The following is a 72,089-nucleotide window of genomic DNA, read 5'->3' as shown; positions in this document are numbered from 1 at the left end:
CTGGGGAGCACCTGAGAAAATTGCCTGACCCCTCGAAGAGAGGCAGGGCCTTCCAGGTGGAGAGCCCGAGGGAAGGGGTGGCCTGGTGATCCAGTACTGGCATGGGGAAGGAAGGATGGAGCTAGAGACACTCTGGTGGAGCAGGTTCTCCCCACCTGCTGGGCTCTGGGAAGGGAGACATTTGCCCTTGTGACATAGATCAGAAGTGGGGGAGCTGAACCTGCCTCTGGGTCTGCACGGCCTACCTGCCCCCCAGTCTCTGGGAGACCTGGCACAGTGGGATGGGGGAGGGGAGCACAGGCTCCCAAGAGATCTAGAGAGAGAGAGAGGCCCGTGGCAGGGAAGGTGAGAGCAAGTCACAGGCAAGAACTGGGGGACAGTCTGAGCTGATACGGTCACTGGAGAGATGAGTCCCAGAACCCCCTTGGGGAGCAAGGTCCTTACACACAAACCTCCCCACCCCAACCCAAGCCCCATGCAAGGCTTAACCAGGGGTTCCTTGGTGTTGAGTGGCACAGGCCTCTCAGTTTGGGTGGGAGTGTCGGCTGACTCCTGGGGCCGAGTGTAATAGGAGGGAAGGGATACAAGTGGGTGGGGTGGAGCTGAGACCCACACATGACCCCATGTCTCTGTCTCCAGGCTGCCCCTCCTGCTAGGATCACACAGGAGCATCTGCTCTGGATGGGCCTGCAGCGGTCCTGGCTGTGCTGCTGACTGGTGCACCAGGAGCGGCACTGAGGGGAGCCGGGAGAGGCCCTGGCCCTCACCCACATCCCACATCCACATCTGCCCCCTCACTGATTGCTTGCGGTCCTGGTCCTCAGTTCCTGGGACTAAGAACCACAGCAGCCTGGTTGCCCCTGGGACAGAGGGGCTGAGCCTCACACCATGTGCCCTTCTCAGCCACCCAGGGCCCAGCTGAAGAGCTCTGCCTGCCTCACCCTGAGGCCTGAGGCTGTACCCAGGCTACCACATGCGCCCCGCAGATTCCCACAGACGGAAGGGCGCTGATGGCTTCCTCCCTTGTGCCAAGTTGCCTGGAAACCCCTGGTCCTGGTGGCCCCTCCTCCACCCCAACTGTGTCCCTCCAGGACCACTTCCGGGAGACTGCCAGCCTTTGGACTGCATCCCTGGAGTTCTGAGAGACTGTGACACGGGCTGCAGGGGAGGAGAGGAGCGGAGGACCAGGGGCCTCCTTGGGGCTGATGCGTAAATATGTCCTTTTCAAGTTTGGATCTCATCCTCCGTGTGACTGGATGCCCAGCTGCAGCCCCTTCCTGGGCCAGCCTGAGAGGACCTGGGGAGGGCACTAGGGAGGGTCTTTACTTAATATGTGCGTGCCTGTGTGTGAATGGGTGTGTGAGTGTGCATGTTGAGTGCATGTGTGAGTGTGGGGATGTGTGTGTGAATTTGCATGTTCATGCATGAGGGCTTGAGTGTGTAAGCGTGGGGATGTGTGTGTGGGTGTATGTGGATGAGTGTATGGGTATGAGTGCAGATGAATGCACGGATGTGTGTGTGTGAAGGTACGGGTGTGAGAGTGTGAATATACATGTCAGTGTGCATGTGTGAATGCGTGTGTGTGAGTGTTTATGCACACATGAGTGGCTGTGCGTTGCAGACGGTGCTGAGCTGTTAAGTGGGTGTGCTCTGGGGGACGGGCATCCTGTCCTCCCCAGGCTCCCAGCTCTGTTGGAGCTGCCTGGGCCCTGGGAGGCCGCTTCCCAAAGTGGAGAAAGTATGTTGGAGATTCAGGGGCCCCGGGCTTAGAGACCCATCATCACCTGCAGAGAATCCCCCCTCCCCATGGGGCTCTGGCTGGGGCTGTCTGCCCCCAAAGGTATTGGCTGTGGGAGGGGCGGGGACACGTCCTCAGCACGTGCTCCTGCCACTATTTTTCTTACTATTTTGATCTTGAGTAGTTTGCTGCTGCTGCTGCTCTCCCACCTCTTCCTCATCTCCTCACTAGGCCTCTGCTGCTCTCCTCTCTGTGTACTTTATTTATTTGCAATCTCTTTTTCAGGCAGTGGAGGTTCTACGCCATCACCGACTTGAATAAGACAGCTTTCCCTTTTCTGTGTGTGATGAACTCTCCACCAGTCAGCGCAGTCTGGTCAGAGAAATGTTCTTGTTTTCAGTGTTGTCAAATCTTGTGTCTATCTAAGTTAATAAAAAAAAATCATTTGAGTTCAATAAAAAAAAACACGGAGGCCTCTTGTTTCTGGTGTGGTGCCCCCTTGGAGGAGAGGGTCTGTTGGTGAGCTCACCCGACTCTGGTGGCCAGAAGCTGGGGGAGGGGAGCATCCTGAGGGCTATAATTGGGTGGGGTCATGGCAGGAAACCAGTGAATGTTATACTTCATATTAAGAGAACAAAGGGGTAATACATAATCATTCCAAAAGATTTAAAACATGGATTTGGTGAAATTCAATACCCATTCATGATTTTAACATCTTTTAAGAACATTGAAATTGTTAGGAACTCATTCTTCTGGCAAATAGTCTATAAAAAACCTCAGTGTGCATAGTATTTAATGGTGAAAGAATGTTCCTAATATTGGGAACAATGCATGGTGTCTACTCTTGCCATTTCTATTCATCATTGCAGTGGAAGCTTGAGCAAATGGAATAAGCCCCCTACCCTGACAAATCCATCCGAATTGGAAAGGAAGAAATAAAGCTTTATTTATTCACAGATCATCCTGTATGGAGAAAATAACAAGTAAAGCACAGACACAAAAAAGCCACTAGACCCATAAACAAATTTAGCAAGGCCAACAGGACACAATATCAACATCAAAATATCACTTATACTTGTACATACTAGCACCAAAAATTCCAAAAATGAAATTAAGAAAGCAACTGGATACACAATAGCCTTCAAAAGAATAAAACATTAGGGATAAATCCCATAAAAAATGAATAAGACCTGAAAACTAAAAATTACTTAAAACATTATAAGACATAGCTGAGAAAATTTAAACTTAGTAAAGATAGTTCATGGATTGGGAGACTCAATATGACAACCTTCCCCAAGTTTATCTGTAGATTGAGCCCAATATCTATCAAAATCTCAGCTGAATTTCCTGTAGAAGTTGACAAGCTGATCTTAAAATGTATGCGGAATATACATTTATATCACCTTAAATAGCCAAAACATTTTGAAAAAGGAAAACAGTTGAAGGATTTATCATACCTATTCCAGAAGTCATAAAGCCACAGCAATCAAAACAGTATGCATCTTGTACAAAGATAGTCATGTAGATCAGTGGAACAGATTGAGAAAGTATGAACAAATCCTTAAATTTATGATGAGATGGGTCTTCTATTGTGGCAAAATACACAACAAATGTCGCCATTTTAACCATTTTAAAGTATCAAATTCAGTAGCATGAAGTACATCCCCAATATGTAACCATCACCATTATCTAATTCTAGAATATTTCCATCACCACAGATGAGAACACCATGTGCATTGTCAGTCTTCATTACCTCCCTACCCTACTCCTTGGCAAATAGAAATATGCTTTCTGTCTCTATGTATATACTTTTTATGGGTATTTCATACAAATGGAATCATATGATATGTAACCTTTTATACCTGGCTTCTTAGTGTAATATTTTGTAGTTCATTCACATTATCTGTAGTTCATTCACATTATTGTATGTTTCTTTTAATGGGAGAATAAAATTCCATTTTATGGATATATGACATTTTATTTATCCAGTCATGTGTTTGTGGACATTTGTGTTGTTTCTACCTTTTTGCCATTGTGAATAGGGTTACTATGGACATTCAAGTACAGGTTTTGTTTGAACACCTGATTGCAATTTTGGGGGTCCACAACTAGGAGTAGAATTGCTGGATAACATGTTAATTCTGTGTTTAACTAATGGAAGAACTCACCAAACTGTTTTACATAGAGGCTGCACCATTTACAGTCCCACTTAGTAATGTATGATGATTCCACACTCTCCAACAGTTGTTATTTTTCTTTTCTAATTTACGGTTATCCTAGTATGTGTGAAGCAATTTTCATGTGCATTTCCCTAAGGCTAATGATGTGAAATTGGACTTCCTGGTGGCTCAGACAGTAAAGAATCTGCCTGCAGTGCAGGAGACCAGGGTTTGATCCCTAGGTTGGGAAGATCCCCTGGAGAAGGTAATGGTTACCCACTCCAGTATTCTTGCCTGGAGAATTTCATGGACAGAGGAGCCTGGTGGGCTACAGTCCCTGGAATTGCAAAAGAGTTGGACATGACTGAGCAGCTGACACTTTCAACTTTCAATGATGTGGAGCATCTGTTCATTTGATTGGTAGCCATTTATGTTTTCTTTGCAGAAATATTAGTACTTTGGGATAAATTTGACAAAATTTCTGGAAGACCTGTACACTGAAAATTACAGAAGGAATTAAATACTACAAACATAAATTGATATCTCATGCTCACAGATTTGAACACTCAATATTGCTGGATGGGAGCTCTAGAAAACTGACCTATAGATTCAATGCATTCCCAGTGAAGCAACAGTAGGACTTTGAAAATAAATTGACAAAGTGATTCCACCTTTCCATAGAAATACAAAAGGCTAAGGAGAGCCAAAATTTTTGAAAAAGAACAAAGATGCAGGATTTATACTACTTCATTTCAAAACTTGATATAGATCAACAATAATTCAGTGTGATCTTGGTATAAAGATAGATTTACAGATCAATGGATGAGAACAGAGTTCACAATATACTCAAAACTATATGGACGATTGCCTTTTTTTAAATTTATTTTAATTGGAAGCTAATTAAGAGGTGGATGAAACTATTACACAGAGTGAAGTAAGTCAGAAGGACTATTGCCTTCTGACTGAGGTGTAAATGCAGTACAACAGAGAAAAATAACATTTTCAACAAAATACTGGAAACATTGGAAAAGCACATCTTTAAAAACAAAAAAACACATAACATACAAAAATTAACTAGATATCATGAGACAACACCAAAATACATGCCACCTGCAAAGTACTGCAGTACTGAGAAGCACTACTCCCTGGAAGCTTGAGGGCCAAGAGGTTGACGTAAGTGAACTGTGTTGTACAAACAAACTAAGGAAGATTCATAATGATGCACCCAAAGCTACACAACTAGTGGGTGGGAGATGCAAGGTAGCAGCCAGGTTTCCTGACTTTCGGCTTAGGCTTTTCTGCACTATTCTGGTCAGTTGCACCCTGTGGCAGATTCCCTCTGATCCCAGAGGACAAGTTCATGCCTTGTTTCTGGGACAAAGCCCCTGTCACATGTCCCTGCATCTAAATCCATGACTTGTGGGACTTCCCTGGAGGTCCAGTAGTTAAGATTTCAGCCTCGGGGGCTCCCCAGGTGGTTCACTGGTTGAGAATCAGCCTGCCAGTGCATGACACGTGGCTTCGATCCCTGGTCCGGGAAGATTCCACTTTGCACGGAGCAACGAAGCTGGGTTCCACAACTGTGGAAGCCCTGGTGCCCTAGGTCCTGTGCTCTGAAATGAGAAGTCAGGGCAATGAGAAGTCTGAACGCTGCAAAAAAGAGTATCCCTGGCTCACCGCAGCTAGAGAAAGGCCCAGCACAGCAACAAAGACCCAGCTGCTGCTGCTAAGTCACTTCAGTTGTGTCCGACTCTGTGCAACCCCATAGACAGCCTCCCACCAGGCTCCCCTGTCCCTGGGATTCTCCAGGCAAGAACACTGGAGTGGGTTGCCATTTCCTCCTCCAATGCATGAAAGTGAAAAGTGAAAGTGAAGTCGCTCAGTCATGTCCGACTCTTAGCGACCCCATGGACTGCAGCCCACCAGGCTCCTCCATCCATGGGATTCTCCAGGCAAGAGTACTTGAGTGGGGTGCCATTGCCTTCTCCAAAGACCCAGCACAGCCAAAGTAAATATATAAATAAAAAATTATAAAGAACCTATGAACTGATTATGAGGTTCTGATATCTATGTTAGTGGAGCATCACCATCTGCTGGTTGATTCCTTGAACTATATCAGAAAGCCCTTGGGGTGTTGTGTTGCCAAAGGCTTCACCACAGACACAGTCACTGCTGCACAGCCAGTTTTGATAAGGTCAAGAGAAGAAAGAGAAGATAGCTTTGGGGGCACAGGAAGGGAGTGGGGGTGGTGGTGGATGTCAACGTGAGGCTATAGAATCTTGTATAACTCGAAAATATATTTGAGCAGCGTCTTCTACTTGTGGATTCCTTGAACTGCATCAGAAAGGTCCAGGGGAGATGTGTTCCTAAGGCCTCAGCAACAGGAACAGTCACCTGAGAAGAGTCAGTTTTGATAAGGGCAAGAGGAGAAAGAGAAGTGAGGTCTTGGGGCACAGCATAGGAGTGGGAGGAGCGGATGTCAATGTGAGGCCGTAGAGCCTAGTGTAACTCAATAACCTACCATCTGCTGGTGGATCTCATGAACTACATCAGAAAGCCCTGGGGATGAGTTGGCCACTCATTTTACATCAATCAATGAACACTGACCAAGGGGAACATTGACCACGTGGAAGCAGTCTATCCTCCAGGATAAATCTTTGTTACTGATCAGCTTGATTGAGAGCTGATCAGACGAGCTCCACAGTCTCAGGACCTCAAAAGGCAAGGCACTGGCTGAAGCTGCAAGGGCGTGGTGACTAAAGTTCTGCCTCTGACCTTCCATCCACACCAGCAGTGAGAGTCCTTAAGCCACTTCTGTAGTATATGCTTGCTTGCTACTCAAAGTGTGGTCTAGGGACCAGCAGCATTAGCATCACCTGGGAATTTCTGACTCTGAGGCCTCCATCACAGGCCTATTGAACCAGGACTTGCACTTTCATAATATGCCTGGTGATTCCATGCACATTAAAGTTTGAGAAGCACTACGCCCTGGTAGCTTGAGGACCGAGAGGTTAACATAAGTGAACTGTATTTTAAGTGAGTTTAAGGCAAAACTAATACAATTATGTAAAGTTTAAAAATAAAATAAAATTTAAAGACTCACAATGATGTACAAAAGCCACAGAACTAGGGGTGGGAGATTCAAGGTTAGCAGCCAGTTTGCTTGATTTTCAGCTCAGGCACTTCTTCACGATTTTGGTCAGTTGCACCCTGTTCATGCTTTGTTTCTTGGACCAAGCTCCCGTCATATGTCTGCATCTAAATCTATGACCTGGGGGAACTTCCACAGTGGTCCAGTAGTTAAGACTTCACCTTCCAGGTCTTCCCTTGGGGTCCCAGTGGTTAAGATTCCACCTGCCACTGCAGGGGACAGAGGTTCAATTTCTGGTACAGGAAGACCCCACATGCCAAGGGGGAACTAAGCCAGGGCGCCACAACTATTGAAGCCATCACTAGGGCCTGTGCTAGGAAACAAGTCACAGCAATGAGAAGCTCATAAAATTGAACCAAGAGAAGCCCTGGATCGCCGCAACTAGATAAAAGCCCACTGAAGCAAGGATGACCCATCACAGTCAAATAAATACATAAATAAAAAAAGGAACCTATTAACTGATTCTGTGCTTCCGATTTCTATGCTAGTGGAGAAGAGCCATCTGCTGGTGGATTCCTTGAATTACATCAGAAGTCCCTTGGAGTATTGTGTTGCTAAGGTCTTCAGACAGAGACAGTCACCCTCGCACAATTTTGATATGGACAAAAGAAGAAAGAGAAGAGAGGTCTTGAGGCACAGGAAGGGAGTGGGAGTAGATATCACTGTGAGACTGTGGAGCCAAGTAGAACTCGAAGAGCTAGTGAATCAGTGCCTTCTGATGGTGTATTCCTTGAACTACATCTGAGAGCCATGGAGGTGTTGTGTCAACAAGGCTTTCAGCGACAGGGAGAGTCACTCCTGCACAGTCACGTTTGATAAGGGCAAGAGAAGAAAGAAAAGACAGGTCTCGGGGCACAGGAAGGGAGTGGGAGAGTAAATGTCAATGTGAGGCTGTAGAGCCAGGTAGAATTCAGGAAATGTAGTGGAGCAGCACCATCTGCTAGTGGATTTGTTGAACTAAATCAGAAAAGCCTGTGGGTATTGTGTTGCCAAGGCCTTCAGTCACAGGGACAGTTCCTCCTGCACACTCTGTCTTCAGAAGAGCAAGGTAAGAAAGAGAAGAGAGGTCTTGGGGTACAGGAAGAAAGTAGGGGGAGTATATCTCAATGTGAGACTGTAGATACTTATATAACTGGAAAACTTAGTGGGGCAGCGCCATCTGCATGTGGAATTCTTGAAGGACATCACAAAGCCTTGTGGGTGTTGTGTGTCCATGACCTTCAGGTACAGGAACAGCCATCCAGCACAGACAGTTTTGATATGGGCAAGATGAGAAAGAGAAGGGGGGTGGTCCCAAGATGGTGGAGGAAAAGGATAGCGAGACCACTTTCTCACCCCCAAATTCATCAAAAGATCATTTGAATGTTGAGCAACTTCCACAAAATAATTTCTGAACACTGGCAGAGGACACCAGGCACCCAGAAAAGCAGCCCAATCTATTCAAAAGGAGGTAGGACAAAATATAAAAGATGAAAACAGACAAAAGATTTAGGGACAGAGACCCGTCCTGGAAAGGGAGTCGTGAAGGAGAAGTTTCCACATTGTAGAAAACCCTTTCATAGGTGTGTCTGTGGGGAGTTTTGGGATCTCAGCGGGCAACATAACAGAACGGGGGGGATGCCCTACAGAATATGCGCCTCACCACAACTACAAGCAGAGATGGAGAAGCGGCACAGACACTCTCTTCCACCAGCAGCAGGTGGGGGCTGGACTGGGAGGTACAGGCTGCATCATCGGTCCTTACGGTAAGGACCAGGCCTGAATGCCCTGAGGACAATCTGAGGAAGCCAATGTGAGATAGCAACCTAAACCGTGGGATTGCTAGAGAGATGAAAAACAAGAAATAATCCTTTCCTGTGAAAGGCTCTAATGCTACACGATGACCCCTGGTGTGCTCACAGAACAAAGGATTGAGCGAATACCAAATGAGAGCAAGCCAGCTGCCATTTAGGGCCCTCCCTCCCCAGTGCCAGAGAGGCAGCTGTGTCACCGCCAGAGCCGGAAGGCAAGGGGCTGCTGCAATCTTGGCCCCAGAGACTGCATCTTCTATCAAACTGTGAGCAGGCTCCAAGTTGCTAATCATGTCTTCCTGGGATACTGGACAGTTCACATCTGCCAGGAGTGTCACAACCTGAGATCAGCTCCCCAGAGGAGATACGTAGCACACCTGAGGCTGTCACAGTGCACCTAGGAAACCAAGTGGCCAGGACCGGGGCGGTGCACAAGATGCATGGCCCACCTGGGACAGTGCACTCACCAAGCGCCCAGTTACCTGAGTTGCTCAGACCTGGGAAAGACACAAAACCCACAGCCCATCTGGGTCTGTGCCCCTGCAGAGCACCCTAGAACCTGAGTGGCTTAGACCCGGGAAGTGCACAAAATGCAGGGCCCACTTGGGACAATGCCCTTGCAGAGCACCCTGGAGCCTGAGCAGGGTGGACCCAGGAAGGACACGCCGCCTTGGGCTGTGGCAAACCCAGTGTGGTCCATCCACTGCAAGCACTCCCCACACATGCCAGTGGTATTTGTTTGCAGTGCCCTTCCATCCCCACAACACAACTAAACAAGTGAGCCTAAATAAGTGGCCACCTTCGCCCCCTTGTATCAGGGCAGAAATTAGACATGGAAGAGACTTGCAAACAGAGGAAGCCAAAATAAACAAAGAAGGGGGAACTACTATGGAAGTGACAGGTGCAACAGATTAAAACCCTGCAGTTAATGTTGAGACTGTGCACTTGAGAGGCACCTATAGACCTTGAAAACAAGGTCTCAAGCCAGAGATGAGCCAGAATATATATAAGATATATGTGCCAGATATACAAGCCAGAATAAGGGGTTATCTGACTGGTTCCAAATAGGAAAAGGAGTACGTCAAGGCTGTATATTGTCACCCTGCTTATTTAACTTATATGCAGAGTACATCATGAGAAACACTGACTGGAAGAAGCACAAGCTGGAATCAAGATTGCCGGGAGAAATATCAATAACCTCAGATATGCAGATGACACCACTCTTATGGCAGAAAGTGAAGAGGAACTAAAAAGCCTCTTGATGAAAGTGAAAGAGGAGAGTGAAAAAGTTGGCTTAAAACTCAACATTCAGAAAACGAAGATCATGGCATCTGGTCCCATCACTTCGTGGGAAATAGGTGGGGAAACAGTGGAAACAGGCTTAGACTTTATTTTTGGGGGCTCCAAAATCACTGCAGATGGTGACTGCAGCCATGAAATTAAAAGACACTTACTCCTTGGAAGGAAAGTTATGACCAACCTAGATAGTGTATTCAAAAGCAGAGACATTACTTTGCCAACAAAAGTTCATCTAGTCAAGGCTATGGTTTTTCCTGTGGTCATGTATGGATGTGAGAGTTGGACTGTGAAGAAGGCTGAGCGCCGAAGAATTGATGCTTTTGAACTGTGGTGTTGGAGAAGACTCTTGAGAGTCCCTTGGACTGCAAGGAGATCCAACCAGTCCATTCTGAAGGAGATCAGCCCTGGGATTTCTTTGGAAGGAATGATGCTAAAGCTGAAACTCCAGTACTTTGGCCACCTCATGTGAAGAGTTGACTCATTGGAAAAGACTCTGATGCTGGGAGGGATTGGGGGCAGGAGGAGAAGGGGACGACAGAGGATGAGATGGCTGGATGGCATCACTGACTCGATGGATGTGAGTCTGAGTGAACTCCGGGAGTTGGTGATGGACAGGGAGGCCTGGCGTGCTGTGATTCATGGGATCGCAAAGAGTCAGACATGACTGAGCGACTGAACTGAACTGAACTGACACTGAACTGACGCCACACTGCCCACAAAAGGTCCAGAGAAATGCCTAGATGTATTTTTACCATGATCATTTTTTGTTTTTTAAAAAATTTTGGTTATTACTCTTTTAACTTTCAGTTTTATAGCCTTCTATTACCTTTCTTTTTTTTAAAAAAAACTATTTTTTAAAATTAATTCCATATGTATTTTTCATTTTTTTGATTGATTTTGTTTTGTAGTTTTTATATTGTGTTTTTGAGAGTCTAACTTCTAGGTTTTTAACCTTTGCTTTTTGATATTTGTTATCAATTTTGTCCCGTTAAGAATCGAACCTTCAGTATCCATTTTCACTTAGGGATATGATTACTGGCTTGATTGCTCTCTCCACTTTTGACTCTCCCTTTTCTCCTCATGATCACTTCTATCTCCCTCCTCCCTCTTTTCTTCTCTATATAACTCTGTGAATCTCTCTGGGTATTTCTGGCTGTGGAGAGTTGTTTCACCATTAACCTAGGTGTTTTATCTTCTGTGCTGTATGGATAGAGAAGTCTGGAAGCTACTGTAAGAGGAGGACCAAAACCCAGAGGCAGGAGGCCCAACTCCAGAACTTTAGAACATCAGAGAACTCCTGACTCCAGGGAACATTAATAAACAAGAGCTCACCCAAAAGTCTCCATACCTACACTGCAACCAAGCCCCACTCAAGAGCCAACAAGTTCCAGTGCAAGGCACACCAGGTTAATTCTCTGGCAAAACAGGAACACGACCCCAAACATACCAAACCTATAGAAATAGGCCTGGTCTGTTCTGAGGAGACATCCATTTCTGTGAAAAGGTCTTGGCAGGCTCAAGAGTGGTCATAAGTAGAGGAGGAAGACCATCCAAGAAGCGGAGCTGTGGGCAAGACGAAATCATGTGGGACATTTCTGAAGATGAGAGAACAGACTGGTTGGGCTGGAATGGAGTCCACGTTGAGAAGGAGAGTTTACAGTGATAAGATCAGTAGGACATGGTGCAGCGGCCAGATCAGGATGGCCCCGATACCAACTAAGAAGTTGATTTTATGATTTTGACAACGGGCAACAATTCATTGACTTATCCTTCACTTATCCATCCACTCATTCAGCAAACATTTGTGGAGACTCTACTTTCTGCCAGTCCCAGCACCTGTTCCTGGCTGGGCACACAGAGATGAGGAAGATGGGATCCTTGCTTTTAACATGGTCACTGTCTTGAAAGGCAGTCCAACTCATCATCAATAAATGTCCAATTATAAGAATGTGCCAGAGAGCACAGGGGAGGGGGCGTTAGGAGAGTTGTGGTGCAGTTATTGCGGCAAGATGGGGGGAGGGTGGGGGTTGAGGGTTCAGCTAGGTGTGTTCTTTAGCTAAGTACTTCCAGAATGACCTCACATGGTCCAGTGCTTGCTGTGTGACCATCCATGAACCACAGGACAATGTGAAGTGTTTCATTAGTAAAATGTTTTCAAAATGTTTTAATGTAATATTTTGAATTTTCCTACTTTCCTGAGAAGAAATATCTATGCTTTCTGAGACAGTGGCGACTACATAGATGTTAACTGAACTGCTTTTATATGTCCTTAGTTGGCAAGAAGTTGGACCTTACATCACTCCCTCCCCAACTGGCTTATCATGCCCAGGGGCCTGCCTCCTGAAGCATGGAAGATTCCACTTTAGAAGCTACATGGGCAGCAGCAAGAAGAATGGAAGGGAAAGAGCTTAGTAAAGACCCAAGTAAAGAGAACCAAATTGTCACCAAATTCACACTGACAGGAACAAACCAGGGACTCTGCTGGCTCATGACTCCACAACACACTGAGGTAAAGAGAATACAGAGAGCTGGACAAGTTCAGGGAGGACCCAGCACAAGAACGGGGGCTCATTTAAAATGGAAGAGATTCATTTGGGTATCAAAAAGAATGCCAGGCTGGAGCAGAAATGTATAAAATGGCAACATGAAGAGCTCTGTTCCTTCTTCCCAGTGAAACAACCATAAAGGTGAATGTTTCTGAAGGACACAACCATTTCAAGTCTCTGAAAGTTCAGAGAGTATTCAGCAAATAGGGAAACCTTTATTTTAAAAAAAATCTACTAAATCTCAGTAAGAACAGCTCCCTTATCCAACTCCCACTTTGGCATGTTGGAAGCTCAAATCCTCTGGGCTGCAGTTAAGGCCACGGGCTAAGATTTCTCCCCAGGGGAAGCAGACTGTCACCATTTCTTACCTAGCTTCATGTTTAGAGATTTAGAGCTCAGAGAAGTGAGGGGAGCAGAAAAACCAAAGACACTAGTTCTTTGAAAAGATCAATAAAATCGACAAACCTTCAGATAAGTAGACCAAGGAAAATCTGAGAAGACTCATATTACTATAATCAGGAATGAAAGATGGAACATTACTACTGGTATGATAGGAATAAAAAGCATTATACAGTGGGTGTTTAGAAAAGGCAGAGGAACCAGAGATCAAATTGCCAACATTCGTTGAATCACAGAGAAAGCAAGGGAATTCCAGAAAAATATCTACTTCTGCTTCATTGACTATGCTGAAGCCTTTGACTGTGTGGATCACAACAAACTGTGGAAAATTCTTAGAGATGGGAATACCAGACCACATTACCTGTCTCCTGAGAAACCTGTATGTGGGTCAAGAAGCAATAGTTAGAACTGGACATGGAACAACGGACTGGTTCAAAACTGGGAAAGGAGAACATCAAGGCTGTATATCGTCAACCTGCTTATTTAACTTCTATGCAGAGTACATCATGTGAAACGCCAGGCTGGGTAAAGCACAAGCTGGAATCATGATTGCTGGGAGAAATATCAGTCACCTCAGATGTGCAGATGACACCAGCCTTACGGCAGAAAGTGAAGAGGAGCTAAAGAGCCTCTTGATGAAAGTGAAAGAGGAGAGCAAAAAAGCTGGCTTGAAACTCAACATTCAAAAAAACAAAGATCATGGCACCCAGTCCCATCACTTCATGGCAAATGGAAGGGGAAAAAGTGGAAACCGTGGGAGATTTTATTTCCTTGGGCTCCAAAATCACTGCAGATGGTGACTGCAGCCATGAAATTAAAAGATGCTTGTTCCTTGGAAGAAAAGCTATGACAAACCTAGACAGTGTGTTACAAAGCAGAGGCATTACTTTGCCGACTAAGGTCTGTATAGTCAAAACTATGGTTTCTCCAGTAGTCATGTTGGGTGTCAGATGTAGACCATAAAGAAGGCTGAGCGCTGAAGAATTGATGATTAAAAAAGTCAATCCTAAAGGAAATCAGTCCTGAATATTTGTTGAAAAGACTGATGCTGAAGCTGAAGCTCCAATATTTTGGCCACCTGATGTGAACAGCCTATTCACTGGAAAAGACCCTGATGCTGGGAAAGACTGAAGGCAGGAGGAGAAGGGGACGACAGTGGACGAGATGGTTGGATGGCATCACTGACTCAATGGACATGAGTTTGAGCAAGCTCTGGGAGATGGTGAAGGACAGAGAAGCCTGGCGTGCTGCAGTCCATGATGTCACAAAGAATCAGACAGTATTTAGTGACTGAGCAGCAACAACAATAAAGTGGATGACTTCCCTGGTGGTCCAGTGCTTAAGACTCTGCACTCCCAATGCAGGGGCCTAGGTTCGATCCCTGGTCAGAGAACTAAGATCTCACATGGCATGCAGACAGTCAAAAAGAAAATTATAAAGGAGTACTAGGAACTTGTTGTATGCCAAGAAATTAGATAACCAAGATGAGATGGAAACATTCCTAGAAAGACACAAAATATCAAAACTGATTCAAAAAGAAATAAGAAATCTAACTGGACTTTAAAAAGTTAATAGATTGAATTTCATAACTCAAATAATTTACCACAGTTAATAAACCAGGCTCATATGGCTTCATAGGGCTTAACTGTACCAAACTTTTAAAGAAGAATTAACATCAATCCTTCTTTTTTTTAATTTTATTTTATTTTTAAACTTTACAATATTGTATTAGTTTTGCCAAATATCGAAATGAATCCGCCACAGGTATACACGTGTTCCCCATCCTGAAACCTCCTCCCTCCTCCCTCCCCATACCCTCCCTCTGGGTCGTCCCAGTGCACCAGCCCCAAGCATCCAGTATCGTGCATCGAACCTGGACTGGTGACTCGTTTCATACATGATATTATACATGTTTCAATGCCATTCTCCCAAATCTCCCCACCCTCTCCCTCTCCCTCTCCCACAGAGTCCATAAGACTGATCTACACATCAGTGTCTCTTTTGCTGTCTCGTACACAGGGTTATTGTTACCATCTTTTTAAATTCCATATATATGCATTAGTATACTGTATTGGTGTTTTTCTTTCTGGCTTACTTCACTCTGTATAAGAGGTTCCAGTTTCATCCATCTCATTAGAACTGATTCAAATGTATTCTTTTTAATGGCTGAGTAATACTCCATTGTATATATGTACCACAGCTTTCTTATCCATTCATCTGCTGATGGGCATCTAGGTTGCTTCCATGTCCTGGCTATTATAAACAGTGCTGCGATGAACATTGGGGTACACGTGTCTCTTTCAATTCTGGTTTCGCCCAGCAGTGGGATTGCTGGGTCATATGGCAGTTCTATTTCTATTTTAAGGAATCTCCACACTGTTCTCCATAGTGGCTGTACTAGTTTGCATTCCCACCAACAGTGTAAGAGGGTTCCCTTTTCTCCACATCCTCTCCAGCATTTATTGCTTGTAGACTTTTGGATAGCAGCCATTCTGACTGGGGTGAAATGGTACCTCATTGTGGTTGGATTTGCATTTCTCTGATAATGAATGATGTTGAGCATCTTTTCATGTGTTTGTTAGCCATCTATATGTCTTCTTTGGAGAAATGTCTATTTAGTTCTTTGGCCCACTTTTTGATTGGGTCGTTTATTTTTCTGGAACTGAGCTGCAGGAGTTGCTTGTATATTTTTGAGATTAATTCTTTGTCAGTTGCTTTATTTGCTATTATTTTCTGCCATTTTGAAGGCTGTCTTTTCACCTTGCTTATAGTTTCCTTTATTGTACAGAAGCTTTTAATTTTAATTAGGTCCCATTTGTTTATTTTTGCTTTTATTTCCATTACTCTGGGAGGTGTGTCATAGAGGATCCTACTGTGATTTATGTAAGGGAGTGCTTTGAATATGTTCTCCTCTAGGAATTTTATAGTTTCTAGTCCTGCATTTGAATCTTTAATCCATTTTGAGTTTATTTTTGTGTATGGTGTTAGAAAGTGTTCTAGTTTCATTCTATTACAAGTGGTTGACCAGTTTTCCCAGCACCACTTGTTGAAGAGATTGTCTTTAAAAATAGGGTTTTTTTTTTAAAGAAAGGTTATAGGCTATAAAATGAAAGTTAAAGGAGTAATAAAGAATCAAAATTTTTAAAACTCTAAACATGATAATAGTAAAAATATATCTAGGTATTTCTCTAGAACTGTTGTGGGCAGTGTGGGGTCAGTTCAGTGTCAGATAATCCCTTATTCTGGCTTGTACTTGTTCTCAAAAGGTCTATAGGTGCCTCTCAAGTGCACAGTCTCGGCATTAACTGCAGGGTTTTAATCTGTTGCACCTGTCACTTCCAGAGTGGTTCCCCCTTTATTTATTTTGGCTTCCTCTGTTTGCAAGTCTCTTCCATGTCTAATTTCTGCCCTGATACAAGGGGGCGAAGGTGGCCACTTATTTAGGCTCACTTGTTTAGTTGTGTTGTGGGGAGGGAGGGACACTGCAAACAAATACCACTGGCATGTGTGGGGAGTGCTTGCAGTGGATGGACCACACTGGGTTTGCCACAGCCCAAGGCGGCGTGTCCTTCCTGGGTCCACCCTGCTCAGGCTCCAGGGTGCTCTGCAAGGGAATTGTCCCACGTGGGCCCTGTGTTTTATTCACTTCCCAGGTCTAAGCCACTCAGGTCCTCAGGTGCTCCACAAGGCCACAGACCCAGAAGGGCTGTGAGTTTTATGCCCTTCCCTGGTCCAACCCACTCAGGAGACTGGGTGCTTGGCGAGCACCCGGTGGGCCATGAATTTTATGCACTTCCCCGGTCTGGCTGCTTGGTTTCCCAGGTGAGGGTACAGTTCCAGGTATGCTGTGTGACTCCTCTGGGGAGCTGATCTCAGGCCGTGACACTCCTGGCAGATGTGAACTGCCCAGGATCCCAGGTAGACACGGTTAGCAACTGGGAGCCTGCTCACAGTTTGGTGGAAGCTGCAGTCTCTGGGGCCAAGAGGGCAGCAGCCCCTTGCCCTCTGGCTCTGGCTGTCACACAGCTGCCTCTCTGGCTCTGGGGAGGGAAGGCCCTAAACAGCAACGGGCTTGTTCTCCTTGTTCTCTAGGGCACAACCCTTTGTTCTCTGAGCATGCCAGGGGTCACCATATGGCATTAGAGCCTTTCGTAGGAAAGGTCGTTTTTTGTTTTGTTTTTTTTTTCCTTGTCTCATTCGCAATCCCAAGGTTTGGGTTGTTATGTCGCATTAACTCCCTCAGATTGTCCTCAGGTCATTCAAGTCTGGTCCTTACCCTAAGGACCGATGAATCAGCCCATGCTTCCCTGCCCAGGCCCCACTCACTGCTGCCAGATGTGAACTTCTGAGCTGCTTCTCCACAAATATTCGTGGTTAGGCATGTATTCTATGGGCTTTTTTTTTTTTTTTTCCAGTTATGTTACCCTCTGAGATCCCAAAGCTCCCCACTGACGTGCCCATGAGAGGGTTTTCTGTTGTGTGTAAACTTCTCCTTCTTCACCCCTCCCTCCCCAGGATGGGTCTCTGTTCCTAAATCCTTTGTTTCTGTTTTTGTCTTTTATATTTTGTCCTACCTCCTTTTGAAAAGATTGGGCTGCCTTTCTGGGTGCCTGGTGTCCTCCACCAGCATTCAGAAGTTGTTTTGTAGAAGTTGCTCAACATTCAAATGATCTTTTGATGAATTTGAGGGGAATAAAGTGGTCTCCCTGGCCTATTCCTCTGCCGCCTTGGGACCTCCCCCCTCAAAAAATTCATAAAATAAATAATATTTAGATCTACATTCTCACCCCAGGGACAAAGGCACCTGAGCCATTCACATTCAGTCAGTCTCGTCCAACCCTTTGTGACCCCATGGACTGTAGACCCAAGGCTCCTCTGTCCATGGGATTCCCCAGGCAAGAACACTGGAGTGAGTTGCCATTTCCTCCTCCAAGGGATCTTCTTCACCCAGGGATCGAACCTGCATCTCCTACACAATAGGCAGATTCTTTACCACTGAGCAACCTGTAAGCTTCCTCAAAGCCACCAGAGGAGTCCTCCTATTGTACACTCCTGTCCAGTCCATCTTCCTGCTGCTTCCTACTATGGTGAGGCTTTCTTTTTTGTGTGTAAATTATGTTTTATTGAAAGTATCTTTCATTCATTGCAGATGCTTTCTGTGTTATGTCACGTGTTTTAACATCAAAGGTTAAATTATTTTTTACATGCAAGGAGTGGAAATAGTTTTCCCCACATGGGATTACTGATTATAAGATGATGACACATCACATGGGTTGTGTGTTTTTAAATTGAATAGCTAGCTAACTGTCTTAATTATATTTCCTCCCAAACCACGAACTGAGTAGTAACTGAACACATTCAAAGCTGAGAGGATAAAAAATGCAAAAACAAGTCCTCAGATCCAGTTACCAGAGCCCTGCTACATACTGGCTAATCAATACCAGGGAGATTGAAGACATTCTGATAACACCACTTGGAGCATTTATCTCAAGTAAGATAAGGCTTTTTTTTTTTTTTTTAGTAAATCATAATAATAAAGACCAGAACTTTGGTGCTTAGAAGAATAAAGACCAGAACTTTGGTGCTGAGAAGGTCAAAGTTAGATTAATTTTAAATGAGAACCGTCTAATAAGCTCAATCTGTTTGTTACAGCAGCACCCACAGTGAACAGAGGAACACAAATAGACTGGAAAAAGATGCTACTGACCAGTGAGAGGAGTAGGTTGTCTCTACTATGGAGCAAATCAGCAATGCCCTGGAGTGACCCTACCCCTACTGTTAGTTCCTGTCTCTAGAGACCCAGGGAATGCATTTCAGCACCAACTTTAGTGATGGCACAGAGGATAGGAGAGAATTGCTGCCTCTGCCAGTACTCCTACCTCCCTAAATAGAGATGTACTACTTTTCTGGCTGGTCTTGACAATTAGGTCTGGCTCCACTTTCTTCACAAGTCCCTAGGCTAACCAGTATTGAATTTTTCCAACAACAGGTCCTGAAAAATTGACTATTGTGCATGCTCTGTACACGTAACTATCGCTGTGTGCTATGTGTACCAGAAGACTGGAACTCACAGACTGGGTTCCCTCAGCCTCTGGCTGGTGGTTGGGTTTGGTCAACGGTAAGCAACTTCATGAATTCCAAGGATGGGGGAGGGGAGAGGCCAAAGTGTTTAATCCCTACCACAACCCTGAATTGTCATTATTGTCACCAGACCAAACTTGGGTCCATTCATCCACAGGCAGTCAAGCCAATATACTAACACCAGGTTGTGGTGAAGGAAAATGCAGCATTTTTCCTAAGGGTTCCAATACAAGGATGACAAGTGCATCCTACTTTAAAACCCTGAATTCCCCAGAAGGTTGCAGCATAGCGCTTTTAAAGGCCAAATGAGGGAGGCATGTGTCAGGGCCTATGATCAGCTTGTGCACAATTCTCTGCTTGGCTGGTGGTGATCAATTCTTAGGCGCCAGAAGGTCTAGGGACTAGTGATCATGATCCTCAAGTAGTTAATTTCTTCCATTTGATTTTGGTGGGTTTAGCATCGGAAAAACTCAGGAAATTTGCATCACATAGAATCATCTAGGTACTTCAGAGAGAAACCAAAGTAAAAGATATGGGGGAGGGTTATGGCCCCATAGGGTCCTACTCAGTTCCACTGTGTATCTCGAAGTGGCTGTGTCCCTCTGCAATTGTGGCTGCTGGTGAGTGCCCCTTCCTCTATGAATCTGTAATGACAGAAACTAGATCGGTGGTTGATGAGAAGTGGGAAGCAGGAAAGGACAGGAGGAAGAAATTACAAAGGGGCCTGAGAAGACCTGTGGGTGATGGATACATTCACTTGATTGTACTGATTGGTAATTTCAAGTGGGCATACATACTTAAATAGTTATTAAATCATATACTTTAAATATATTCCTTATGTTGTGAGTCAATTTTACTTCAATAAAAGTGGCTAAAAAAATAAAATGAACATTCTCTTTTATCCCATGCCATATGCACACATTATTTGGCCAGACCAGGCAAATTCTCTCCTGTGTGCAGACAACTCCAGCGGGCCCACCTGCCTACTCTCTTGGCAGTCCTTTGCACCATGAGCAAGAAGTGCCCAGCCACCACTGAAGCAGGGCAGGGGAAACCAAAAATTATTTTGAAGTGTGTAACAGATCAAAGTGTAAAACTAAAAGAACTCAAAAACAAGGCTTAGGAGGTCTTGGCAACTTTGTAACATGCACAGATTTCTTACATAGCATCAAAAACCATGAACCATAAAGAAAACACTGATAAATTTCATCAAAATTTGAAAGAAAAGTCATCTTTGAAATACTTTGTGATACTTAATGGCAAGCCACAGAGTTGAAAAAAGTACTTTCAAAACATATATCCCTCAAATGCTTGATATCTAGAATATATCAATATAAAGCCCTCTTATTGTTGTTGTTTAGTTGCTAAGTCATGATCGATTCTTTTGCTAACGCACAGACTATAGCCTGCCAGGCTCCTCGTCCATTAGATTTCCCAGGCAGGAATACTGGAGTGGGTTACCATGGCTTCCTCCAGGGAATCTTCTTGACCCAGGGATCAAACCCATGTCTCCTGCATCGGCAGGCAGATTCTTTACCACTGAGCGACCAGTGAAACCCATAAAGCCCTCTTACAACTCAATAATAAGTAAACAAGCTAATTTGTTAAAGGAGTAAAAGATTTGAATGGATACCCTACAAGAAAATAGATACTGAATGGCAAACACGCACATGAAAAGATACTCAGCATCATTACTTGTAAGGGAAATGCAAAAGAAATCCACAGTGAAATATCAGTACACGAGGGCGGGATGATTTGAGAGAACAGCATTGAAACATGTTTATTACCATATGTAAGGGCTTCCCTGATAGTTCAGTTGGTAAAGAATCCACCTGCAATGTAGGAGACCTGGTTCGATTTTTGAGTCAGGAAGATCCACTGGAGAAGGGATAGGCTACCCACTCCAGTATTCTTGGGCTTCCCTTGTGGCTCAGCCTGTAAAGAATCTGCCTGCAATGCGGGAGACCTGGGTTCAATCCCTGGATTGGGAAGATCCCCTGGAGAAGGGAAAGGCTACCCACTCCAGTAATCTGGCCTGGAGAATTCCATGGACTGTATAGTCCAGGGGGTCACAAAGAGTCGGACACAACTGAGCGGACACAACTGAGCGACTTTTCACTTCAGATGGGCTGGGGAGGGAGGTGGGATGGGGTTCAGGGTTGGGGAACACGTATACACCCGTGGCTGATGCGTGTCAATGTATGGTAAAAACCACCACAATATTGTAAAGTTATTAGCCTCCAATTAAAACAAATTAATTTTTCAAAAAAGAATCAAACTGCCAAGGGTTGCTATTAAATGTATGTCAGTAGGTCAAGCCTACATTCAAGACCGCAATTGTCCAAGGGAGTGAATACCAAGCAGCTGGGATCACTGGGTGAAGACTTAAAGGCTGATTACCATAAGTGAATTGCTCAGCGATTAGTGACATATCTATATAATAGAAAACTACTTAGCAATAAAAAGGAATTAAATATTTACTTGCAACAACAAGGATGAATCTCAAAAATAATATGCTTATATGCACACTACTATATTTAAAATGGGTAAGAAAACAAGGACCTACAGTATAGTACAGAGAATTCTGCTAAATATTATGTAACAACCTAAATGGGAAAAGAATTTGGGGAAAAAATACATGTGTATGTATAACTGAATCACCTTGCTGAACACCGGAAACTAACATAATATTGTAAATCAACTATCAGTTCGGTTCAGTTGCTCAGTCATGTCCGACTCTTTGTGACCCCATGAATCGCAGCACACCAGGCCTCCCTGTCCATCACCAACTCCCGGAGTTCACTCAAACTCATGTTCATCAAGTCAGTGATGCCATCCAGCCATCTCATCCTCTGTCGTCCCCTTCTCCTCCTGCCCCCAATCCCTCCCAGCATCAGAGTCTTTTCCAATAAGTCAACTCTTCGCATGAGGTGACCAAAGTACTGGAGTTTCAGCTTTAGCATCAGTCCTTCCAATGAACACCCAGGACTGATTTCCTTTAGGATGGACTGGTTGGATCTCCTTGCAGTCCAAGGACTCTCAAGAGTCTTCTCCAACACCACAGTTCAAAAGCATCAATTCTTCAGTGCTCAGCTTTCTTCACAGTCCAACTCTCACATCCATACATGACCACTGGAAAAACCATAGCCTTGACTAGACGGACCTTTGTTGGCAAAGTAATGTCTCTGCTTTTCAATATGCTATCTAGGTTGGACATAACTTTTCTTCCAAGGAGTAAGCGTCTTTTAATTTTATGGCTGCAATCACCATCTGCAGTGATTTTGGAGCCCCAAAAATAAAGTCTGACACTGTTTCCACTGTTTCCCCATTTATGTCCCATGAAGTAATGGGACCAGATGCCATGATCCTCGTTTTCTGAATGTTGAGCTTTAAGCCAACTTTTTCACTCTCCTCTTTCACTTTCATCAAGAGGCTTTTTAGTTCAAATTTAAAAAGATTAAAAAACAAAACAACAAAAAATAATATGCTTAGCACAGGAGGCTAGAGTTCATAGTGTATAATTCCATTTATGTGAAACAGAATAACAAATCTATAATAGCAAAAACAAATGTAGAATGACAGAAAACAGATCAAGGGTGGACTGGGCATGAAGAGAAGGCGTTGTCTGTAGAAAGGAACTTTCTGCTGTGATGGAAATATTTGGTATCCTGATTGTGGCAATAGCTACACAGGGGAATGAATACTTTTAACACAACTCATCAAAATGTGTTCTTATTAGCACTGCATTTCATTGTATGTTAATTATGCCTCAAACACAGGAAAAGGTGGAAGTAGGGACTCCATCAGGACCCTGGGGCTTAAGGAAAGGCCTGGCAGTGAACTCCCTGGGTGTTATTTTGCCTCTCACATATCCCCAAAAGGGCACTGGAGGAGCCTGCAATCCAGAACCATCAACAAAGAAAAGCTCCAAGAAAAGCTCTTCCCCATAACCAAGGGACTGGGAAAAGGTGGCCTAACAGAGCAGGGCACCTTTTTGCCAATAGTCACCTTCCTCCAAGTCTCTTTTCTGCAGTTTCAGCAGGGCTGGGTGGGGAGCTGGTCTTCAATACCCGCTTCAACCTCCTCATGAAAATAAGAGGGCAGGACTAATCAATCCTTTGCTTTTCTACCCACTGTCAGTAGCCAATTATTATTAGTTTTTAGCTTTTATTTTTAATTAATTTTTATTGGAGTATGGTTGCTTTACAATGTTTTGTTAGTTTCTCAGTGTGCAGCAAAATGAATCAGCTGTACATATAAATGTTGCTGTTGTTTAGTCCCTAATTCATGTCCAACTCTTTTGCAACCCCATGGACTGTAGCCTGTCTAGCTCCTCTGTCCATGGGATTTCCCAGGCAAGAATACTGAAGTTGGTTGCCATTTCCATCTCCAATACATATACATATAACTTTTGTGGATTTGGGTTTCCTTCCCATTTAGGTTACCACAGAGCATTGAGTAGAGTTCCCTGTGCTATACAAGTAGGTTCTCATTAGTTATCTATTTTATACATAGTAGAGTATATATGTCAATCTCAATCTCCCAATTCATCCCACCCCTTCCCCTCTTTGTATCCATATGTTTGTTCTCTATATCTGTGTCTCTATTTCTGCTTTGCAAATAAGTTCATCTGCATCAGTTTTCTAGATTCCACATATAAGTGATATACAGTATTTGTTTTTCTCGTTCTGACTTGCTTCACTCTGTATGACAGTGTCTAGATCCATCCATGTTTCTTCAAATAGCACATTTCGTTCCTTTTTATGTCAACAGCCAATTCTGTATCTAGCAAATACAACCTTCAGGAATGAAAGTGAAATAAATATATTCTCAGATGAAGGAAATCTAAGAGAGTTGGTTGCCAACAGACCTACCTTTAAAGAATGGCTAAAGGAAATTCATTAACCAGAAAGGAAATTATAACACAACAAGGATGGGTCTTTAGGAAAGAAGAGCGATAAAGTGAGTAAAAGTTAAGGCAAATAGAATACTCCTCATGAATTTTTTAAGATCATGTTTCATCGTTAAAGCAAAAACTGTACCATCATGTGATGTGAGTTCAATGTGCACAGAGGAAATACTTAAGTTATTTCTATTTAAATGTGGGAGGATAGAGGAACCAAAATGGAAGCAAAATTTTTCTACTTGATGAAGTGATTGAAATGATGATACCAGTAAACTGGGATATGTACACATGTATATTGCATTGAAAACTATAAAATAAAACAATAAAATAAACTATATGAAGAGCTATATTCAAACGTAATTTCCAAAAAATGCTTAGGTGTCCTACAAGAAAGCAAGAAAAGGAAAACAGAGTAATGAGAAACAGAAAACAAATAATAAAGCAGCAGACTTAAGCTTAAATATGACATAATTACTTTAAATGTAAATGGTGTAGGAATAACAATTAAAAGAAATTAGCAGAGTAGATTTTTTAAAAACACCACCAAATTCTATGCTGTACACAAGAACCTCACTTCAAATTTTCATGGTGTTTTAAAGATTTATTCATTCTAAGCATAGTTTTATGCTTCTTACACACAACAAAGTAAAATTACTTTATTTTATAACATAAACAATGGTGAACTTGAAAGCAACCAAGCCTGGAACTGTGAAGGATCTTTTGTGCCATCTAGTTTAATGGCCTCATCATGGAAAACTTAGTTTAACAATATCCTAGACCAACAATTAATTTCTAGGTGATGCTAGTATACTTAAGATGGCAGTCGTCTCACTACTCCTCAAGTCTATCCATTCCCTAGGTTGACCAAGGACGGTTGCAGCCCTCCGGTCTTAATTCCAAACCATGCAATAGTACAGCGGTAATTTCATTTCTCTTGGGCCTGGTAAACTTTCAAGTATTTGAACATGCTGTCATATGTCCTTTCCAAGTCTTTGTTCTCTAAACCAGGTGTCCCCCACCTCCGGGATCTAATGCTTAATGATCTGAGGTGGAGCTGATGTGATAATAATAGGAATAAAGTGCACAATAAATGCAATGCATTTGAATCATCCTGAAACCACCCCCCAACACTGTTCCATGGAAACATTGTCTTCCACAGAATCAGTCCTTGGTGCCAAAAAGGTCTGTTGGCAACCAATTCTCTGCTGCTCTAAACCACAAATGTTTCTTTCATCCATTCATCACAAGACATGGATCCAGCTCTTTTATCACCCACATTGCCTTCCTCTGGAAACACTCCAGAAGAATGCTTTTCTTAAAGTCTTAAAACAAATCTTTAAGTATTTAAAAGCATTGAAAGTATACAGAGTTTAATTTCTGACCACAATGGGATCAAACTAGAAATTAATAACAGAAGGACAGCAAGAAAGTCTCCAAATGTGTTGAAAAAAACCACACTTCTAATTAATTCTCCATAATTTCTATATGGTAACAATAAGCATGTAAAAATGTAAACTAATATATATATATATATAATTTATAATTGCTTCAAAGAAAATGAATACCTAAGAACATATTTATTAAACATGTACAGGATCTGAATGCAGAAAATTACACAAATTTTGGTGAAATTTATTAAACATGTACAGGATCTGAATGCAGAAAATCATACCAATTTTGGTGAAAGAAATCAAGGATCTAAATAAATAAATAAAGAGATATACTCATGGGAAATGCCAAATGAGTCATAAGCTGGAATCAAGATTGCCAGAAGAAATATTAACAACCTCAGATATGCAGATGACACCACCCTAATGGCAGAAAGCAATGAGGAACTAAAGAGCCTCTTGGTGAAGGTCAAAGAGGAGAGTGAAAAAGCTGGCTTAAAACTCAACATTCAAAAAACCAAGATCATGGCATCTGGTCCCATCACTTCATGGCAAATAGATGGGGAAAAAATTGCGACACTGACAGATTTTATTTTCTTGGGTTCCAAAATCACTGCAAACAGTGACTGCAGACACAAAATTAAAAGATGCTTGCTCCTTGGAAGAAAAGCTATTGACAAACCTAAACAACATACTAAAAAGCAGAGACATTGCTTTGCCAACAGAGGTCCATATAGTCAATGCTGTGGTTTTTCAGTAGTCATGTACAGATGTGAGAGTTGGACCATAAAAAAGGCTGAGTGCCAAAGAACTGATGCTTTCGAACTATGATTCTGGAGAAGACTCTTGAAAGTCCCTTGGACTGCAAGGATATCAAACAAGTCAATCCTAAAGGAAATCAATCCTGAATACTCATTGGAAGGACTGATGCTGAAGCTGAAGCTCCAATACTTTGGCTACCTGATGCGAAGAGCTGACTTATTTGGAAAAGACCCTGTTACTTGAAAAGATTTAAGGCAGGAGGAGAAGGGGATGACAGAGGATGAGATGGTTGGATGGCATCACCGATGCAATGGACTTGAGTTTGAGAAAACTCTGGGAGATGGTGAAGGACAGGGAACTTGGCCTGCTGCAGTTCATGGAGTTGCAAAGAGCTGGACATGACTTAGCGACTGAACAGCAGCAATAACAACTGTGTTCATGGACTGAAATATTAAACATATAAATGATGTCCATTCTCACCCAAACTGATCTGTAAGTTTAACACTTGCTAGCAAGCATTTTGTACCCATAGACAAGTTTATCCTAAAATTTGTACAGATGAACACCAGCCCTAGAATAGCGAAATAAATGTTGAAGAAGAAAAATAAAGTGTGAGGAATCACTCTAACCAATAGTAACATATACTCTATAGCTACAGTAATCAAAATAGTGTGATATTGGAGAGAGGATGGATAGACACATAGACCAAAGCAACAGAAGAGTGAACATCAAAATAGACCCACAGAAATATGCTCCACTGGTTTTTGACAAAGATGAAAGAAAAAAAATTCAAGGGAGGAGGGATAGCTTTTTTAAACAAACTGTGCTCTAGCAATTGGGCATTTTTAGTCAAAAATTGAACCTGGATTTAAACCTCCAAACCCTACATAAATATGAACTCAAAATGGACTACAGACTTAAATGTGAAATAAAACTTTAAAAAATTTAAAAGAAAACATAGGAGAATATCTTTGAGACCTAAGGCCTGGTAAAAAGTTCTGACATATAATACCAGAGCCATGATCCATAAATAAATTGGACCTCGTCAAATCAAAAATTGTGCTGTGAGAAAGCCCTTGTTAACAGAATGAAAATACAAGCTACAGATTGGGTGGAAAAATATTTGCAAACCATCTATCCAACAAAAGAGTCATATCTAGAATATATTATATAGAACTCACGAAACTTAATAATAAAAACAAGCAGTTCAATTAGAACATGACAAGACATTTAGCTAAGGAGGATATATGGGGTTTCCCAGGTGGCGCTAGTTTTAAAGAACCCACTTGCCAGTGCAGGAGACATAAGAGATGCGGGTTTGATCCATGGATTCCCTGGAGGAGGGCATGGCAACCCACTCCAGTATTCTTGCCAGGAGAATCCCATGGACAGAGGAGCCTGGCAGGCTACAGTCCATAGGGTCATGAAGAGTCAGACACAACTGAAGCGACTTAGCGTGCATGCACAGACAATATACAGATAGAAAATAAGCACATAAAAAGATTTTCGCCATTATTAGCCATAAGGAAAATATTGGGTTAGCCAAAAAGTTTCAATTAACTTTTAGGCTAACCCCAATATAAATTAAAACCACAATAAGATATCACAATACACCTATCATAATGGCTAAAATTTTTAAAAATAGTGATAACATCAAAGGCTGACAAGGATGTAGAGTAACAATATATTCAGAAATTGCTGACCCAGAGTGTAAAATGTTACAGCCACATTGGAAATTTTAACTGAGTCTTATGAAACTAAACAGGCACTTAACATACAGCTTAGAAATTGTACTCTTGGGCATTTATCCCAGATAAAGAGAAAATTTTGTTCACACAATAATCAGTGAACAAATATTCACAGCAGCTTTATCCCTAATAGTTCCAAACTGGAAGCCCGGGTGTCCTTCTTGGGTAGGAGGTATACAAATTCTGGTGCAACCATGCAAAGGAATACTAACTTAGCAATAAAAGCAGTGAACTATTGACACTTGACATTTCCAGCAACTTGGATGACTCTCCAAAGAAGAATGAGAAAAAAAAATCCCAGACTGAGTGAAAAAGCCAATCTCCAAAGTAAAAGAAAAAAAAAAAAACCCAATCCCAAAAAGTTACATCCTATAAGATTCCATTTTTACAACATTCTCAAAAAGACTAAATTATAGAAATAGACAGCAGATTAGTGGTTGTGAAGCATTAAGGAAGGCGAACAGGAGAGAAGTGGGTGTGGTCAAAAAAAAGGGCAACATGAGGGATCCTTATAGTTATGAAACTGTTCTGTATCTTGACTGTGATGGTGGATGCACGAACGCACATATGTGATAAAACTGCATAGAACAATTCACAAACACACACACACAAACGAAAAAGTAAATTGGGGAAATCTGAACAAGATCGGTAGATTGTGTCAATGTCCTGATTTTGAGATTGCACCATACTGCAGTTTTGAAAGATGTGGAAAACTGTGGAAAATTGGGTAAAATGTACGTGGGATCTATTTTTTTCTTGCAACTGTATGTAAATCTACAGTTACCTCTAAATAAAAAGTTTCATTAAAAATTCAATTGCAGGGACTTCCCTGGTGGTTCAGTAGCTAAGACCCTGATCTCCCAGCGCAGGGGGACTCAGGTTCTATCCCTGGGTAGGGAATTAGATCCCACATGCCACAACGAAGACGGAAGATCCTGTGTGCCACAACTAAGACCTTGGTGCAGCCAAATAAATAAATTTTAAAAATAATTGCATTCTGTATATGAAAAGTGAACATGTGGAAACCAAAATTAAGCACACAGTACCATTTACAGCCATTCTAAAGGAAATGAAATAGATGAAACTCTAACAAAATATGTATAGGGTTGCTGAGTAAGTACAAAGAGGTGGCTCAAATCAGTTCTTTTGTGGTGTTGGAATATTTTTGTATCTTGATCATAGTGGTTGCATGAATCCTGACATGGGATAAAATTGCTAGAGCGATACAGGCACACATACACACAAATTAATGCAGGTTAGAAAAATGGAGAAACCCGAATTGGGCCTGTAGTCTAGTCAAGAGTAATATACCAGTGTCAGTTTCCTAGTTTTAATATTATACTGCATCTACAGAAAATGTCACCATTGGGGTACGTGGGTAAAAGGCACAAGGTCTTTTTTGTGCTATTTGTGCAACTTCCCTGAGTCTATAATTATTTCAAAATAAAATGCTAAAGATAAATGAGATGTGGCCAAGAAGAGGTTTCAGAAATGATTGGAGGGAACAGGCCCTGCACATGAATGAGGCAGGATCCAGTCTAGGAAAAAAAAAAAAAAAGGTTTCTATGTAGCTTAAGTCTATATTCATGTGGCCCCTTCTGTTTCAAATATTTTTGTTGTATTATACAAGTAATAGTTACAGATACACAAATGGATATACATACATATACACGAAAAACAAAAGGTATGTCTTTCTTCCTACTTCCTTAACCAGAGTAAATGATGTTCAATAATGTGACATTTATCTACCCTGATTTTTTTTATGCATTCGTATTCATGCATGGTTATATTGTTGTGATCCAATAACCTAGTGCCTCTCAAACTCTCTCTTCTCCAGGACAACTGCTCAATCAGTGTATATGAATCTGCTGGGTTTCTTAAACATTTATACAGATGTCACAGAGATATTCAGTATGACTGAACAGGCATTCTGAGAGGAATTAGTAAGGTATTAACTTAGGCCAGCCCTCCTTGTGAAAACTGGGATGAAATCTTCATGAATCAACTTTTGCAGACGGCTTTTCTTTTTTTCTAATTTTATTTTATTTTTAATCTTTACATAATGCAGACGGCTTTTTAAAAGTCCTGACTACAATGAAGCAAGCACATTTCAATAATTCTGAAAATGTCATGGACTTTGAATTGGATTTGGTTTAGATAAACATTAGGTGAAACCACGAAAGGGCTTTAAAACCCAAGAGCAGATAAACAGCAATGAATGAGGGCAAATGTACAGCTGAGAAGACCTTGCGCAGCATCCAGGGCAAAGACAGACTAAGAGGAGTGCATAGAAATCACCATGGGATGAAAGGTAAGGACAATGGGGGTAAAGGAGCATTCACGAAATACACATGAACGGGGGGAAAATGAGCATGTAGGTTTGGTGAAATTCCACAGTGCAGAGTTACCAGAAAAAACATGAATTAAAAGTGCAGTGGCTAGCTGGCCAGATTTTCTGCGGAGACAGTGAGGGAAAGGGGATGGTGTAAACGGATAAAGAGCTCCGGGTGGGCCTTCCTTGCAGAATAGCGCATTCTGCAAAAGGATCCCAGGAGGGCAGCACTTGACAAAAAAAGCTTTCAGGCCCGCCGGCTCTCTTAGGAGTCTGGGAGGAGGCGGGGCTTCTCGGAGGGGCAGGTACCAGGGTTTGGGCTGAGTCGTTGGCAGCAGCTCTGTGGTACCCGACAAGGGGCAGGGCCATGCTAGGGGCGGAGCTGCGCAGGCGGTTGCCAAGGTGCGTGCAGGCGAGGGGGCGGAGCTGTCCCTAGGCAGCTCAGGTGGGGCCTTGGCTGTGGCGGAGGAGTCATCGGGAGCCCAGCCCCTGAGGGGAGACTGAAGGCGGGGCGCGGCGGAACAGGGCGGGGTGGGACGCGACTGCTGTTGGCCAGCGGCTCCAGGCCTCGCGTCCACCTGTCCGCCAGCTCGTGCTGCGGTCGGTCCGCGGGGCCCGCGCCGGCCCGGGCCCATGGCGGCGTCGGGGGCTCTGTCTGCGGAGGTGGCAGCAGCGGCCCTGTCGGGCGTAGCAGTGCGGCTGGCGCGCTCAGCCGCGATCCGCGGCTCCTACGGTGCCTTCTGAAAGGGGCTCACGCGCACGTTGATCGCCTTCTTCGACCTGGCCTGGCGTCTGCGCAGGAACTTCCCCTATTTCTACATCGTGGCCTCGGTGATGCTCAACGTGCGCCTGCAGGTGAGGATCGAGTGAACGCCCGCTACCACCTCCGCCCGGCCGCGACGGCAGGGGCATCAGCATGAAGGATCACTGGGCCGGGGGCCGCCGGGACGCTCCGGGGGACGAGGAAGGAGCGGATCAGGCCTCCGGGCCCTAGACCTCCGCGGAGGACGCAACCACCGAGCCCCGGCTCTGGCCAGCCACTTCGCGGCCGGTGACGAACTGCACTGAAACTCTCAAAACGGGCCCTTTGCATCGAACTCGAGAAAATTATCTGAGTGCAGCCGACCTGTTGCCTCACTTTGGCCGAAGCAGGGAGCAGAAGGAAGAAATTCTTCAGTAGGAACATGAATGACTGACCCCGACCGAAAAGGTAGGAGGCCAGAGGTTGGACTTGCGGGCTGGAGAGAAGTGGTGGCCATGACATCTAGATGTCCAGGCTGCCGGGTGGCTTGGGGAGACGAGGAAGGGACCTGAGGAAACCAGCCTGGAAAGCTGCCTGGCCGAGAGCAGGCAAGGCAGGGTGCATGCAGGCCCTCTGGACTCCCTTGTCATATATCCAAGATGGGGATGAGGGGCAGCTGCCTGGGCATCTCCGAGGGTCAGCCCATCACCTTGGCCCACGGCCCCAGTAGTGTCACCTGAACACAGGGGAATAGAGGGAAATGGCCCAGGAGAGGCCCAGAAAGCCCTGGAAGAGAGCGGATGCTGGCCCCCTTGTCCTCCACCCCTCGAGAGGCAGCCTGGATGGATGGTTGTGTTCTTGGCCCAAGCCCAGGTCTGTCTCTTTCTCAGCCCTTCACAAGACTTCCTCCTGGCAGGTCTCTGGGACTGCTCTCTGCCTGCTCCTGCTGTCTCTCTTGCTCCTCTCCACCCTCCAAAGCTTTGCATCAGGGGACAGGGAAGAGGGAAATACGTGTTCCTCCCAGCCCTGCCCCATCTCAGCCACGCTCCCTCCACCTCCTATCAGTGCCCTCCTGGTGCCACAGAATGCGCTGCTCCAGTCCTGGACAGCCTCAAGCAGGCCCTGTGTCCCAAAGGATTTGGGAAAGTGGGGGTCTCCTTGAGTGGAGGGCAGCTGTCAGGCTGGGATGGGAGAGCAGATGGAGAAGAGGCTTGTAGGGTAGGCGACAGTTGGGGAGACAGGGACGTCTTTGGGTGAGGAGGAAACTCTCAAGTCCCCATGTTTTTCTTGCAAGAACTGGTGTTATAGAAGGTGAACTGCCCCCTCTGTGGTCAAGAGAATCAAATCCCTGCCTGGGGCACCCCTGCCCCTAGAGTTGCCTGGGGAGCGCACGAGAGAAGGGCCTGACCCCTCGAGGAGAGGCAGGGCCTTCCAGGTGGAGAGCCCACGGGGAGGGGTGGCCTGGTGATCCAGTACTGGCATGAGGGAGGAAGGATGGAGCTAGAGACACTCTGGTGGAGCTCTGTTCTCCCCACCTGCTGGGCTCTGGGAAGGGAGACATTTGCCCTTGTCACATAGATCAGAAGTGGGGGAGCTGAACCTGCCTCTGGGCCTGAATTCCCCACCTGCCCCCCAGTCTCTGGGAGACCTGGCACAGTGGGATGGGGGAAGGGAGCACAGGCTCCCAAGGGACCTAGAGAGAAAGGCCCGTGGCAGGGAAAGTGGGGTGTATGGCAAGTCACAGGGAAGAACCAGGGGACAGTCTAAGCTGAGATGGTCACAGGAGCGATGAGTCCCTGAACCCCTGGGGAGCAAGGTATTCACACACAGTCAGGCCTCCCCACCCCAACCCAAGCCCCATGCAAGGCTTAACCAGAGGTTCCTTGGTGTTGAGTGGCACAGGTCTCTCAGTATGGGTGGGGGTGTCGGCTGGCTCCTGGGGCCGAGTGTAATAGGAGGGAAGGGATACAAGTGGGTGGGGTGGAGCTGAGACCCACGCATGACCCCATGTCTCTGTCTCCAGGCTGCCCCTCCTGCTAGGATCACACAGGAGCATCTGCTCTGGATGGGCCTGCAGCGGTCCTGGCTGTGCTGCTGACTGGTGCACCAGGAGCGGCACTGAGGGGAGCCAGGAGAGGCCCTGGCCCTCACCCCCATCCCACATCCACATCTGCCCCCTCACTGATTGCTTGCGGTCCTGGTCCTCAGTTCCTGGGACTAAGAACCACAGCAGCCTGGTTGCCCCTGGGACAGAGGGGCTGAGCCTCACACCATGTGCCCTTCTCAGCCGCCCAGGGCCTGGCTGAAGAGCTCTGCCTGCCTCACCCTGAGGCCTGAGGCTGCACCCAGGCTACCACATGCCCCCCGCAGATTCCCACAGATGGAAGGGCGCTGATGGCTTCCTCCCTTGTGCCAAGTTGCCTGGAAACCCCTGGTCCTGGTGGCCCCTCCTCCACCCCAACTGTGTCCCTCCAGGACCACTTCCGGGAGACTGCCAGCCTTTGGACTGCATCCCTGGAGTTCTGAGAGACTGTGACTTGGGCTGCAGGGGAGGAGAGGAGCGGAGGACCAGGGGCCTCCTTGGGGCTGATGCGTAAATGTGCCCTTTTCAAGTTTGGATCTCACCCTCTGGGTGACTGGATCCCCAGCTGCAGCCTCTTCCTGGGCCAGCCTGAGAGGACCTGGGGAGGGCACTAGGGAGTGTCTTTACTTAATATGTGTGTGCCTGTGTGTGAATGGGTGTGTGAGCGCACATGTTGAGTGCATGTGTGAGTGTGGGGTGTGTGTGGGCATGTATGTGCGAGTATGTATGCACATGCATGAGGGCTTGAGTGTGTGAGTGTGTGAGGGGGTGTGTGGATGAGTGTGTGGGTATGAGTACAGATGCATGAATGCACAGATGTTTGTGTGTGAATGTGCGGATGTGAGTGTGTGTGTGTGAATACACGTGTCAGTGTGCATTTGTGAATGGGTGTGTGTCTGTGCACAAGTGTGTGATTGCTTGTGTACACACGAGTGACTATGCGCTGCAGAGGGTGCAGAGCTGTTTAGCTGGTGTGCAGTGCAGGACGGGCTCCCTGTCCTTCCCGGGCTCGTGGCTCTGTTGGAGCTGCCTGGGCCCTGGGAGGCTGCTTCCCAAAGTGGAGAAAGTATGTTGGAGATTCAGGGGCCCCGGGCTCAGAGACCCCTCGTCACCTTCAGAGAATCCCCACTCCTTGTGGGGCTCTGGCTGGGGCTGTCCGCCCCCAAAGATGTTGGCCGTGGGAGGGGCGGGGATACGTCCTCAGCACGTGTTCCTGCCACTGCTCTTCTTACCATTTTGATCTTGAGTCGTTCGCTGCTTCTGCTCTCCCGTCTCTTCCTCATCTCCCGACTGGGCCCCTGCTGCTCTCTTTGCACTTTATTTGCAGTCTGGTTTTCAGGCAGTGGAGCTTACACACAATCACTGACTTGAATAAGACCACTGTTCCTTTTCTGTGTGTGATGAACTCTGCACCAGTCAGCGCAGTCTGGTCAGAGAAATGTTCTTGTTTCCAGTGTTGTCACATCTTGTGTCTGTCTAAGTTAATAAAAAATATTCTTTGAATTGAATAAAATGAAAACTGGAGGCCTCTTGTTTCTGGTGTGGTGCCCCCTTGGAGGAGAGGGGCTAGGGGTGAGCTCACCCTACTCTGGTGGCCAGAAGCTGGGGTAGGGGAGCATCCTGAGGGCTATAAGTGGGTAGGGTCATGGCAGGGATGGTGGCCTGTTCAGAAGATGCTCTGAGACAGGACTTGACTTGGAGCGCTGCTCCCATGATGAGAAGTCAGCAGCACAGGCCTGGCCTAAGATGTAGCGAGTGTCCCAGTTTGTCCCATTCACAAACTATTTGAATAACCAGACAGCTAAGTGTTTTCTTTATTTTAAAGCCTGGTGTTAGAAAGCACTTAATTCAGTTGAACCCCAAGGATGGGCTGGGGTAGGTGAGGTGAAATGGGCCGTCTGCAGATCATTTTGTGTCACCCAGAGGCCTCTCTGCAGCAGCAGGTGGCAGGGACCCATCGCTTCCCTGGCAGCCAGGTTGGTGCCCAGGTTTGAAGAAGATCAACGTTGGGGACCAGAGACCAGCTTCCCTTCCCTCCACCTTAGACTCAAGCTGTCCCATCACAGGGCCCGGGGTGGGGACTCCGAGACTGCTGCAGAGGGAGCGGGGGTGGTGGTCAGAGGCTGTGGGAGGGAGGCCTGCAGAGAAGCACAGCACCCACCTCAGAGGGAGGAAGGTAGGGCCCTCTTCTGCGCACAGAAACAGAAATGTCAGGTCGTGGGGTGGCTGAGACCTGTGCTTAAGCAGAGTCCCACGACAGGACCAAGGCTCTGAGCTACTGGCAGATCTTAAGGCCTGGCCCTGACATTCCCTGAGGGTCCTGTCACCCCACTGGAGGGACTCATTCTCTGCTCCCCATCCTCCCTGTCTGCCTCCTGACTCTGCCCACCCTTAGACCAGGATCCAGCTCAGACCCCACCTCCACACCTGCATTCACCTACCCAGGCAGGGAGGAAGAGCACACAGCCTCCCCAGCCCTTATCTGGGCACCCTCGGCCCCCCCAAGAGATGATTGTCTGCTCTCCCTCCTTAGCGTCAGCCTCTGGTCTCAGCCAGACCTCTCCTGCTGTGTCTTTCCTGTCACCTCCTGCTCTGCTCTTTCACTTCCACCACCCTGAGCTAAGGGCTGACTCAGCATCTGGGCCCAGGCACAGCCTGTGGCTTCTGGTCCAGTGTTCTCGCTGCCTCTGGGTCTCCTTCTTGGCACCCATGATTTTCCTGGGCCTGAGGCTGCTTCTGAGCCTGCACCCTGCACCCCGTCCAGCTCTCAGCTCCCTGCACCCACTTGCCCAGCCCCTCCAGGGAGGCCCATTCTGGCCCTTCTGCTGCCCCCCACACCCAATCAGGCAGGAGGAAGATGCCCAGACAGTGCCTACCCATGAAAGCCAGCATGGTGGGGCTTCCCTTCTGGCCAGAGCGCCTCCTGGGGCCTATGACCGACTTTCCCAACCTCCACAAACAGTAGGCCTCCATGGGCCACAGCTCCCCACCAAGGCACTGGGTATCCCCCCCCAACCCTGCGCACTCAGAGACAATCTCACTCCCCACTGCCCCGCTGACAGTGGCAGAAGCCCCTGATTATCTTGAGGCTATGTTCCACCTCAGCACTGGGAACCAGACTGAACCTGGGAGCCTCTGCCTCTTCTGCAGAGCAGTCCCCAAGGCTACCTCAGGCCAGCTTCTCCCTTGCCTGGTCACCAAGCCTTTCTCGAGGCTTCCCTCAGTGGCTGCCATGACAGCCCTCCCTCTCTGTGGCCACCACAGGGTCCATCTGCAGCAACCGCCATGCTCATCCACCCACAACATCCCTTACCCAGAAATCCAAGGTCTTCTCAGGAATCCCTCCTTCCCCTGCCTCCCACACCCCAATTTATGCCACACATCCCCTGTAGCTCATTAACATTCACCCTGATAATGGGGTCACAGTGGCACCCAGAGGGCCTCAGGGAAGGTGATTCTTCAGAGACCCTGAGCCGCTCATTTGGCAAGACATATTTCCTGGGCTCCTCTCCATGCCCGACCCCAAAGTAGGCCCTGAGCACTGAACCCATGGACCAGACAGAGGAGCCCACACAGACCATGTGAGAGCATAATAGGTGCAGGGCTCATGGGAGGGTTCAGTCAGGAGGAATGCGACCCCTTGTGTACCCAGGAAGTAATCTGGGGTGTCATTGCTATGGCCAGCTCCAGGTCCAAGGTTAACTCAGAGCAGCCCGGCCACCCGGACCAGCAGAGCCATAGGTTCCCGGGAGCCGGTGAGGCATTCCACTCGTGACAAAGGTCATGAGGAAGGAGGCTCGGTATACGCAAAGGCGGGATCGAGCCTCAGGAGTCCCCCCGGATATTCTTGAGCATCTACCCCCAAAAAACCAGAGTCTGCCTACTTTATTGCTTTGTGCTCTCACCTCTGACTTTACTGGGGGGCTGTCCCCCACCACCATCTCGCTCTCTCTGTCAAAGAGTTAACTTACAGCTCCAATTAGTAAAATTCCTGGGCAATTAGGAGTGTTTAAATCCAAACCCCTCAGATGGCTCTCTAACTCGCCTGACAAGTTTACCCGGACTCCTACAGCTATGCAAAGGATTGTTTACAGTCTCCCAGCCTCGAGAGGCACGGGAAGCTTAAGATATTCAAATAGCTTAGAGCCTCTCAGAGAGTTAGAAACTGTCAGAATAAAACTAGTAAAAGATTTCATTGATGAGTCAATGCCTGCTGCCAAGTTTTCACATCCCCTGAATTGTATCCTTGGATATGTATTAATTAATAGTTGGTATGTAGAAAAAATAAGTAGTGGCCTTGGTGTTAGTAACTTTAGACCCTTAAAGTAATAAATTCTTTCCTTTGTTGTAAACCGATTACACATTCGCCCTATAGGAATGCAATTTTATCTTCGGAAGATGGTGCCAAACCTTAAAATAATTACTCTTAGAGAAAATAAGTCTTTGTTGATAAGTCCTTGTCAAGAGTCATAAAATGTTAATAGGCCTTCTGGCCAGAAGATGATGTAAATCACCTAAACCATTTGTATACGATACATTTGCAGGAAAGAAACCCTGGTTTTTGATAAGGATCAAAAACTGCTGACTTTGCATCCCCTATTATCCTCTATGTGTAACTTAGGGTATAAAAACCCCTGTTGAAAATAAAGCTATGGGCCTTGCTCACCAACGCTTGGTCTCCCCATGTCATTCTTCCCTTTAACTTCTGGCTGAAGTCTCGATCTGGAGCGCGGATATCCTCTGCGACCATTTATTTGCCTGGGCTTCTAAGACCCACTCGAGAAGGTGTCTAAGGTGGGGCACCTTCCGCTATTCGAGAGAGCGCCTGCGGCCTCCGTGGTCAGAGCTAACCTGGTGTCACCGGTTATATTGATTTTCCGCGTAAACCAAGCTACTCAGCCTCTTTTCTCCACTGAATTTTCCGACTGAGCTATGCTCATTCTATTACTCTTTATATCTCTAATTAGCTTATAAATAGTCGCCTAGGCCGTCTCTCCTTCGAATACCCTGGATCAGCCGGGGCTGGACCCCGGCAATAGGTGACTTTCCCAGTTCCCAGAGACTGGCAGCCAAAGATTGCATTTTTACATGGTGCAGATTAAAAAGAAATGTCAGGACACATGTGGCAGGAATTCCAATGAATGCCCCAGATACAACTGGAAGGTAATTCCATCGATGTTCTCGAGGCAATTTTTTTGGAAAGTCTTATCGAAAGTTGTTTCCAGGTGAATACCACGGCAGATCGGAGCACTTTTTAAAGCATTTTTTATTCAGATGTTGTGCACATCCTTAACCCAGACCCCGTGGAGTGTTCTCCATCCTGCTTTTCCTACCTCTCTCTACAACAGGGTTTTGCACCCAGGAGTACAGAGGGCAGAGCCCCAGCCCAGGAATGAAAGGCCGGGTGGGTTCCAGCTCACAGATCACCAGCTCTGGGCATGTGGGCATGGCACCGTGCCTCACTGCACCCGTTTCCTGGCCTACAGGCACAGTAGTGCAGGCCCCAGGGAAGCAACTTCTCAGTTCTCTTTGATGTTTTGAGACCAGTAGACTATTTTCTCTATGTTTCTGTTTTCTCATTTTCTATGACTTCATGATGATGGCAAATCTCCACGTACATGCCACCTGCGAAATACTGCAGTTTGACCTTGCCTTGCCGGGCGCCCTTTCTGCAAGGTCAAATTTAACAGAAAGCCAGTCTCTGTCACCCTGGGAATCCCAGTCATATGGCTAAAGCAGAGGCTCTACAACCTCATCTTGGCACCATTCCTCCCACTCCCTTTCTGTGCCCCAAGACCTCTCTTCTCATCCCCTTAGCATCTATGTCTTTTTTTTAGAAATGTCTGTTTAGCTTTTCTGCCCATTTTTTTCATTTTTTTATATTGAGTTTACTGATTTGTTTGTATATTTTTGAAATTAAACACTTGATAAATTAGGAGTATGGTATTAACGTATACACACTGCTGCTGCTGCTAAGTCACTTCAGTCGTGTCCGACTCTGTGCGACCCCATAGATGGCAGCCCACCAGGCCCCGCTGTCCCTGGGATTCTCTAGGCAAGAACACTGGAGTGGGTTGCCATTTCCTCCTCCAATGCATGAAAGTGAAAAGTGAAAGCGAAGTTGCTCAGTCGTGTCCGACTCTTCGTGACCCCATGGACTGCAGCCTACTAGGCTCCTCCGTCCATGGGATTTTCCAGCCAAGAGTACTGGAGTGGGATGCCATCGCCTTCTCCCATATACACACTACTATATATAAAATAAACAAGGATTTACTGTAAAGCATAGGCAACGATGTTCACTATTTTCTAATAACTCAGAAAAATTTTAAAAAGAATATACGTATATAAAACCGAATCACTTTGCTGTGCTCCTAAAACTAACATAATATTGTATATCAGCTGTACTTCAATTTAAAAAACAAAACAGACTGTATATGCATGACTGTTTCTGTCAATGAAGTTCTTGGTCACACAATACCCACAGGGTTTTCTGATATAGTTCAAGGGATCCACCAGCTCTGGCCAGCCTTGGACTGGAGCATGGAGCCTTCACCAAGTTTTGGCAGAATTTGCTTTCTGTAATGAACAAACCGTGAGGACGAGATATACAGGTTTTCAAATTATAGGAGGTGCAAGATCTTGAGCAAATAAGAATCTATGAACTGACCATGTGCTTCAGATTTCTATGCACACCACAAGATTTGCAAATACATCTGGGATGCAGGGTACCCCCGTTAAGTCACCAGGGACTTTTCAGAACACCAGCAGTACTGGAAATTGTCATTACCTCTTATACACCAGGCACGTGGTGCTTGGAGCAGACTTGGGAGGGGAAACTAGCTGGGTTCGAACCCAGACTCTTGAGCGGAGTCACTTTGGCCAGGTCCTTCAGACTCTCTGGGTTTCCCTGGTGGCTGAGTGGTAAAGAATCTGCTTGAAACCCGCTTGAGAGGCGGGTTCGATCCCTGGGTCAGGAAAATCCCCTGGAGAAGGGAATGGCTACCCACTCCAGCATTCTTGCCTGGAGAATTTCAAGGACAGAGGAGCCTGGCGGGCTATGGTCCATGGGGGGTCATAAAGGGTAAGACAGGACTGAGCGACTGAGCACATTCAGATTCTCTGTCGTTCACTTCGTCTGCGAGATGGTGAGTAATTCCATGGTTCTCTGAGGAACATGTGAACCAGTACACATCAATCACTGAACAGTGAGCACGGTGACTGACTCGTGGAAGTGGTCTGTACACAAGACCCCATCTTTGTTAGTGATCAGCTCGATTCAGAGCTGGTCAGAAGAGCTGCTCAGTCTCAGGACATCAAAAGACAAGCTGCTCTTGCTGAAGCTGGGGAGGGGCTGGTGACTAGAGTCCTGCCTCTGGCCTCCACACCAGCAGTGAGCGCCCTTGAGCCACTTCTGTAGTGGACGCTTGCCTGCTAGTCAAAGTGTGGTCCAGGGACCAGCAGCATCAGTATCACCTGGGAACTTGTCACTCTGAGGCCTCCACCACAGGCCTATTGAATTAGGACTTACACTTTCATAATAACTGGTGATTCCCGTGCACATTAGAGTTTGAAAAGCACTACTCCCTGATATCTTGAGAGTCGAGAGGTTGACATAAGTAAACTGTATTTTAAATGAACTGAAAAAGGACGTACAGTGACGTACCCAAAACCACAAAACTAATGGGTGGCAGAGCCAAGATTAGCATCCAGGTTTCCTGACTTTCAGCTCAGGCTTTTCTGCACGATTCTGATCAGTTGCACCCTGTGGCAGATTCCCCTCTGGTCCCAGGGGACAAGTTCATGTCTTGTTTCTGCAACCAAGCCCCTGTCATATGTCCTTGCATCTAAATCCATGACTTGTGAGACTTCCTTGGTTATCCAGCAGTTAAGATTTCACCTTCCAGTGCTCCCTTGATGGTTCAGTGGTTGAGAATTATCCTGCCAGTTCACTGCACAAGGCTTCCATCTCTGGTCCAGGAAGATCCCACTTGCCACAGAGCAACGAAGCCAGGTAGCCACAACCGTGGAAGCCTTCTGGCCCTAGAGCCTGTGCTTCGAAACAAGAGAAGCCACGGCAATGAAAAGCCCACGTACTGAAACCAAGAGTAGCCCTGGCTCGCTGTAGCCAGAGAAAAGACCCAGCACAGCCAAAATAAATAACTTAGGAACCGCAATGGCACCCCACACCAGTACTCTTGCCTGGAAAATCCCATGGACGGAGGAGCCTGGTAGGCTGCAGTCCATGGGGTCGCTAAGAGTCGGACACGACTGAGCGACTTCACTTTCACTTTTCACTTTCATGCATTGGAGGAGGAAATGGCAACCCACTCCAGTGTTCTTGCCTGGAGAATCCCAGGGACGGCGGGGCCTGGTGGGCTGCCATCTATGGGGTCGCACAGAGTCGGACACGACTGAAGCGACTTAGCAGCAGCAGCAGGAACCGATTACATTCTTCCGATTTCTGAGTGGAGCATCGCCACCTGCTGGTTGATCCCTTGAACTACATCAGAAAGCCCTAAAGGTGTTGTGTTGCCAAGGCCTTCAGCGACAGGGACAGTCATCCGTGCACAGCCAGTTTTGATAAGGGCAAGATAAGAAAGAGAAGAGAGGCCTTGGGACACACGAAGGGAGTGGGAGGAATATATGTCAACGTGAGTGTGCAGAGCCTCCTATAACTCGAAAACCCAGTGGAGCTGCGCCATCTACTGGTGGATTCTTTGAATTATATCAGAAAACCTGGAGGTGTTGTGTTGGCAATTCACATCACATCAATCAGTGGACACTGAGCACAGTGGCTGACACGCAGAAGCTGTCTATCCATGGGGACCCGTCTTCGTTAGTGATCAGCTTGATTCTGAGCTGGTCAGAAGAGCTGCTTAGTCTCAGGACGTCAAAACGCAGCACCGCGTCAGGGTCAAGGGCATAAACTCTCTATTTAGACACAGCAGCTCTACCACTTAACCAGGGCAGGCCACTCGGCATTTCTGAGCCGCAGCTTCGTGACTGGTCAAATTGGCGTGGGTAGCACCCACCTGGCGACTGTCGTGGGTCCAGTGCAGCCGCGAGCATGGGTAAGGGCCTGGCTCGTCCTGGGACGGGTTCGGTGGGCGGCAACTTCTGTGTGAACCCGGCTGCGGGGGCGCCCCCACTGCACACCATCCGGAAACAACTCACTCCTTCCGCCTCATCTGTAGCTCCTTCACCCAGTTCTCATCTGCTTGCCCTCAGCTGCACAGAGTGGGTAGCCGAGATCCAAAGGAAGAAAAAAGAACACAGGAAATGGAAGGGATTCTATTCATCAACCTTCCCTGGATTTGGGAAAGACAAAGCCACCCTGCGACTTTCAGGGTGTCCTACAGCTGAAACCCCCTCACAGCCTCCCCCTGCTGTCTCTTTGGTGTACCTGAAGCTTTGGCCTCCCGCAGCCACAGGAGCAAGCCAGTTGGTACTACTGCCTCTCCTTCTGCGTTCGGGGAGTGGGGCCGCTGGGAGGGCAACTGAAGGCTGAGAGCTCCGCTAGATTCCTGCCCTCCCTCGGTTCTGCCCTCTGCCTCCACCAATCCCTATCTATGCTTTTCCATCACCTGTGTGCTCCATGGAGCATACGGATTTGCTCAGCCTTTTATGCCACAGAGGACTTAAACCTGCAAAGTCAACCACATTGTTTTCCTCTGGAAGATTTATGGAACTGCAGACTATTATTTTTCACCTGGGGCTTCTGAGGTCCCCAGTTAAAATACGTCTGTTCTGGCATCACTTTCCCTCAAGAATACTTTCTGCTTTCTAATTCGTGTTGGTATTTTACCCTGACCATTATAGTTCCCACTGTAGTTCTGATTGGCATTCTAGCTTGTAGATCAGTCTCTGGTGAGTATATCTTAATTTTTGACTCTTGCAAAAATGAGTTCATTACCCTGCAATATCAAGAACCAACCCTTAGTGGTAACCAAGCAGATTCTCATCAGAGATCTAGCTGCTTTTGGCACACTCAAGTGTTCATAGTCAACTGTTCCAAGTTGAATTTGTCTTTTCTAAAAACCCAAAATACCCTTCTTTTCTTTTTTTGTTCCCTATCTTGTGTGGTGTCACCACCATCCACTCCAAAATCAGGAGTCATCTCTTTACTGGCTGTGTCCTTCTCCCTCATGCATCCAGTTAGTAAGACTCCACTTCCTGTAGTTTCTTGAATCCATCCCCCATCAGCCTTGCTTCGGTTTAGATACAACTTATGTTGCTGTTGACTCTCTACAAGTTTCCTGTCACTGTCTACCCATTCCCAGGTTTTCAGCCCCACCCCAACCAATGCCAAGTTCACCCTCCTTCTCCTAGATAACATGGTTCATAAATATAGCCATCCCATTCTTCTCTCAATATCTTTCAACAAATCCCAAAGTTTAGGATGAAACTGCATCTCCAGAGCACCTCTGACCCCATCTCGCTGATGCACATTGTGCACTGTGAGGTTTGTTTTCTTGCTCTCCAGAGACTAATGAGGTAAAAAGCACTTCATGTGCACCAGGGCCTGCATTTGTAGCTTCTCGCCAAACAGATTGCATTTCACAAACTTCATGACAATGATCAAAACACATGGAAGTTGAAAAATAATACAGAGATACTGCATGTTCTCATCATCTATGAGCAATAAGTATCAACCCATACACAATCAGAATTGATCTCTGCCCCCTTCTCTTTCCTGCTGCTGCTGCTAAGTCACTTCAGTCGTGTCAGACTCTGTGTGACCCCACAGATGGCAGCCCACCAGGCTCCCCCATCCCTGGGATTCTCCAGGCAAGAACATTGGAGTGGGTTGCCATTTCCTTCTCCAATGCAGGAAAGTGAAAGTGAAGTCGCTCAGTTGTGCCCGACCCTCAGCGACCCCATGGACTGCAGCCTACCAGGCTCCTCCGTCCATGGGATTTTCCAGGCAAGAGTACTGGAGTGAGGTGCCATTGCCTTCTCCGTCTCTTTCCTACCACCATGCAATTAATTCAAAATCAACCCTATATGAGTACGTGCAGGAAATTGCTTTCAAAGGTGAACTGGAAGGCCTTACGAATAACACTAAATAAGCAATTTTTGGATCTGTTGTATTCCTCCATTTTATTGGCTTGTAAGATAATTCAGACATCCTCGATGCAGGAATAATGTTTTCAGTTTCTAGGTCCATGAACAATACACAGCCTTATAGGAAAAGAAACTTTTGCAGGTGACTCCAGCCAATGCAAGTGAGTGTACTAGGCCATGTGGTGTGCTGTGTGATGGTGCTGTAGGGCATATCAGGTGGCTGTAAGAAGCCTATGTCAAGCCAATAGATGAGAGTCTTCCTGGCATATACTAGAGGAACAGCATGCTCTCTTCATCTTTTCATTGCCTCCCTGATACTAGATGACTAAATGCCCCACTGTGAGATACCAGGTCTCTCAAGCTGCCCTGCGTAACTGGTGATTTCTGAGGCTTAACAATTCATTAAGGAAAGAAAGAGAGTAGGTAAATAAATAGATCCCTATAAGAAATTATCCTTTGGGCCACAACACAAAGGCCACACATACATATTTGAGGACTATAAGAATGTTTAAGGAAATCTCCTGACCCTGCTAAGGTAAGGCAGAATTAGAGTGATTGGTATGCTCCTATGCATGGTCACAGAAGAAGTCAGGAGGTTCTGACACCAAAATCAAAGGAACAAAAGCAAAAAATAAGCAAGCAGGGCTATATTAAACCAAAAGGCCTCTGCCCAGCAAAGGAAACCATCAATGAAATGAAAAGGCAACTATTAAATGGGTCAAAATACTTGCATGTCATATATCTGATAAGGGGCTAATATCCAAAAAAAAATATGGGAAATTCCCTGGTGGCTCAGATGGTAAAGAATCTGCCTGCAACACAGGAGACCCAGATTTGACCCCTGGGTAGGGAAGATCACCTGAAGGAAGAAATAGAATATGTAAAAACCTCATACAACTCAAGAGCAGAAAAGTGAATAGTGCCATTAAAACTGGGCAGAGGATCCGAATAGAAATTTTCCCAAAGACATACAGATGACCAGTGTTACTCGCTCACTTGTGTCTGACTCTTTGCAGACTCCATAGACTGTAGCTGGCCAGGCTTCTCTGTCCATGGACTTCTCCAGGCAAGAATACTGGAGTGGGTTGCCATTCCCTTCTCCAGCGGATCATCCCATCCTAAGGATCAAACCCAGGTCTCTCACATCGAAGGCAGATTCTTTACTTCTGAGCCACTAGGGAAGCCCAGATGGCCAACAGGTACATTAAAAGATGCTCTCACCACTATTATTCAACATAGTTTTGGAAGTCCTAGCTACAGCAATCAGAGAAGAAAAAGAAATAAAAGGAATCCAGACTGGAAAAGAAGAAGTAAAGCTCTCACTGTTTGCAGATGACATGATACTATACATAGAAAACCTTAAAGATACTATCAGAAAATTACTAGAGCTAATCAGTGAATTTAGCAATGTTGCAGGATACAAAATCAATACACAGAAATCACTTGCATCCCTCTACACTAACAATGAAAAATCAGGAAAAGAAATTAAGGAATGAATCCTATTCACCATTGCAACAAAAAGAATAAAATATATAGGAATAAACCTACCCGAGGAGACAAAAGAACTGTATCCTGTATACAGAAAATTATAAGTCACTGATGAAAGAAATCAAAGATTAAAAAAACAGGTGGAGAGATATTCCATGTTCCTGGGTAGGAAGAATCAATATTGTGAAAATGACTATACTACCAGAAGCAATATACAGATTCAATGTGATCCCTATCGAATTACCAATGGCATTTTTCACAGAACTAGAACAAAAATTTCACAATTCATTTGGAAACACAAAAGACCCCGAATAGCCAAAGCGGTCTTGGGAAAGAAGAATGGAGCTGGAGGAATCACCCTTCCTGACTTCAGATAATACTACAAAGCTACAGTCATCAAGACAGCATGGTACTGGCACAAAAACAGAAATATAGACCAATGGAAAAAGATCCAGAAATAAATTCATGCATCTATCCATACCTTATTTTTGACAAAGCAGGTAAGAATATACAATGGGGCAAAGATAGCCTCTTCAATAAGTGGTGCTGGGAAAACTAGACAGCTACATGTACAGAATGAAATTAGAACACTTCCTAACACCACACACAAAGATAAACTCAAAAAGGATTAAAGACATACATGTAAGACCAGAAACTATAAAACTCTTAGAGGAAAACACAGGCAGAACACTTGATGACATAAATCAAAGCAAGATCCTCTATGATCCACCACCTAGAGTAATAGAAATAAAAACAAGAGTAAACAAATGGGACCTAATTAAACTTAAAAGCTTTTGCACAGCAAAGGAAACTATAAACAAGGTGAAAAGACAACCCTCAGAATGGGAGAAAATAATAGCAAATGAAACAACTGACAGAGGATTAATTTGCAAAATATATAAGCAGCTCATACAACTCAATACCAGAAAAACAAACAACCCAATCAAAAAGTGGGGAGAAGACCTAAACAGACATTTCTCCCAAGACATACAGATGGCTAACAAGTACATGAGAAGATGCTCAAAATCACTTAGTATTAGAGAAATGCAAGTCAAAACTACAATGAGATATCACCTCACACTAGTCAGAATGGCCCTCATCAAAAAGTCTACAAACAATAAACCTGGAGAAAAAGGAACCCTCCTGTGCTGTTGGTGGGAATGTAAATTGATACAGCCACTATGGAAGATGGTATGGAGATTACTTAAAAAACCAGGAATAAAACCACCGTATGACCAAGCAATCCCACTCAGAGGCATATACCCTGAGGAAACCAAAATTGAAAAAGACACATGTACTCCACTGTGCATTGCAGCACTATTTACAATAGCTAGAACATGGAAGCAACCTAGATGTCCATTGACAGATGAATGGATAAAGAAGTTGTGGTACATATACACAATGGAATATTACTCAGCCATAAAAGGAATGCATTTGAGTCCGTTCTAATGAGGTGGATGAAACTAGAGCCTATCAGAGTGAAGTAAGTAGAAAGAGAAAAATAAATGTCGTACACTAATGCATATATCAAGAAGGTCAAGGTCAAGAAGCAACAGTTAGAACTGTACATGGAACAATAGACTGGTTCCAAAGCAGGAAAGGAGCATGTCAAGGCTCTATTTGTCACCCTGCTTATTTAACTTCTATGCAGAATACATCATGAGAAATGCCAGGCTGGATGAAGTACAAGCTGGAATCAAGATTGCCGGGAGAAATCTCAATAACCTCAGATATGCAGATGACACCACCTTTATGGCAGAGAGTGAGGAAGAACTAAAGAGCCTCTTCGTAGAAGTGAAAGAGGAGAAAGAAAAAGGTGGCTTAAAACTCAACATTCAGGAAACTAAGCTCATGGCATCTGGTCCCATCACTTCATGGCAAATAGATGGGGAAACAATGGACACAGTGACAGACTTTATTTTCTTGGGCTCCAAAATCACTGCAGATGGTGATTGCAGCCATGAAATTAAAAGACGCTTGCTCCATGGAAGAAAATCTATGACCAACCTAGACAGCATGTTAAAAATCAGAGACATTACTTTGCCAACAAAGGTCCATCTAGTCAAAGCTATGGTTTTTCCAGTAGTCATGTATGGATGTGAGAGTTGGACTATAAAGAAAGCTGAGCGCTGAAGAATTGATGCTTTTGAACTGTGGTGTTGGAGGAGACTCTTCAGAGTCTCTTGGACTGGAAGGAGATCTAACCAGTCAATCCTAAAGGATGTCAGTCCTGAATATTCATTGACTGATGCTGATGCTGAAACTCCAATACTTTGGCCACCCGATGCAAAGAACTGACTCATTGGAAAACACCCTGATGCTGGGAAAGATTGAAGGCGGGAGGAGAAGGGGATGACAGAGGATGAGATGGTTGGATGGCATCACTGACTCAATGGACATGAATTTGAGTAAACTCCGGGAGTTGGTGATGGACAGGAAAGCCTGGCATGCTGCAGTCCATGGGCTGGGAAACAGTCGGACACGACTGAGTGATTGAACTGAATGCATATACCCAAAATCTAGAACGATGGTAACAAACAATTTATTTGCAGGACAGCAGTGGAGAAACAGACATAGAGAACAGACTAATGGACACAGGGAGAGGGGAGAAGAGGGTGAAATGTATGGAGAGAGTAACATGGAAACTTAAATTACCATATGTAAAATAGATAGGCAGTGGGAATTTGCCATATGTTTCAGGGAAATCAAACAGGGTCTCTGTTTGAGACCCACAACCTAGAGTAGAGGGATGGGATGGGGAGGGAGATAGAAGGGAGGTTCAAGAAGTAGGGGACATATATATATACCTATGGCTGATTCATTTTGAGGTTTGACTGAAAACAACAAAATTCTGGAAAGCAATTATCTTTTAATTAAAAATAAATAGAAAAAAAAGACGCACTATGCTGTTAACCATCAGGGAAATGCAAATCAAAATGATAATGTGATATCACATCACACTTGTTAGAATGGCCATTATGAAAAAGAAGAGCTGTAACAAGTATTGACAAAAATGTGAAGAAATATGAATCTTCCTACACCACTGGTGGAAATGTAATTGGTGCAGCCACTATGGAAAACAATACGGATGTTCCTCAGAAACAAACAAACAAAAAAATAGAGCTACCATATGATCCAGCAATTCCACTCCTGGGTACGTATCACAAAAGAAAAAGAAAAATGCTAGCTTGAAAAGATACATGCAAGCCCTTTCCCAAGTGTTTTGGAGGAGACAAACCCAGCTGGCAGAAGCATTTGTAAAATGCTTATGTTTTTCAGTAAGATATGTATGTTGAAAAAGCTCCCACTTGTAGATGTTATTATTTGTGATGACTACAAGCATGATGGATGAACATATGGCTCTGGGTGTGCATCACACCAGATACCGAGTGGGACTCTGGGCTCTGTAATCTGGGCATTGATGAGAGGTGGTGGGTGGCAGGGGGAGGGGTCTCCAGGCCGGAACTGAAGTTCTCCCCTGGTTAAGGTAAGAAAGGTGGTAGGTAATCTGACACCTTCCTATGTGAAGTGATCCTTTTGCCTACCACATGAGAGCCACAATACATGTTCAGATATTGTGGGGTGTTGGGCAGTTCCTGGTAGAGTGAGGCAAAGTTAGGGTGACCAGCATGGTTCTGCAGAACATCAGTGCAGAAGTCACAGGGAACAAAACCGGAACCAGTGAGCATGCAGTTCTGTCTGGGTAAGATGGTAATTGATGTGAATGGTAAGTCTCATAAGGATATACCCTCTCCCCACTGCAGCCGCTGTAATAGCCCCCATACAGATCTTATGATGTCACCAAACTGATGTTGCTCCTACTTGGAATGTTTCCCTTGATGCCGGAGCAAAGAGGAGGCCCATATAATTGCTCTTAGGCACTAAAAAGGCATTCCAACAGGGGTCTTCACCTAGTCCCCAGTTGAGCCCCCCTTCTGGTAAGCTTTCACTAGTGGTAAAGAACCCATCTGCCAATGCAGGAGATGTAAGAGACACGGGTTCCATCCCTGGGTCAAGAAGATCCCCTGGAAGAGGACATGGTAACCCACTCCAGTATTCTTCCGTCCACCTATAAAGTTGTTTGCTGCTCAGGATCTCATCTTGATTCCTTGGGTGACTCAAAGTTGAAGTGTTTACAGGAAAGAAAATCCTTTTTAACCAGTTTTTTCATAGTTTCTCTTTTTTACTTAGTGTTTCAAACATATTAGACAAAACATAAGTATGGAAGGGATCTGGGCGTTATGGATTTAAATTATAAGTAAACTATAAACCTTTAATTATGCAGAGTTTTATAACGGAAGAACGTTTTAAAACGGGTCAATGTATGTTTAAACCACTAATCATATTAATAATATGTAACGAAATTTAAGTGAATTACAACCTGTCTTCCTGGAGTCTCTAGCCATTTTTTTTCTTTTCTTTGAAGCATCTAAGCCATAGTAGGTTATAAGGAAAACTGAAGAGATCATTATACTTATTTCCATATTCATTCTAAATGGCTAACTGTATAATCTAATTTCTATTGAAGACAATTATAAGGAATAACTTCGAGCAGATTAATATTAAATTTCACATGGTTTACAAATCTCACTATTTAAAAAAGAGGAAAAAGAAAATGCCTTTATCTGACCATCCTCACTGGTGAGTGACCCAGCTGAAAGGTAAGCCTGGAATTATCCAGAAGCAACAATGCTCTGACTTTTCTTCCATTGTCATAAAACATTCGGTTGAAAAGGCCTCACGTCAGGAACACAGCTTTGAAAGAATCATTCTGAAAACGACTCCTTGGTGAAGCAAACATGTTTACTAGTTTTACAATCACAGATAATGCACGGTGTCCTCTCACACTTTAGGGCAGCTTTGCTCTGCAAATAAGGGTTAACCTTATCTTCTGAGTGTAATCTTAGTTTGCATGTTAAAAGGAGAACAGGCACTCTTGTTTATTTTCCTCCTTGGCATGTAGATCTCTGGTATCCTTGCCAGAGGAGTTTCTCACACTGATTTTTCACACTAAGGTCAGTTTCATCTCCAGTGTACAACTGAGCTACACATAATTTCTTGTCTTCGAGTCTTATAGATAACTTTTGTCCAAATGGCTCTGCTGCTGAAAAGTCGCTTCAGTCGTGTCCGAATCTGTGCGACCCCATAGACGGAAGCCCACCAGGCTCCCCTGTCCCTGGGATTCTCGAGGCAAGAATACGGGAGTGGGTTGCCATTTCCTTCTCCAATACATGAAAGTGAAAAGTGAAAGTGAAGTCGCACAGACTTCTCCGACTCTTATCCACCCCATGGACTGCAGCCTACCAGGCTCCTCTGAGCATAGGATTTTCCAGGCAAGAGTACTGGAGTGGGGTGCCATTGCCTTCTCCGCCAAATGGCTCAATAATAGGTAAACAATGAAAATTTGGAGACACTGACAACATGAGATATCCGGGTTCTTAGAAAGATGCCTTCTCCAAAGAACTATGCTAAGCAGTACAGGACGTGTAAGATGAAACAAGAGTCCTGTTCTTCAGGGATGCATAATACAGTAGCAAAAGCATGGGGTGTGACAACAGGAGACCTACAATTGGTCTAAAATCTGCCACCTGTAATCCACGTGACTCTGCGGACGCCAAGTCCTGTATCTGAATTTCTTTATACGTCAAAGAGAAATATAAACGGAAGGGACACCACGAGGTTCAAACCTAGCTAACAAGAATAACGGAGAAGGCCGTGGCACCCCACTCCAGTACTCTTGCCTGGAAAATCCCATGGACGGAGGAGCCTGGAAGGCTGCAGTCCGTGGGGTCGCTGAGGGTCGGACACGACTGAGCGACTTCACTTTCACTTTTCACTTGCATGCATTGGAGAAGAAAATGGCAACCCACTCCAGTGTTCTTGCCTGGAGACTCCCAGGGACCGGGGGAGCCTGGTGGGCTGCCGTCCATGGGGTCGCACGGAGTCGGACACGACTCAAGCGACTTGGCGGCGGCGGCCACAGCAGCAGCAGCAGCATCAAGAATAAACAATAATAGTTGGGAAGCACGTGCCTGCAAACCAGAAAAGGATTTTTAAAATATCAGGGACTGCTGCTCCTGATCCAGCGAGGGGTCTGGCCAGGAGGACCAAAAGCCTCTTAACTCGAGTCCCCGGGACAATCCTAGTGATGACTTTCGGAGATAGGGGTCCTAGCCAGGCGAACTTCCTGGGAGAAAAGGCCCCCGGCTGTTGGAACGCGATTCGGCAGTAATCTGGACGCAAGACACGCGGCAAGTCGGGGGGTCCGAGATCGCGGACGCTCGCAGGAGACAACCTCCTTCGCGGCGCCGCCAGGACTCCCGGGAGCCCGAGACTCGGTGACATGAACTGTCCTTTTTTCCTGCATCCGGGGCTGACCCCAGGATGGGGCGGACGTGCGGGACGCTTCCTGACTCGCGTGTGCGCGCCTACGCAGGTTTGGGGGGCAGAGGAGAGGGGGGGGGTGATGGGCGTGGCTATCACGCAGCCACCGGAAGCCATCCTTTCGTTTCCGGTGGGCGCCCGGCCCACAGCACGAGACCCCAGAATGGCGAGCCGGGGTACGGTCTCGAGGCGCTAGAGGGGTCACGCCGGTGACTGAACTCGCAAGGTCCGCGCGCGCCCGGGGCCTCGCGCCTTCCCGGCACCGCCCCCGGGGGCGCGGGAACCCGGACCTGCCTGCCTCCCCGCGACGGCGTGAGGTGTGGTGACTTGATAGCCGAGCCCAGGAAGAGGGAATTGGCGTCCACGGAAGCCAGAGCTGGGTGGAGGTAATCGAGAAGCTGATTTTCCTTGGGGGTTTGGTCAGGAGAGCCTCGAGAAATCCCGAGCCATGCCCTTAGAGATACCTCACGAGCCAGCGGGGGTGGGGGGAAGGGCGGAAGTTAGCCGGGGCGGGCGGCCTTTTCGATGTCGCTGTGGCTTCTTTGCTGGGCGGCGGGTGGGTCTGAGACCCGGCGATACCTGTTCTCGAGGAGGCCGGTACTCAGGCCGGCACCTACAGTCATATCTAACCTCCGGAAGCAAACTTCTGGACACCGTGTGGAAACAAACCCCAGGGTTGCTGCTGAAGTAGCCTTGGAGGCTGCTGTTGTGTGGAGAGCTTTTGGTACTTTGGACCCAGAAGGTGGAGGTGGGCCGTAGGGCGGAAAGGCCTACCAGGGCACCCAGCGAAACTTGCCCGTTTCTGCTGGCTTATGAGCATATTACTGGTGAATTTGAAAGTCGCGCAGTTGTGTCCAACTCTCTGCGAATGCAGTCCGTGGAATTCTCCAGGCCAGAACACTGGGGAAACTGTAGCGTTTCCCGCCTCCAGGGGATCTTCCCAACCCAGGGGTCGAACCTAGGTCTCCCACATTGTGGGCGGATTCTTTACCACCGGAGCCACAAGGGGGAAGTCCCAAGAATACTGGAGTGGGTAGCCTGTCCCTTCTCCAGCAGATCTTCCCGGCCTAGGAATCGAACTGGGGTCTCCTGCATTGCAGGCGGAACTGAGCTAGCAGGGAAGCTCCGAGAAAGAGGTCATTTCAGCCTCCAAGACATTAGTTTCTGCTGACAGAGAAATGCAGGAAGTGTCCCTGTACTTCTGGAGCCATTCCTTTGAACACCTGTGGCTTCCTTGAAAGAGCCTTGTTGTTGTTTCTCTTGGGTCACCTCTGAGAAAATCAGACTCTCAAGGCCATCGTCAGCCTTGCTTAAAAATCTCTTATGACCCTGAGGAAATGTCAAGTCAAGACAAGGGTTACCTTTTCTAGGACCTTTCTTGTTTCCAAAGATCCTTAATCGTCCCTGTTTCTCCGTTTGTGTGTGTGTGTGTGTGTGTGTGTGTGTGTGTTTTAAGAGTGTGACGTTTGGATATCTTGGAAACAAATGGAGCTGTCAGTTTTTCTAGTTAAGTGAGCAGAAAATTTCATACACAGGTAGAAAGGGGCTCCTGCTGCTGCTGCTGCTGCTGCTGCTGCTAAGTCGTTTCAGTCGTGTCCGACTCTGTGGGACCCCATGGACGGCAGCCCACCAGGCTCCCCCCTGCCTGGGATTCTCCAGGCAAGAGTACTGGAGTGGGGTGCCATTGTGTTCTGTGAACAAGGGGCACAGTGACATTCAAATGTGTTCCCAGGAGGTGCCAAAGAAGCAGTGTTAATGCCATCTAATAGCTTAGTGGGCGAAACTTGCTGAAAGGAATAAGGTTACTTTTTCTCTAATTTTTTTCTGATCTGAGTGTTTCAGTTTCCCTTCAAGTATTAATATGCTGAAAAAGATAATCTAGATGTTCCATGAAGCAAAGGAATCAGTCTGCATAAGAAGATGAAGGGACAGAGCAGTTGTCCCTCATCTCACTGAGGATAAGAAACTGGAATGATCTATTAAAATGTAGAGAAAGTCAAATACCCCCATTTATAAAGGTGGGACAGGAAGTGCACAGATTAAGTATTGGATAACATCAAAGCTCCTTTTAGCAAATGCATGTAAGTTTTTTCATCCCTCAACCTTAAAGAAAAAGTGATGAACTAGCATTTCTCTTTCCAGAGTTGTATATTTGTTTCAAAGTTGGGTAACAGAGGAAAGGTTGAAAACATGTCCTGAGTCTTGAGCCTTCACGAGTGGCAGTTAATTTTAAAGAGGAGGCAGAACGGTTACTTCTGTTCCTCCTTTTCTGATAACTTTCTGTTCTTCTTCTCTGATAAGTAAGTAAATGTGCGTCATGTGGCTTTCTTCTTGACGTGTACTTTTTTTTTCCTCCCCTCTCTCAGTGCCCTTGGGGAGAAGATCCACTCATTGGTTTTGTACCAAAGCTGACAAGGCCTCAGTTATCAGGTGGCCCAGGAGGATGTCACAAATAGAAGAAAAGCTGTTCCCAGAGCAAATAATGATGAGCCCTGTGAAGGCGCCTGCATGCTTGTACCCACATGTGGAGGTTTTACAGGGGACTAAGAGGTCTGTGAAAGAGAGTTCCAATAAGAGTAAGAAATCCAGCCCACAGATGGGCAGTCTTCATCCTGAGAGTGCTCGCCAGCACTTCCGGAGCTTCTGTTACCATGACACACCTGGACCGTATGAGGCTGTCAGCCAACTGCAGGAATTATGCTCTCAGTGGCTGAGGCCAGAGATCCACTCAAAAGAGCAAATCTTGGAATTGCTGGTGCTGGAGCAGTTCCTGGACGTTCTGCCCAGTCATATCCAGAACTGGGTGCAGAAGTATCATCCACAGAACGTCAAAGAGGCTGTGGCCCTGGTAGACCGCTTTCAGAGAGAATCTGGTGGAATAAGCAATGAGGTGAGCAGAAAGATTCCTTACATGTACACTGTGAAAGAGGGTGAAAGTGGGGTCAATAATTGGAGAATGAGATGGATTAAGTCACTCTTCTGTTGTTCCTTTAGAATAACTAAGTGCAATCTGAAATCACAGGCTTGCACTGACAGCTTCCAGGTTGGGGAGTTCCTGAGAGTCTTTTCCTGGCCTTAGAAAAAGAAATGCATTTTGCCCTCTTTAGGGCCAGGGTGAATTGAAGGTGGTGGGCCTGGCCTAGCATGGCCAAGGAGATAGGACCTAGCAGCCAAGAAATAAAAGGCAAGAAAATGCTAGGAAGGGAGGAAAAAACCTCCAAATGCAGGGTTTTAAAGGTCAAAGGCAGGAGAGGGTAGCAGCCAAAGTATAAATCAAACCTTTCTGGGGAGACTGCAAAGAAAGAGAGGAAATGGAAAGAGAAAAGGGAAACAAGGATCAGAAAGAAGAAAAAAGCTAACAGTAAAATGGAGAAAATCTGAATGCTGAGGGGTGGTGCTCTCTGGGCTGGGAACACACATCGCAGGGCCAGGAGAAAAGCATCTCCATGGCCTGCCTTCATTGCTTTGCCTTGGCCTTGCTGGTGAGTGGGTAACCAGGTCTGCCCTGGGGCGATGGCAGCCTACTTGTCCTTGAGAGCCCCGCCTTGAGGAGCACAAGTGTCTTATACACCTGAAGTATATGGCAGAAAGTTGAATCCAGCTCTTTCCCCATTTTTTCCTCCGCTGCATCCCCTTTCTCCATGAAATTGTTCCCTGGACGTGGGAGGATTGGAAAATCCACCTGACAGAAAACCCTCTTTTATTCATTTTCTTATTCTTTAGAGGAAACTAGAAAATCAAAGTCCACTAAAGCAAGGATCCAAGTCTAGAAAGCAAGAGATTGGAGGCAGTGAGAGAACAGGCAGCCTACCCCTACCCTGCTCTTGGCCTGAGCTGTGACTGTCCAAGGAGGTGTGGAGGCAAGCAAGTCATAGCTTCTCTCATTTTAATCTGATTTTCCCAGATCATGTGTACAGTTCTTTGTGAGAAAATCGTGGCGCAATATCTCTTCATTTTTAAAAATTTCCTTACTGCTCCCCAAACCTGGACTCTACTCTTATTTGTTCTTCCATCACCACCCCAAAACCAAAAGCTCTTTTCTAATGAGGATGGGGGTTATTTTTAGGTCACAACCCATCAACTGGGAAATGACACAGCGCTCTTGGGAGGAACAGCAGTGGCCCCAGGCTTTAAGTGGAAGCCAGCAGAGCCCCAGCCAGTGGGTGTGTTCCAGGAAGCATGTTCGAATATATACCAAGTACTGCAGGATCTGGGCTGGAATACTCACAAAGAAAGCCAGCCTGTGGATAAAGGAGGTGAGGAGTTTCATCATCATTATATTCTCCTGGGAGCTGTGATAGTAATTGGTTCAGGGAGCATTGCATGGGAATTTTCCAGGTGCCCAGTCATGCTTTCAGTTAGGATGTGTTTCTAGTGAGAGTACAGTAGGTCTGTGGTGGGTGAAGGTGAAGGCCATTCTGGGGTACAGAAGCATCCAAACCACAGAACCCTGGTATTCACAATGTGGACCTTTCTCTATAGAAATTTGAGAGGGGAGAAGAAGGTAGAGCAGGGACAAGGCAGGGGGGTCATCTCACCATTAGAAGTTAGAGGAGAAATTGGGATCAGAAATGGGCTGTCAGTGGCAGAATGGGAAGAGAATTGTACACCAGGAAAAAAGTGATAAAAGAAATCTCCCATGTTTCCCACCAAGGTTTTAATTTTCAAACACCTCTAATGCTTGCCTAGCTCAGTGAACATTTTCTTTAATGAGAGGAAAAGCAGTGGATTTCCTTTCATTTAATGAAAACTGGGAACCAGTTCTATGGAGTGGTGGCTTTTTGGTTCTAATTTATGAGAAGGCCACTTGTGGTGCACATGTGTGAGCTCGTGTGTGCACACACACACGTGAAGGTGAGCTGTCTTTACTGAGGGAGTCCTAAACTGTAGAAGTTGGTTTGGGGTATTCATAAACAGAAAAAATATATTTTTTTTCTGGCTCCTTCCCCACAGCTGTGCCTGCTGAAGAGAGTCCAACCTTTTCTGAGGAGAAAAGCACCCCAAGCTGCAAGTTGGCATCTAAGCTCACCTTGCCTATGTCCCAGGTGAGCTGTACTTTACAAGCGTTTTCAGGCAGCCTGAATGTGGCCTTGTCTGCTTTTCTCTGCTGCCCATGATCCTGCCTTACACAGCAGATGCTCTGAGGCACATTAGCCCAGGGTGTTCCCTAGGCAACTAGGATTGGCGCTGTGGGATTGGGCACCTCCCAAGCCGTGTACTGATCTCTTGGGCACCTTTCCTGTCATCTCACTCCTTTTCCCTTGAATCTTCTCTTAACTTTTTTGGTAACTGGCCTCCCATGTAATTCAGAAATGAGTGATAGGACAGCTTCTGTTGTAGCGAGTACTGAACTACAACTTACTCTCTTCTCTAGAGTCCATTGACATTTGCAGATGTGGCCTTGTATTTTTCCGAGGAAGAATGGAAAATAATGACCCCTGATGAGAAGACCCTCTACCTTGATGTAATGCAGGAACTCTATGAGGATGTCGCCTCTGTAGGTAAAGAGTCTTCCTTTCCTTTGTACAGCAATTGAGCAATCTGTTACATCCTCAGTTCATGGAAAATGCACACCTGTGAGAGTGTCCCAGCAGTGGGTTGGTTCTCAGCTTGATGGTGTGAGGGGAGGGGGAAGGCAGATCCAGATCACCTGGAGAGCTTTTTACAAATACACCTCTTTCTCCTAAGTAGACTGCTTGATCTATCATACTCTTGCCCTACCCTGCAAGCCCACTCTTGCCAGATCTTTTCCATGTCAGTAGAAAGCACAGTTTACCCAGGTGTTCAGGCCCCAAAACTCTCAGTTATCCTTTTTTCCAGTCCTTTGGTTATCCCCTACCCCCCAGCCAATCAGGGAGCGAGTACTCTTAACTCTGTCTTCAAAATAGCTCCTGAATACAACCATGTCTCAACCTCTTCTGCTCTTACCATCCTGGTCTCCGCCGCCTCATCTCTAACCAGGTCTGCTGGAATACCACAAGACTCCTGTCCCACGACGTTTCCATGTGTCCTTAGGGTTAGTTCCTAGCTTCCTCATTGTACATCCAGCCACAGCCACGGTAGAATATAAAGAAGATACTGAGTTTAAGATTCTGCCCATTTAAATGTTTGGAGTAAATAAAAGTATAGAGAGTTATTCGCTTTTTCTGAAAATAGTCTGGAATTTAGATGGCAGTCCATGACCTCCAAGTTTTATTCTCAGAGCGTTATCATTGCACCCTAAACTTAAAGTGATCTGTTTAGCACAAGGGCAAGAACCACAGACCCAACGTCCCTAAGAGTTCGAGGACATTCTTGGTGAGTCTCTTTGAGGTAAACGTACATATAGGAAGAGGAGAAAATTCCTTAATAGGAGCCTTTATAAAGGCTTAACAATTTTAAGATTTTGTTCCTCTATATTTTTAAAAATTAACCTCTTTATTGACTGACTTGTAGATTCACAAGCATATTTAAAATGTAATTCAAAGAACCCATATACGCTTTACCCATTTTCCCTCAGTGATAACTTTTGCAAACGTACATGACGTCACAACCAGGATAATAAAATGGGTACAGTCCACTGACCTTATTCATACTTTGATTTTCCTTGTATTCATTGGTGGGTGTGTATGTATTTAGTTATATAAGATTTGATCACGTGGAGGTTTGTATATTCACCACCCCAATGCAGATCCATTACCACAAGGATCCTTCCTGTTGCCCTTTTATCAATACAACAACACACCCTTCCCTCCCACACCCTACCTCATCACCAACCTGTGCCAACCACTGATCTGCTTACAGTTTTCAAAAATTTTGTCATTTCAAAAATAGAGCTTTGGGAGATTAACTTTTCTCCTTCACAATAATTCCCTGGAAATTCATCTAAGTTATTGTGTGTATCAGTAGTTCATTCATTTTTACTGCTGAGAAGTGTTCTGTAATATTGATAAACGATTGAAAGATATTTTTGCTGTCTTCAGTCTGGGGCTATTGTGAATAAAGCTGCCATGAACATTCCTGTACAGAATTTTGTGTAGAGATGGTAAGTTTGCGTTTCTCTGGGATAGAGAGTGAAAGAGTGAAATTGCCATTTCATATGGTAATTAGATGTTGAATGCTAAACTGGTTTTTAGAGTGGCTGCATTATTTGACCTTCCTGGCCAGCAATGGATGTGATCCTTTCTCCACATTCTTGCCATTGTTTAATAGTATTACCACTTAAAAATTTTTTGGCTTTCTGTTAAGTATGTAATGTTATCTCATTGTGGCTTGGACTTGCATTTCGCTAATAGCTGATGATGATGTAGTTTTTCATGTGCTTATTTGCCATCTTTATATTATCTTCAGTGAAACGGCCTTTGCCATGGTTTTCATTTGGTTGTTTTTTAAGTGTTGAATTTTGAGAGTTCTTGTATAGATTGTAGTGCTTTCTAGCGTATATGGTTTGCAAGTAGTTTCCCCAAGTCTGTATATTTTTCCTTTTATCCTCTTCCCATGGGTTTCCACAGAATAAGTTTTTTATTTTGATGCCCAGTTTTTCACTTTTCTTTTTACCGGTTATCTTTGCTATCAGGGCTAGCCATAGATCCCTAAAATTTTCTATGTTTTTCCTAAAAGTTTTTTAAGTTTGCATTTAAGTCTGTGATTCATATTGAGTAGATTCTATATAAGATATGAAATTTAGATTGAAGCTCATTTGTGTTTTTGCTTGTGTAGGTCCAGTTGCTTCAGCCTTGTTTATTGAAAAGGCTGGCCTTCCTCCATTGAATTGCTTTTGCACTTTGGTCAAAATCAGTTGGGCATACTTGTGTATCTGTTTTGTTCCATCGAGTTATGTGTGAGTCTTTCTTCCCACTGTATTTTGTCAAGATCAATTTTATTTTAAGCTATGCTAGGGCCTGTCCCTTTCCATGTAAAGTTTAGAATACGCTTATCTATAAGAAACTTTTTTGGAATTTTGCTAGAAATAACATGAAACTATATGTGAATTTGAGGAGGAATGATCTCTTTACTGTGTTGATTTTTCCAAACAATGAACACAGTATGTTTTTCAAGTTTTCTTTGATTTCTTTCATCATTTAAAAAATGTTATCTACTTATCTATTTTGGCTACACTGGGTCTTTACTGTGGTGTGCAGCCTCCCTAGTTAGAGCTCGAGGGCTCTCTCTAGTTGCAGGGTGCTAGCTTCATTGCCCTGGGGCATGTGGGATTTTAGTTCCCCAACCAGGGATCAGACCTGAGTCCCCTGCATTGGAAGGTGGATTCTTAACCACTGGACCACCAGGGAAGTCCCATCACCAACTTTCTGATAGAGAAAAAAATTTATTTTATCTATGTTTGTGTTAGAGTATAGTTATTCATCTACTTTTTATAATTTTCAGTGTGCAGATCCTCTACATGTTTGCCAAGCATATGCAGGAGCATTTAATTTTCATTGGCATAACTGTAAATGGTATTATTTTAAATTTTTGTTAAAACAAATATTCAGTGTTTTTATATAGGTCTGCCTCTAATTTTATGTTTTCTTCTTTTATCCTGTGACCCTACTGAACTTGCTTATGAGTTCTAGGAAGGCGTTTTTTGGTAAATTTCTTGGGGTTTTTATACATAGTCACATGATCTACAGTGCTTTTTATTTCTTTATTTATTTGTTGCCTTGTTGCAGTAGGTCCAACTTCTGGTACAATGTTGAATATGAATGGTGAGAGCAAACATCCTTGCCTTCTTCTCAGTTTTATCATGGAAACGTTATGTCTTTCACTTTTACATGTGATGTTCGTGCAGGGTTTTTATTGATACTTTATCAGGTTGATAATAATTCCTAACTTTCCTAGGGTTTTATTTATTTATTTTTGGCTGTGCTGGGTCTTCATTGCAGCACTCGGGATCTCTTTAGTTGAAGTGTGTGAACACTTAGTTGTGGCATACAAATTCTTCGTTGCGTCCTTTCGGTATCTAGTTCCCTGACCAGGAATTGAACCTGGGCCGCTTGTATTGGGAATGTGGAGTCTTAGCCACTGGTCCACCAGGGACGTCTCTCTTGAGTTTTTTTTATCGTTAATGGATGTAGGGTTTGTCAAATACTTTTCTGTGTCAGTCAATGGGATTATGATCTTTCAAAGCTTGTTGATATATGGTGGGTTATGTTGGTTGATTTCAAATATGGAAATCCTACTTGATCACGGTATATAATGCTTACATACTGTTACATTCAGCTTGCCAATATTTTGTTGAGGATTTTCGTGTTGAAGTTCATGGGAGATGTTAGTCTGTAGTTTTCCTTCTGAGTACTGTCTTTGTGTGATTTTGTTACCAGGGTAATTACTGGCCTTATGAAATGATTTGGGTAATAGTTCTTCTTTTCTGGAAGAGATGATATAAAAGTGGTGTTAATTGTATAGATATTTTGTAGAATGCTCCAGTAACACTATATATGAATCTGGAGATGTCTGTTTTGGCAGCTTTTTAATTATGAGTTCAAGTTTTAATTTTCAGAGTGCTATTCAGATTATCTATTTCACACTGGTTGAATTCTGGTAGTTTGTAGATTTTGAGAAATTTACCCATTTCCCCCTAACTTTTAACATTTGTGAACATAAGTTGCTGATAGTATTCCCTTATTATCTCTAATTGCTGCAGAACGTGTAGTGATAGACCCAGTTCCTTCCTGATATGGATGGTTTGCATCTTCTTTCATTTTTGCCTAAGTTAATACAGGTTTATCAGTTCTATTAATTTTTGAGGAGCAAGTTTTTTGTTTAATTTTTGCTGTCATCTTTATTATTCCTTCAATTTTTATTTTCCTTTTATTCTAGCTTCTTCAGGTAGAAACGTAGATTATTTATTTGAGAGCTTTCCTCTTTTCTGTTGTGTGCCTTTAGGGCTATACATTTTCCTCTGAGCATTCCTATAGCTGCATTCCACATATTTTGATTATATTATATAATTTCATTTTCATTTAAGTATGTATTTTTAAATTTCCCTTGAGACTTTCTCTTTGAATCATGGATTATTTAGAAGTATATTTCCATTTGTTCCCATATATTTAAAATTTTTCTGTTGCCTTTGTGGTTTTGATTACCAATCTGATTCCATTTTTGTCAGATTGCTTTTTCTCACTCAAGTTGTGTTTTGTTTTTTTTTTTTTTTTGGTTCTAGGTGTTCTGTGTGATTTGTGATCTGTTTTTTTGTATCCTGATCATTTTGTCTATTATGTTAGGAGAGTCTGAGTCCTATTTAAATATTTTAATGGGCAGTCACTGTGTTTTAGTTTAGCATGTAAGTTCTTTTCTACTTTGTGGAATATGTGTCTAGTGACAGCTTAATTTTCAGAGCCTTTATGGTATTATTTTGGTCTCCTCGATTTATGTGGTACTGCTGGGATTCCCATGTGCTCCTGCTCATGCTGCCAGAGAGTGAGGAATGAGGAAGATCTTTACTTAGGCTAGAGTGTCTCTCAGTGGGAACCTCTGACCCTTAGGGATGAAGAGGCTTCCTGGGGCCGGCTGCTAGTGGCTGGTTAGCTAGGTCCATCTTGCTAGTTCTGCATGACAAATCTGATGTCTCCGATTGGAGTTCTGATGTTGTCAGACGGTTTCCCATTTCCAATTGTGGATAGAGTTAGCCTACTGAGGCAGCCTTCTGTTGCTCAGTTGAGATTTGGAAAACACGAGATCTGGGTGGCCTACATTTTTGGATGTGGAGATGTAAGATACCTACTGTGTTACTCTTCTAGTCCTGGAGTCCCAACCCATTTTGCCTTCCTCTTACCACTTTATAGAATTCTCTGTTCATTGTATCTTGCATTCTTAAATGGATTTGTAGTTGTGCCCAGAAAGGAAGTCCAGGGAAAAATGGGTCTGTGCCATTTTGTCCAGATTGGACCAAAAATCCCTTGTTCCTGTATTTTTAAAAAGCTGTCAGTATTGATTTTTCTTCCATGCCGACAGTTTTCTTGTTCCGGGAAACAGATGGCTGATTCTTCTGTTTATTCCAACAGGGTTAAAGCTCAAAAATGACCCTGAAAATGACCCACCTGTATCTCTTCCTACATTAGAGATACAACCATCAGGATGCGAAGTATTAGGAAAGGCCACAATGAAAGATCCTGAGACAACAGTGGGCAAGGAAAATCACGGTGATACATGCAGGGTACGGAAACGACCTCGCAGTCCTGAAGCCCCAGCCCTCGCCAGCCACTTCGTGGCTGGTGACAAACTGCACTGAAACTCTCAAAACGGGCCCTTTCCATCAAACTCAAGGAAATTATCTGAGTGCAGCCAACCTGTTGTTTCACTTTAGCCGAAGGAGGGAGCAGAAGGAAGAAATTCTTCATTAGAAACATGAATGATTGACCCTGACCAAAAAGGTAGGAGACCAGAGGCTGGACTTGCGGGCTGGAGGGAGGCTGTTGCTATGGCATCTACATATCCAGCCCCTGGGGGGCTTGGGGGAGGAAGGGACCCGTGGAAGCCAGCCTGGAAAGCTGCCGAGCCGAGAGCAGGCAAGGCAGGGTGCACGCAGGCCCTCTGGACAACCTTGTCATATTTACAACTTGGGGATGAGAGGCGATTTCCTGGGCATCTCGGAGGGTCAGCCCATCACCTCGGACCATGGCTCCGGTAGTGTCACCTGAACACGGGGGAATGGAGGGAAATGGCCCTGGAGAGGCCCTGAGAAAGCCCTAGAAGAGAGAGGATGCTGGCCCCCTTGTCCTCCACCCCTCGAGAGGCAGCCTGGATGGATGGTTGTGCTCTTGGCCCAAGCCCAGGTCTGTCTCTTTCTCAGCCCTTCACAAGACTTCCTCCTGGCGGGTCTGTGGGACTGCTCTCTGCCTGTTCTGTTGTCTCTCTTGTTCCTCTCCACCCTCCAAAGCTTTGCATCAGGGGACAGGGAAGAGAGGGAAAGACATGTTCCTCCCAGCCCTGCCCCATCTCAGCCACGCTCCCTCCACCTCCTACCAGTGCCCTCCTGGTGCCACAGAATGTGCTGCTCCAGTCCTGGACAGCCTCAAGCAGCCCCTATGTCCCAAAGGATTTGGGAAAGTGGGGGTCTCCTTGAATGGAGGGCAGTTGTCAGGCCGGGGTGGGAGAGCAGATGGAGAAGAGGCTTGTAGGGTAGGCAACAACTGGGGAGATGGGGACATCTCTGGGTGAAGAGGCAGCTCTCAAGTCCCCATGTTTTTCTTGCAGGAACTGGTTTTATAGAAGGTGAACCGCCCCTTCTGTGGTCTTGTCCAGAGAGTCAAATCCCTGCCTGGGGCACCCCTGACCCTAGAGTTGCCTGGGGAGCACCCGAGAGAAGAGCCTGACCCCTCGAGGAGAGGCAGGGCCTTCCAGGTGGAGAGCCCGAGGGAAGGGGTGGCCTGGTGATCCAGTACTGGCATGGGGAAGGAAGGATGGAGCTAGAGACACTCTGGTGGAGCAGGTTCTCCCCACCTGCTGGGCTCTGGGAAGGGAGACATTTGCCCTTGTGACATAGATCAGAAGTGGGGGAGCTGAACCTGCCTCTGGGTCTTCACTGCCTACCTGCACCCCAGTCTCTGGGAGATCTGGCACAGTGGGATGGGGGAGGGGAGCACAGACTCCCAAGAGATCTAGAGAGAGAGAGAGGCCCGTGGCAGGGAAGGTGAGAGCAAGTTACAGGGAAGAACTGGGGGACAGTCTGAGCTGATATGGTCACAGGAGAGATGAATCCCAGAACCCCCTTGGGGAGCAAGGTCCTTACACACAAACCTCCCCACCCTAACCCAAGCCCCACGCAAGGCTTAACCAGGGGTTCCTTGGTGTCGAGTGGCACAGGCCTCTCAGTTTGGGTGGGGTGGTGGCTGGCTCCTGGGGCCGAGTGTAATAGGAGGGAAGGGATACAAGTGGGTGGCGTGGAGCTGAGACCCACGCATGACCCCATATCTCTGTCTCCAGGCTGTCCCTCCTGCTAGGATCACACAGGAGCATCTGCTCTGGATGGGCCTGCAGCGGTCCTGCTGTGCTGCTGACTGGTGCACCAGGAGCGGCACTGAGGGGAGCCGGGAGAGGCCCTGGCCCTCACCCCCATCCCACATCCACATCTGCCCCCTCACTGATTGCTCGTGGTCCTGGTCCTCAGTTCCTGGGACTAAGAACCACAGCAGCCTGGTTGCCCCTGGGACAGAGGGGCTGAGCCTCACACCATGTGCCCTTCTCAGCCACCCAGGGCCCGGCTGAAGAGCTCTGCCTGCCTCACCCCGAGGCCTGAGGCTGCACCCAGGCTACCACATGCCCCCCGCAGATTCCCACAGATGGAAGGGCGCTGATGGCTTCCTCCCTTGTGCCAAGTTGCCTGGAAACCCCTGGTCCTGGTGGCCCCTCCTCCACCCCAACTGTGTCCCTCCAGGACCACTTCCGGGAGACTGCCAGCCTTTGGACTGCATCCCTGGAGTTCTGAGAGACTGTGACATGGGCTGCAGGGGAGGAGAGGAGCGCAGGACCAGGGGCCTCCTTGGGGTTGATGCGTAAATGTGCCCTTTTCAAGTTCGGGTCTCACGCTCTGGGTGACTGGATCCCCAGCCGCAGCGTCTTCCTGGGCCAGCCTGAGAGGACCTGGGGAGGGCACTAGGGAGGGTCTTTACTTAATATGTGCGTGCCTGTGTGTGAGTGCGCATGTTGAGTGCATGTGAGTGTGGGGATGTGTGTGTGAATTTGCATGTTCATGCATGAGGGCTTGAGTGTGAGCATGGGGATGTGTGGGTGTATAAGTGTGGATGAGTGTATGGGTATGAGTGCACAGATGTGTGTGTGTGAAGGTACTGGTGTGAGAGTGTGTGTGTGGGTGTGAATGTACATGTCAGTGTGCATGTGTGAATGCGTGTGTGTGAGTGTTTATGCACACATGAGTGGCTGTGCGATGCAGACGGTGCTGAGCTGTTTAGTGGGTGTGCTCTGGGGGACGGGCATCCTGTCCTCCCCAGGCTCCCAGCTCTGTTGGAGCTGCCTGGGCCCTGGAAGGCCGCTTCCTAAAGTGGAGAAAGTATGTTGGAGATTCAGGGGCCCCGGGCTTAGAGACCCATCATCACCTGCAGAGAATCCCCCCTCCCCATGGGGCTCTGGCTGGGGCTGTCCGCCCCCAAAGGTATTGGCTGTGGGAGGGGCGGGGACACGTCCTCAGCACGTGCTCCTGCCACTATTTTTCTTACCATGTTGATCTTGAGTAGTTTGCTGCTGCTGCTGCTCTCCCACCTCTTCCTCATCTCCTCACTAGGCCTCTGCTGCTCTCCTCTCTGTGTACTTTATTTGCAATCTCTTTTTCAGGCAGTGGAGGTTCTACACCATCACCGACTTGAATAAGACAGCTTTCCCTTTTCTGTGTGTGATGAACTCTCCACCAGTCAGCGCAGTCTGGTCAGAGAAATGTTCTTGTTTTCAGTGTTGTCAAATCTTGTGTCTATATAAGTTAATAAAGAAAATTATTTTAGTTCAATAAAAAAAAAAAAAACACAGAGGCCTCTTGTTTCTGGTGTGGTGCCCCCTTGGAGGAAAGGGTCTGTTGGTGAGCTCACCCGACTCTGGTGGCCAGAAGCTGGGGGAGGGGAGCATCCTGAGGGCTATAATTGGGTGGGGTCATGGCAGGAAACCAGTGAATGTTATACTTCATATTAATAGAACAAAGGGGTAATACATAATCATTCCAAAAGATTTAAAACATGGATTTGGTGAAATTCAGTACCCATTCATGATTTTAAAATCTTTTAAGAACATTGAAATTGTTAGGAACTCATTCTTCTGGCAAATAGTCTATAAAAAACCTCATTGCACATAATATTTAATGGTGAAAGAATGTTCCTAATATTGGGAACAATGCATGGTGTCTACTCTTGCCATTTCTATTCATCATTGCAGTGGAAGTTTGAGCAAATGGAATAAGCCCCCTACCCTGACAAATCCATCCGAATTGGAAAGGAAGAAATAAAGCTTTATTTATTCACAGATCATCCTGTATGGAGAAAATAACAAGTAAAGCACAGACACAAAAAAGCCACTAGACCCATAAATTTAGCAAGGCCAACAGGACACAATATCAACATCAAAATATCGCTTATACTTGTACATACTAGCACCAAAAATTCCAAAAATGAAGTTAAGAAAGCAACTGGATACACAATAGCCTTCAAAAGAATAAAACATTAGGGATAAATCCCATAAAAAATGAATAAGATCTGCAAACTAAAAATTACTTAAAACATTATAAGACATAGCTGAGAAAATTTAAACTTAGTAAAGATAGTTCATGGGTTGGGAGACTCAGTATGGCAACCTTCCCCAAGTTTATCTGTAGATTGAGCCCAATATCTATCAAAATCTCAGCTGAATTTCCTGTAGAAATTGACAAGCTGATCTTAAAATGTATGCGGAATATACATTTATATCACCTTAAATAGCCAAAACATTTTGAAAAAGGAAAACAGTTGAAGGATTTATCATACCTATTCCAGAAGTCATCAAGCCACAGCAATCAAAACAGTATGCATCTTGTACAAAGATAGTCATGTAGATCAGTGGAACAGATTGAGAAAGTATGAACAAATCCTTAAATTTATGATGAGATGGGTCTTCTATTGTGGCAAAATACACAACAAATGTCGCCATTTTAACCATTTTAAAGTATCAAATTCAGTAGCATGAAGTACATCCCCAATATGTAACCATCACCATTATCTAATTCTAGAATATTTCCATCACCACAGATGAGAACACCATGTGCATTGTCAGTCTTCATTACCTCCCTACCCTACTCCTTGGCAAATAGAAATATGCTTTCTGTCTCTATGTATATACTTTTTATGGGTATTTCATACAAATGGAATCATATGATATGTAACCTTTTATACCTGGCTTCTTAGTGTAATATTTTGTAGTTCATTCACATTATCTGTAGTTCATTCACATTATTGTATGTTTCTTTTAATGGGAGAATAAAATTCCATTTTATGGATATATGACATTTTATTTATCCAGTCATGTGTTTGTGGACATTTGTGTTGTTTCTACCTTTTTGCCATTGTGAATAGGGTTACTATGGACATTCAAGTACAGGTTTTGTTTGAACACCTGATTGCAATTTTGGGGGTCCACAACTAGGAGTAGAATTGCTGGATAACATGTTAATTCTGTGTTTAACTAATGGAAGAACTCACCAAACTGTTTTACATAGAGGCTGCACCATTTACAGTCCCACTTAGTAATGTATGATGATTCCACACTCTCCAACAGTTGTTATTTTTCTTTTCTAATTTACGGTTATCCTAGTATGTGTGAAGCAATTTTCATGTGCATTTCCCTAAGGCTAATGATGTGAAATTGGACTTCCTGGTGGCTCAGACAGTAAAGAATCTGCCTGCAGTGCAGGAGACCAGGGTTTGATCCCTAGGTTGGGAAGATCCCCTGGAGAAAGTAATGGCTACCCACTCCGGTATTCTTGCCTGGAGAATTTCATGGACAGAGGAGCCTGGTGGGCTACAGTCCCTGGAATTGCAAAAGAGTTGGACATGACTGAGCAGCTGACACTTTCAACTTTCAATGATGTGGAGCATCTGTTCATTTGTTTGGTAGCCATTTACGTGTTTTCTTTGCAGAAATACTAGTACTTTGGGATAAATTTGACAAAATTTCTGGAAGACCTGTACACTGAAAATTACAGAAGGAATTAAATACTACAAACATAAATTGATATCTCATGCTCACAGATTTGAACACTCAATATTGCTGGATGGGAGCTCTAGAAAACTGACCTATAGATTCAATGCATTCCCAGTGAAGCAACAGTAGGACTTTGAAAATAAATTGACAAAGTGATTCCACCTTTCCATAGAAATACAAAAGGCTAAGGAGAGCCAAAATTTTTGAAAAAGAACAAAGATGCAGGATTTATACTACTTCATTTCAAAACTTGATATAGATCAACAATAATTCAGTGTGATCTTGGTATAAAGATAGATTTACAGATCAATGGATGAGAACAGAGTTCACAATATACTCAAAACTATATGGACGATTGCCTTTGTTTAATTTATTTTAATTGGAGGCTAATTACGAGGTGGATGGAACTATTATACAGAGTGAGTAAGTCAGAAAGACTATTGCCTTCTGACTGAGATGTAAATTCAGTACAACAGAGAAAAATAACATTTTTAGCAAACTACTGGAAACATTTGAAAAGCACATCTTTAAAAACAAACTCACATAACATACAAAAATTAACTACATATCATGAGACAACACCAAAATACATGCCACCTGCAAAGTACTGTAGTACTGAGAAGCACTACTCCCTGGAAGCTTGAGGGCCAATAGGTTGACGTAAGTGAACTGTGTTGTACAAACAAACTAAGGAAGATTCATAATGATGCACCCAAAGCTACACAACTAGTGGGTGGGAGATGCAAGGTAGCAGCCAGGTTTCCTGACTTTCGGCTTAGGCTTTTCTGCACTATTCTGGTCAGTTGCACCCTGTGGCAGATTCCCTCTGATCCCAGAGGACAAGTTCATGCCTTGTTTCTGGGACAAAGCCCCTGTCACATGTCCTTGCATCTAAATCCATGACTTGTGGGACTTCCCTGGAGGTCCAGTAGTTAAGATTTCAGCCTCGGGGGCTCCCCAGGTGGTTCATTGTTTGAGAATCAGCCTGCCAGTGCATGACACGTGGCTTCGATCCCTGGTCCGGGAAGATTCCACTTTGCACGGAGCAACGAAGCTGGGTTCCACAACTGTGGAAGCCCTGGTGCCCTAGGTCCTGTGCTCTGAACCAAGAGAAGTCAGGGCAATGAGAAGTCTGAACGCTGCAAAAAAGAGTATTCCTGGCTCACCGCAGCTAGAGAAAGGCCCACCACAGCAACAAAGACCCAGCTGCTGCTGCTAAGTCGCTTCAGTCGTGTCCGACTCTGTGCGACCCCATAGACAGCCTCCCACCAGGCTCCCCTGTCCCTGGGATTCGCCAGGCAAGAACACTGGAGTGGGTTGCCATTTCCTTTTCCAATGCATGAAAGTGAAAAGTGAAAGTGAAGTTGTTCAGTCATGTCCGACTCTTAGGGACCCCATGGACTGCAGCCCACCAGGCTCCTCCATCCATGGGATTCTCCAGGCAAGAGTACTGGAGTGGGGTGCCATTGCCTTCTCCAAAGACCCAGCACAGCCAAAGTAAATATATAAATAAAAAATTATAAAGAACCTATGAACTGATTATGAGGTTCTGATATCTATGTTAGTGGAGCATCACCATCTGCTGGTTGATTCCTTGAACTATATCAGAAAGCCCTTGGGGTGTTGTGTTGCCAAAGGCTTCACCACAGACACAGTCACTGCTGCACAGCCAGTTTTGATAAGGTCAAGAGAAGAAAGAGAAGACAGCTTTGGGGGCACAGGAAGGGAGTGGGGGTGGTGGTGGATGTCAACGTGAGGCTATAGAATCTTGTATAACTCGAAAATATATTTGAGCAGCGTCTTCTACTTGTGGATTCCTTGAACTGCATCAGAAAGGTCCAGGGGAGATGTGTTCCTAAGGCCTCAACAACAGGAACAGTCACCTGAGAAGAGTCAGTTTTGATAAGGGCAAGAGGAGAAAGAGAAGTGAGGTCTTGGGGCACAGCATAGGAGTGGGAGGAGCGGATGTCAATGTGAGGCCGTAGAGCCTAGTGTAACTCAATAACCTACCATCTGCTGGTGGATCTCATGAACTACATCAGAAAGCCCTGGGGATGTGTTGGCCACTCATTTTACATCAATCAATGAACACTGACCAAGGGGAACATTGACCACATGGAAGCAGTCTATCCTCCAGGATAAATCTTTGTTACTGATCAGCTTGATTGAGAGCTGATCAGACGAGCTCCACAGTCTCAGGACCTCAAAAGGCAAGGCACTGGCTGAAGCTTGCAAGGGCGTGATGACTAAAGTTCTGCCTCTGACCTTCCATCCACACCAGCAGTGAGAGCCCTTAAGCCACTTCTGTAGTATATGCTTGCTTGCTACTCAAAGTGTGGTCTAGGGACCAGCAGCATTAGCATCACCTGGGAATTTCTGGCTCTGAGGCCTCCATCACAGGCCTATTGAACCAGGACTTGTATTTTCATAATATGCCTGGTGATTCCATGCACATTAAAGTTTGAGAAGCACTACACCCTGGTAGCTTGAGGACTGAGAGGTTAACAAAAAACTGTATTTTAAGTGAGTTTAAAAAGACTCACAATGATGTACAAAAGCCACAGAACTAGGGGTGGGAGATTCAAGGTTAGCAGCCAGATTGCTTGATGTTCAGCTGAGGCATTTCTTCACGATTTTGGTCAGTTGCACCCTGTTCATGCTTTGTTTCTTGGAGCAAGCTCCTGTCATATGTCTGCATCTAAATCTATGACCTGGGGGAACTTCCACAGTGGTCCAGTAGTTAAGACTTCACCTTCCAGGTCTTCCCTTGGGGTCCCAGTGGTTAAGATTCCACCTGCCAGTGCAAGGGACAGAGGTTCAATTTCTGGTACAGGAAGACCCCACATGCCAAGGGGGAACTAAGCCAGGGCGCCACAACTATTGAAGCCATCACTAGGGCCTGTGCTAGGAAACAAGTCACAGCAATGAGAAGCCCATAAAATTGAACCAAGAGAAGCCCTGGATCGCTGCAACTAGATAAAAGCCCACTGAAGCAAGGATGACCCATCACAGTCAAATAAATACATAAATAAAAAAAGAACCTATTAACTGATTGTGTGCTTCCGATTTCTATACTAGTGGAGAAGAGCCATCTGCTGGTGGATTCCTTGAATTACACCAGAAGTCCCTTGGAGTATTGTGTTGATAAGGTCTTCAGACACAGAGACAGTCACCCTCGTACAATTTTGATATGAACAAAAGAAGAGAAGAGAGGTCTTGAGGCACAGGAAGGGAGTGGGAGTAGATATCATTGTGAGACTGTGGAGCCAAGTAGAACTCGAAGAGCTAGTGAATCAGTGCCCTCTGATGGTGTATTCCTTGAACTACATCTGAGAGCTATGGAGGTGTTGTGTCAACAAGGCTTTCAGCGACAGGG

At 45.3% G+C, this 72,089-nt stretch overlaps 1 protein-coding gene and 1 pseudogene across 1 annotated transcript; both read left to right on the top strand.

Moving 5' to 3' along the window:
- The first annotated feature begins 30,904 nt into the window (after nucleotides 1-30,904).
- On the top strand, nucleotides 30,905-66,519 carry LOC147341330 (zinc finger protein 75D-like). The gene is made up of 7 exons (XM_086389187.1): nucleotides 30,905-31,509; nucleotides 54,427-54,950; nucleotides 56,127-56,316; nucleotides 57,014-57,105; nucleotides 57,435-57,561; nucleotides 63,043-63,411; nucleotides 66,329-66,519. Exons 1-6 carry the CDS (start codon nucleotides 31,488-31,490, stop codon nucleotides 63,267-63,269), a joined length of 1,182 nt encoding a protein of 393 aa, XP_086245313.1. The 5' UTR covers nucleotides 30,905-31,487; the 3' UTR covers nucleotides 63,270-63,411; nucleotides 66,329-66,519.
- Nucleotides 30,933-31,169, top strand: LOC147341331 (small integral membrane protein 10-like protein 2A; annotated as a pseudogene).
- Nucleotides 66,520-72,089: the final 5,570 nt, after the last annotated feature.

Source organism: Bos grunniens, chromosome X (genome assembly GCF_055505025.1).
Source record: "Bos grunniens cultivar Pamir isolate PY7600 chromosome X, Bosgru_T2T1.0, whole genome shotgun sequence".
NCBI classification, from domain to species: domain Eukaryota; kingdom Metazoa; phylum Chordata; class Mammalia; order Artiodactyla; family Bovidae; genus Bos; species Bos grunniens.
Note: the sequence above shows the minus strand (reverse complement) of the source record. Positions and strands in the feature narration are given on the sequence as shown.

Excerpts from the sequence above, each read along its gene's own strand:
- LOC147341330 (XM_086389187.1), top strand. The coding sequence starts at position 31,488 with ATGACTGACCCCGACCGAAAAG. Across the intron at positions 57,106-57,434 it reads TCACCTTGCCTATGTCCCAG|AGTCCATTGACATTTGCAGA; the intron begins GTGAGCTGTACT and ends TCTCTTCTCTAG. Across the intron at positions 57,562-63,042 it reads TGAGGATGTCGCCTCTGTAG|GGTTAAAGCTCAAAAATGAC; the intron begins GTAAAGAGTCTT and ends TTATTCCAACAG.